The following is a 72,089-nucleotide window of genomic DNA, read 5'->3' as shown; positions in this document are numbered from 1 at the left end:
GAGTTGTGAAGGAGATGAGTGAGAGGAAAATGTTGGACTTTTGGGAGGGAGAGAGAGAGAAAGCAAGAGGAAAGAAATGCTGGGTTACGAGGGTGGAGTAAAGGACAAGGGGGGTGATGCTAAAAATGGTGGATCCGAGTGGGAGAGTTGTAAAGGAGATGAGTGAGAGGAAAATAATGAGTACAGAGGGTAGAAATGTGGGTGGTAGTGGAGAGCAGATAAAAGGGAATAGGAAGATGGGAAATGTGAAAGCTAAGGAATAAGAAAAGGGCATAGAAAGCTGATTAGATTAAAAGTGAAAAGAAATAAAGCAAGAGTTACCTTTGAGTGGATAGAGGCAGAAAAGAGAAAAATGGAAGAGAGCACTTTAAGAGAAAGATAAGAACACAAGAACAGCCATACTAGGTCAGACCAATATGCAAGCTGCAAAGACACTATAAGGTTCATAATTGAACCAGAAATACGTCTAAAAACCCACCTAAATTGGCACTTGGACAATCAAAAAGACAGGTCGTCCAAGTGCCAATAATCGAAAAGGGTTTTAGACGTAACGAAAAGCAGCTTAGGCCTTTTCCATGCCACTGTAAACTCAGTGTGAAAATAGGCATTTTTGAAGGAGTGTTTAGGGCAGGAGGTAGGCAGGATGTTGGCCAACCTAGATTTAGTTGTCCTGCAGTGATAATCGAAAGTTTAACGAGACTTCCTAGACGGAATTTATACGTTGTGACTTAGGTGATTTAAAAACAAGTCTAAGTGCCCAGAAGGTATCCAAAGTGACCAGATAACCACTGCAGGGACAAACTACAGACCCCCACACACTCCCCCAGTGATCACTGACACACCTCCCTCCCCCCTCCCCCCCACCCACTGCCATAAAAATCAGAATAAAAAGTGCATAACTACCTCCAGAACATCAGCACCTGGCATAGGAAAGCCTAGTAGAGCTGCACAGAGGTGGATTAGAACATAAGATAATAAGAATTGCCACTGCTGCTGAACGTCTGGGAGGCAAGATGGCGATTTGAGCAGACGTGGGTTTGAGAGCTCCTCTTCCTAAGACAATTGTTTCTGTGTTAAATTGCTTTAAAAAATTTTTCTCGATGCCTAAAAGAAGGGGAAAACAGAGAGGTTTTCCTCCACCTTTATCTGGCTCTTCAACTCCACGACAGACTGCTATAACATCTTATACAGTCCCAACCTACTCACCGGGCGTATCTGCTGCTGCGATTGGGGTGGATCACAGCTTGGACGGCGAACTTTCGCTGAGCCCACGAGGACCGCACACGCCCCCAATGCCCGGCGAAACTTCGGATGAGCGTTCGCAGTCGGAGGACATGCCGAACACATCGAGCATGATGCGTACTGCCCCCGAGGCTGACCCGGATGTGATTACAGCAGTGCCGATTCTGGGACAGGAATTGTTGCAACATGGGAGCGCTAAACCTGAGGGAACCAGCGGTGGGGAGGGTGAGGGAGCCCGGAGTTTGCCCTCTGGGGACTCAGCCTATGGGAACTTGGCAGTCATTCCCCCCCTCAAGCCGTTGGAGAAACCACAGGCAGTGACCCTTGACTCCATATGGTCTGCAATTGAAAACCTGCACTCGGTTTGTACTAATTTTCTCTCTATTACTTTAAACTCTTCTTCCAGGATAACCCTTTTGGAGACATCTGTTCAACAGCAGAAGATTGACTTTTCAAAATTAGAGAAACTAACAAATGAGAATAAAAATTTACTGTCTAAACAAATGACTGATAGAATGATGTTTCTCAGGAAGATAGAAAATTTGGAAAATCAGCAAAAAAATTTGAATCTAAGGATTCTTAATTTTCCTATAGCAAAATTTATGTCTTCTCAGGAACTCTTCAAGAACTTTATGATCACAGTTCTAAAAGTATCAGAATTGAATCTTCCACCGATACAGAAAATTTATTATTTAAAGAATGTCCAAAAAGAAGTTTTAGAAGGTGGAACTGAGCAATTAGATGTATCAGCAATATTGCAATCTTCTGAAATTGAATTATTAGGTCGGGCAACATTATTAGTTTCCTTTGTATTTTTACAAGATAAAGAAATGCTGTTGAAATTATACTTTAAGCTGAAACAAGTTACCTTTCTAGGTGAAAGGGTATACATATTTCCTGACGTCTCGAAATGGACACAATCCAGGAGGAAAGAATTTTTGCAATATCGTTCTAAAGTTATTTCAATGGGGGCAATTTTTCAGTTAAGATTTCCCTGTAAATGTTTTATTACCTATCAAGGGAATAAATATATATTTTTTGAGCCTGCCCAATTAGTTTTTTTCCTAGAGAGTAAAGGGATTTCATTGCAGCCAGAATGAATCAAGTGATTTGTGCGGAATTTAGTTTAATAGTAGGTTAATATCTTAGTTCTGCTATATTCTTTATGTTTTTCTTAAGTGTATCCCCTCTCCCCAGGGGGTTTTTCTTTATATCTTGCTTTCCTCCCCATTTGAGGACTATAATAAATGAGTATATTGCCTGTATATAGTTTTCAGTCTGTATTGACTAATGTATTTCAGTATTTCTTTGTACCATTCTTATTGGTTGTACAAAAATTATAAATATAAAATAAAAAAAAAAGAATTGCCACTGCTGAGTCAGACCAGTGGTCCATTGTGCCCAGCAGTCCACTCACACGGTGGCCCTTAGGTCAAAGACCAGTGCCCTATTAGAGTCTAGCCTTACTTGCGTATGTTCTGTTCCAGTAGAAACTTATCCAACCTTATCTTGAATCCCTGAAGGGTGTTTACCCCTATAACAGCCTCCGGAAGAGCATTCCAGGTTTCTACCACTCACTGGGTGAAGAAAAATTTCCTTATGTTTGTACGGAATCTTTTCCCTTCTAACTTCAGTGAGTGTCTTCTTGGTCTCTTCATCTTGGAGAGGGTGAACAGTCTCTCTTTCTCTACTAAGTCAATTAAGTAGTATGGGGGATGGGCTAGTGAACCAAAGAGAGGAGGACCCAGGCCAATAAGCCACCCTAACCATTGCATTCATGCTGGAAAATGTGCACCCATCCAAAACCCCCAAAACCTTACTGTACTGCTATATTGGTGGCACCTGCAGCCATAAGGGCTATTGGGGTAGTAGACAGGTGGGTATAGTAGGTTTGGGGGGGGGGGGCTTACCATCACCTATAAGGGAGTTGTGATGAGATGTTTATGTGACACCCTATTTGTGAAGTTCATAGCAGTGCCCAGTAAGGTGCCCCAATACTCTAGTCCATCACTTTGCTGACCCCTCTCATGTCAAAAGGTCTTGTTCTAGGCATTTTTCATTTGGACAAATTTTTGGATGAGAATGCGGTATAAACATAGACGACTTGGCGGTTTGGATGCTCAAACTGCTGGACGTAGAAGTAGTTGATTCTTGAAAAATAAAAATATTTTGGACATATTTTTTGAGACTGGACTTTGGACGTTTTCTACTTTGGGCGTTCTAGGTCCAAAACGGACTTAGACATTTTTTTTTTATTATGCTGCTACACGTTATAGATTGAATGTTCCTATCTTTGACATGATATTGACTTGGTTAAATAAAATGTTTAAAATGTTTAATTTAAAAAGCTGTGTCACTGAAAGTGAATCAAATCGAAAAATCGATTCAACAGGGTGAATTGAATCTAAATTTTTTTCCCTGAATCGGGCAGCACTAGTACAGAAGATAGACATGTGGTAATGGGAAATAGGTGAAAGATAAAAGGGAATAGGATGCTGGGGAAAAGCAAGAAAACAAAAATAGAATAAAGTGTTTATTTGGAATTTATTAATTGAAATATGTTAACTTTAGGCAATATTAATTGCAGATGTCTTTGTACTATATTCAGCATAAAATATGGAGCCCCTTTCAGGTTTTGTGCCTGGTAGAGGAGAGCTTTGGGCTCCTTTTACAAAGGTGCGCTAGCGTTTTTAGCGCCCGCTACCTGAAAAACTACCACCTGCTCAAGAGGAGGTGGTAGCGGTTATCGCACACAGCATTTTAGCGCACGCTATTCTGCACATTAAGGCCCTAACGCACCTTTGTGTTGCTATTGCTCAGATAATATGAATATCAGGATTTTTTTTTTCTATGGTGGCTTCCATGGAGAAATGTTCTAGTTCTGATCTGCATGTTGTGGGGAGGTAGAATACCAGCTCCCATATAACTAATTTTTCCCCTTTTTACAAAAGCGTAATGCGGTTTTTAGCACCAGCCACAGTGGTAAAAGCTCCTATGCTTATAGAAATTCTATGACCGACAGAGCTGTTACCACCGTAGCCGGTGATAAAAACCACGATACACTTTGTAAAAGGGGGTTTATTATGGCATGTTAAACTGAATTTTCCATTTGCTTCTTTCTCATTTTGCTCCTTGTTGTTTGAGTATTACATATCTCCTTTGTGTTTTTGCAGAAAAGTAGGTTAAAGTATGTGTGGCGAGAAACATGGTTCTTTGAGTTTGTCTGACAGGATCTATTGTTTTGCTTTAAACATGGGTGACCTGGGCCTAAAAGTGGTGTGTGAGGTTCTGCTGTCATTTATTGTGTTGCTGAAGCTACTACCCTCTAAGAAGCTGCTGCCATAGGCAGCTGGCCAGTTTTGCCTAATAGTTGGGGCAGCTCTTGCCCCACCCCCATTTTGGATGCTTGGTGTGGCTCATCCATGCCTCAAGCAGCAGATTCCCTTAAGCCTCCCCTGAGGAAAAAGCAGAAGATTGGATCATATTGAATGAAAAAAATAAAATGCTCAAACTAAGCAGGTAGAAAAAAAAAAGGATTTCATTTGTAATGTATTAATTGGAACATATCAGCTTCCCTGTTATCTTGTATTTCAGTTTCTGTTTGTCTAGTATTGCAGTGTATATGCAAGTCTGACCTTGAGGTTTAGAGTTTTTTACTTTCATATCTCTATTACTGATCTGTGGTTCCTTATTTCATATTTGCTGAGGGTCCGTTTGTGTTTTGCATGTGTGAATAAGATGTGATGCTCTGCTAGCATATAGTTTGTGTGTAGAGATCTGTAGCAGTCCCATTGTACTGTTTTCTGACTAGATGATACGTATATTGGTGTTTTAGGGACATATTTACATTCCTGCCTTTTCACAAATAAGGTTATTTCTCTTTGAGTCCTGGGAGTTAATGTTGTTTTTGAACAGTGCTGAGTGTTTTTGCCCAAGTGTGTGCTGGCTTACTGAGGGGACACCAAAACTTTAAATATATTTTTACTTTGTTATAACATCAGACACTGAAAGAATCACAGAACATATGTAAATGTACCATTTATTTCCTTCTGAGGAGTCAATCCTAGTGTGGACAGTTAGTTGTAGAGGAATGAGGCAAAGGGAAGGGTGTAGCAAAAGGGGTGTCAAGAGACCTGGTGCATGGAGTAGAGTAGATAGTGTTTCTTAATTTATTTTCCTTAATTGGAATGAGAGGGCATAGGATGATGTTAAGAGGTGATAGGCTACGGAGTAATCTAAGGAAATGCTTTGTTACAGAAAGGATGGTAGATGCATAGAACAGTCTCCCGGAAGACATGGTGGAGACAGAGACTGTGTCTGAATTCAAGAGGGCCTGGGATAGGCATGTGGGATTGCTCTGAGAGAGAAAGAGATAATGATTACTATGGATGGGGGAGACTAGATTGGCCATTATATGTTTCTATATAACATTATGCCTCCACCGATTCGATCCACCCTATCACTACAATATAATTTGTACCCTGGTATGACAGTGTCCTATTGGTTATCTTCGTTCCACCAGGTTTCAGAGATGCCTATTATACAGTAACTATCTTTTCATTTAGTGCAATATATTCTAACTCTCCCATTTTGTTTCTTAGGCTTCTGGCATTTGCATACAGACATTTTAAACAGTGTTTGTCATATCTATTTACAATTTGCTCAGCAGTTGGCATGGATATTTTGTAACCTTTAAAATCAGCCTGCTCTGAATTTAAGGAAACTAGTCTACTGTGGCCTGTGTTACAATCTCACTATCAGGATGCTCTGTCTTCCCTTTTATAATGATATCTTTTAAAGATACCTTATCCCGAACCATGTTCTTTTGAGCGACTGTCGGCCTTCCCCCCCAGTTTCTAGTTTAAATGCTGCTCTATCTCCTTTTTAAATGTTGACCCCAGCAGCCTGGTTCCTCCCTGGTTAAAGTGGAGCCCATCTTTGCGGAATAGGCTCCCCCCTTCCCCAGTATGTCACCCAGTTCCTAAAAAAATCTAAAACCCTCCTCCCTGCACCATCGCCTCATCCTTGGATTGAGACTCCGGAGCTCTGTCCTTCTAACACCGTCCCTGGCATGTGCCATATTTATATTATGCATAGAATGAAATGCCTTTCTTATCTCTCTGGTACTATACTACATGCAAGGTTTGATTTCTTGAAGTTTTGGTTTTATTTATGTTTACAGTTTATGGTCAATTATTCTGTATTTGGCATTAGTGTTCTATGTGTGTGTGTGACGAAGGTATTCTGTTAGCATGAATTTTTATATAGTATTCTGTAGTAATTTGACTCATTCATTTTTCACTATACAGTCATGTGGAAAAAATAGGACACCCCATGAAATATTCAGTTATTTCTTAAGAAATGTCTACATATCGATGTCAAATCTATTTTTTTATTTATCTCAGGAAAATAAAGTGATGTAATTATAGGTAAACAACAAAAATTTTCCTTGATTTACTCATGAAACAAAAGATATCCAGCAAAATGTATATTCTAACTGAGGAATAAATTAGGACATATCCTCCCACTTAAGGGGCTCAAATCACACACAGGTGTATCACATCAGGTGCACATAATTACTCAGCATTTTGAAGGAGGTTTGCCCTACTTAAACCTCAGACATTTAGTTTTGTGTGTTCATGACTGCTAAGGTGAGAGTGAACACCATGGAGAGACTAAAAGAGCTGCCTGAGGCCTTCAGAAAGAAGATTGTAGCAGCTCATAAGTCTGGTATTGGATTTTTAAAAAATCTCAAAAGAATTTGACATTAGTAATTCCGTGGTCTGGAAAATAGTGTACAAGTGGAGGACTTTCCAAACAACTGCCAACATGCCCAGGTCTGGCCATCCAAGCAAGTTGACCCCCAGATCAGACCTCAAGATGCTAAAAGAAGTCTCCAAAAACCCTAAAATGTCATCATGGGACCCACAGCAGGCTCTTGTTACTGTTGATGTGAAAATGCAAGCCTCTACAATCAGAAAGAGACTGCACAAATTTAACTTGCATGGGAGGGTGTGCAAGGAGGAAACCTTTGCTTTCCAAAAGAAACATCAAGGCCAGACTGAAATTTGCCAGAGAGAACATAGACAAACACCAGGACTTCTGGAATAGTGTTCTATGGATAGATGAGTCTAAAATTGAATTATTTGGATACCAGAACATGTTTGGGGTATACCAAATATAGCATTCTAGGAAAAGAACCTCATAACAACTGTGAAGCATGGAGGTGGAAGTGTTATGGTTTGGGGATGCTTTGCTGCAGCAGGACCTGGCCAGCTCATCATCATAGAATCCACTATGAATTCTACAATGTGTTTGAGGAACATGCGAGACCATCTGTAAGTAAATTAAAACTGAAGCGGAACTGGACCCTGCAAAATGACAATGACCCAAAACATACCAGTAAATCCACCAAGGACTGGCTGAAAACTAAGAAATGGAGAGTCCTGGAGTAGCCGAGTCAAAGCACTGATCTTAATCCCATTGAGATGTTGTGGGGTGAATTGAAACGGGCTGTACATGCAAGAAACTCCTCAAACATCTTACAGCTGAAGAAATTCTGCATTGAGGAGTGGACCAAACTTTCCTGAGACCAATGTCAGAGACTGGTAGATGGCTACAAGAAATGTCGCACTGCAGTTATTTCAGCCAAAGGGGGTAATATTAGCTATTAGAGTGTAGGGTGTCCTAATCTATTCCTCATTTAGAATACATACATATTTTTGTGGATATCTTTTGTTTCATGAGTAAATCAAGGAAAATTTTAGTTGTTTACCTACAGTTACATCACTTTCTTTTCCAAAGATAAATTATAAAAAAAAGATTTGACATCACTATGTGAACATTTATTAAGAAAGAACTGAATATTTCATGGGGTGTCCTAATTTTTTCACATAACTGTAGATGTATTGAGATTTTAGGACCTCACTGTAATATTTAGGGCACTGTATTTTAATAGGTAGAATCCTTATTTTGGAAGTTAGTGCTGGCATAGTAGATTTACTCTAGGTACTAAGTGACTTTCTGGTTTATAGATTTTTGTAAATTATTTCACAATATGTCTGTTAGTAAGATTACATTAGAAACTAGAGAATGACACGGTGACAAAATTCATCACCATTTCCGTTCCCACGGATAACCGCGGGAAATAATCCCATGTCATTTTCTAGTGTCTATTTCAACCTCATTCCTTCTACACCAGCATTCTTCAAAGCAAAGCTTGTGGGTCAGTGGTTGTGGCCATTCATACTCTGATTCTTATGTGAGCCAAGGATAATGAAGCCATTGTGACATCACTGATGTGATTGGCTCTTAGGCACTGGTGGAATGAGGCATTATGACATCACAATATCTGCTCTGGATACCAGAGATTGTCATTCTGTAGTGTCTGTTTCAACCTCAGTCCTTCTACACTAGCATTCTTCAAAGCAAAGCTTGCGGGTCAGTGGCTGTGGCCATTCATACTCTAATTCTTCCCTCTCTCCTTAAAGAATGACATGAAGATGGTTTCCCGCGGTTATCTGCGGGGACGGGGACGGTGATAAATTTTGTCACCGTGTCATTCTCTATTAGAAACCAAGAGCAGAGCTAGCAGCAGCCTGTGGCATGAGTATAGAGAGGAGAAAAAAATACTCTTGTTTTGATGATAGGAAGGAAGAGATTGGGGGGAAGGGTGACTGGAGGCAATTAGAGAAGGGTTGGTGAAGAGAGGGAGAGGGAGGGGTACGGAAAGGAAAACATTACTTTTATTTACTAATTGGGGCATTGGGATAGGCACAAAAAGGGACAAGAGAAGGGATGGTAGGATAGATACAAAAAATTACTTTTTTTTACTTTTGGGGAGTTTTGATTAGAGAATGGCATGGGGACAAATTTGTCCCCATCCCCACAGGAACTCAATTTCCCCATCCTGTCCCCATGAGTTTGTCTCTGTCCCTGTACCCTGCCCCATTCCTGTAAGCCCTTCCTTAATAATAATAACTTTATTCTTTTATACCCCCATAACCAAAAGTTCTAGGCGGTTTACACTAAAAAGAGATGAACAATCAGCGAAATACAATAATACAGTAAAAAATACAAATATTTATAAAATAGAATTTCAATAATAAAACTCACTAAGTAATAAACTTATCGAACAAAGTGGTCTTAATTAATTTCCGAAAACAGCACAAACCTTGAACACATGATTTTAAAGTGTTTGAGGCTTGTGCAGATGAGGACAGAGCTTGCAGGAACAGGGCAGGGACAGGAAAAGAACTCACCAGGATGAGATGGGAAAATGAGTTCCTGCGGGGACGGGGAAAAAATTGTCCCCGAGCCATTCTCTAGTTTGGATGATGTAGGGGCAAGGAGACAAGTGATGGTAAGGACAGGAAAGCTGAAGTAAAAATGCTTGAATAAATACTTGAATAAATTCATGCAAACCATTCTGAGCTCCCTTGGGAAAAACGATATAGAAAATTGAATAAATAAATGAATAAATAGATGGGTCATTGGGATAGGTGAAGGCAGCAAAAGAGAAGGGATGGTATAAACCAGGCCTGCACAACTCGAGGGCCCGAATCCAGTCGGGTTTTTGAGATTTCCCCAGTGAATTTGCATGAGATCTATTTGCCTGCACTGCTACCATTGTATGCATATTGATCTCATGCATATTCATTTAGAAAATCCTAAAAACCTGGCCTGGCGAGGGCCGAAGTTATTCAGGCCTGGTATAAAAGGAAGGATGGGAGTAGAAAGAGGAGAAAAATTTATTTGCATGGGATCAGAGAGAGAGAGAGAGATGGTAAGGGCAAAAAGAAAGAAGGGATGGTGAGGACAGGAAGGGTGAGGGTGCAGAGGGCAGAAAAAAAAATCTAATTTTATTTTATTTCTTTTTACTTTTGAGGTCACTGGAATGACAGAGAAGGAGTAAGGGGGCAACAAGAAAAGGGATAGTGTGGACAGAAACAGGTAGGATATAGAAAGGAGAATCTGGGGTAAAGGGGAAGGATGAAAAAAGAGTATTACTGTATATTTGTAAAAGCAGGGAAAGGAAAGGATGAGGAAGGAGGGAAAACAGGGCAAGGGTGTAGCACAAAGAAAGTTTGGGAGAATAAGGAAACACAAGAGAGAAGGCAGAAGACAAAAGAGTATGGAATGTGAAATAGGTGTCAATTTTAGTTCCTCCTGTGGTTTCTTTGAAGGTAGTATGCCAAGCCCTTCTTGTGTGTCTGAGGGGAAGGGGTTGGGGGGGGGGGAATTCTATCAGTCTCAGAGAAACTGTGAGAAGGATTTGGTTGCCCCAAAATATCTCCTTCCACTGAGTTCCTATTGTTGTTGCTTTGGGGTTGACAGGTGTAATGTTGGGGCTGCCAAGCCCTTTTTCTGTTTCTCTTGGGGAGGGAACATCCCAGCCTTAGAAAAACAAGAGGTCCTTGGCAGTACCAACCTATCAGTTCCCACTGGGAAATAATGTGATGGAGCTGCCAAACCTCTCTGGAGGTGAGAGGTAATATGCTTGGGCCGCTGGGTCCCCTTGCTGTTTTCTCTGAGGGTGAGTGGTGATATGCTGGGGCCACCAAGCCCCTCTTTTTGTTTCTTTGGGGTTGTTATATGTTGAGATTTTGTTAACTGTTTCACATGTTAAGGAAATGTTCATGGATGTTGAAGGCAGCTGTACCATTCATTCAGCCCAAAGACACAGGGTTTGTGATGTTGTCAACAGTTTCTGTTTCCAGTGTTAAGGACATTTTTGTGGATCTTTTAGGTAAGTGTTTCATCAGTTTGGCTTGTAGTGACAATGACTTGACAATTACTGAAGCAACTTAGGGAAGTTCTGGTGGTCTCCACTGGTTGACCTTTTCAATGTTTCTCTAAAGACTAAAGGGTAAAGGGGACAGGACTTGATATACCACTTTTTTCTGTGTGTGTTTACAATCAAAGTAGACATATTTTGTACCTGGGGCAATGAAGTGACTTGCCCAGAGCCCTAAATAGATCTCATACATTGTGGGGATCCTGAAGACTTGTCTACTAAATGCCCTGGCCATACATGTCACTGCACACCACTGACCCTCTTGTAAATCTACTCCCTAAATGCTGCCTCCGCACAAAGCCTGAGAGTCCATAGCATTTGCAACTCTGGCAGACTCAAGGAGCAGATGCTGGATTTGGGAATCAGTGTCTTAAATATGGTGTCTCTCAGGGGCTTAAAAAGACTCAGACTAATAATAAGGTTTACTCAATATAACAACAATGGTAATGGTTAGCTGCTATTTTAGATGTCTTATCTTAGACCACATGTATAATTTTATAATTTTATGAAGCATGTATAACTCCATGTAACATATTTGACTCTATAGAGATTTCTCTGTAGCGATATACTGCTTGTAATCTGCCTAGAACTCTGATTTGTGAGGATTCAGATGGAGTAGGGATTTTATGGTCAGTGACCTCCATCTGCAGGATTAATTTGCCCATGTCAGTCAGACTGAAGCATTTATGGATTGATCGAAAAATATTTTTGTATGATTTGTTGTCAGCCTAATCTATTTTAGTCTCATTGAATGTATAACAAAAGTATTGTACAATGTATGCAGAAATAATATTAATAGACATTTTAGTCCAGATGAGAGTGATTTGGTTGAAATTCATCATAGAGGAATAAAATTATTTTCACAGAAATTTACAGCTTTGTATGTATAGACTGCGCTATTTAATTGCCCTGGAACATCTCCTGGTTGGCTAAATAGTGCTAAGCTGGCTAAGTACTAATATTCAGTGCAAAATGGTAGTTGGGCCCAGATTCTCTAAACGTCGCCAATTTTTTAGGTGTCGGTAGGCACACAAAATCAGTAAAAAAAAACCCACCATTTAAACAATGTTTTAACTGAGGGCTCCTTTTATCAAGCCGTGCTAGCGATTTAATGCGCGTAATAGCACACGTTAAACCGCCGGCCGTGCTAGCTGCTACTGCCTCCTCTTGAGCAGGCAATAGTTTTTGGCCAGCATGGGGGTTAGCGCGTGATGAAACATCGCGCGCGTTAACCCCGCTAGCGCAGCTTGATAAAAGGAGCCCTGAGTTTCAAGGAGCCTATCAGCGCCTAAAAATTCAGCGCTGGAATCATGCCTCTGTAGGCACTTTAGGTCACCTAAAGCCACTGTGGGCGTGGATAATGCCAGAAGTAGTGTTAGGTGGCCTAAAAGCATCTATGGAGGCGCAATTCATATCAAAGGTACCAGAAATGTAGGCTTGGAAAACCACTGCCCATAGAAACATAGAAACATAGAAAATGATGGCAGAAAAGGGCCACGGTCCATCTAGTCTGTCCACACCAATGACCCACCCTCTAACTACGCCCATGAAGTGATCCCACTTGCCAATCCCATCTTTTCTTAAAATCTGGCACGCTGCTGGCCTCAATTACCTGTTGTGGAAGATTATTCCAGCGATCAACCACCCTTTCGGTGAAGAAATATTTTCTGGTGTCGCCATGGAATTTCCCTCCCCTGATTCTCAACGGATGCCCTCTGGTTACCGTGGGTCCTTTAAGAAAAAAGAGATCTTCTTCTGCTTTGATACGGCCCGTGACATATTTGAATGTCTCAATCATGTCTCGTCTCTCTCTGCGTTCCTCAAGTGAGTATAGCTGTAACTTGACCAGCCGTTCCTCATATGGAAGGTCCTTGAGTTCTGCGACCATCCTGGTGGCCATACGCTGAACCGACTCAACTCTCAGCACATCCTTTTGGTAATGTGGTCTCCAGAATTGTACACAGTATTCTAGATGGGGTCTTACATGGATCTGTACAGCGGCTTTATCACCTCGGGCTTACGGCTGACGAAACTTCTATGGATACAGCCCGTGATTTGTCTGGCCCTGGATGAAGTTTTCTCCACTTGATTGGCAGACTTCATGTCTTCGCTAATGATCACCCCCAAGTCGCGTTCTGCCACTGTCCTTGCTAGGATCTCACCATTCAGGGTGTAGGTCCTGCATGGATTTTTCCCGCCAAGGTGCATGACCTTGCATTTTTTGGCATTGAAACTTAGTTGCCAAGTCTCTGACCAATGTTCCAGCAGGAGTAGATCCTGCGTCATTCTGTCGGGCACTGTGCTTTTGTTTGTTGTGCTTCCGCCTACTATGTTGCATAGTTGGCATCATCGGCGAATAATGTAATTTTACCTCGAAGCCCCTCAGCCAAGTCTCTTACGAAGATGTTAAAGAGGATCGGGCCCAAGACTGAGCCTTGCGGTACTCCGCTGATCACCTCTGTTGTATCGGAGGGGGTACCATTCACCACCAGCCTCTGAAGTCTTCCTGTAAGCCAGTCCCTAACCCATGCAGTTAATGTTTCACCCAATCCCATCAAACCCATCTTGCTCAATAACCTGCGGTGCGGGACGCTATCAAACACTTTGCTGAAGTCTAGATACACGACGTCCAGGGACTCCCCTATTTCCAGCTTTTTAGTTACCCAGTCAAAGAAGCCAATCAGATTCGATTGGCAGGACCTTCCCTTCGTAAAACTATGTTGATGGGGATCTTGTAGATTCTCCTCGTTCAGAATTGTATCTAATTGGCGTTTGATTAGTGTTTCCATAATTTTACTCACTATTGATGTGAGACTTACAGGTCTATAATTTGCAGTCTCTGTCCTGCTTCCCTTTTTGTGGAGTGGAATGACGTCAGCCGTTTTCCAGTCCAATGGGACCTTTGCTGTTCTTAGGGAAAGATTGAAGAGCGCGGATAATGGTTCCGCCAGAATGTCACTCAACTCCCTGAGCACCCTGGGGTTTAGTTTGTCTGGTCCCATAGCTTTGTTAACCTTCAGTCTCGATAGCTCAGAATAGACACTGCTGGGCGTAAACTCGAAATTTCGAAACGGGTCTTCCGAGGGTTCCCTTGTCTGCAGCTGAGGGCCGGATCCTGGCACCTTGCAAGTGAAGACAGAGCAGAAGTATTCATTTAATAGTTTGGCTTTATCGGAGTCCGATTCTGCATAGCTCCCGTCGGGTTTTCCAAGGCGTACTATCCCGTCTGTGTTCCTTTTTCTGTCACTAATATACCTGAAGAAGGATTTATCGCCCTTCTTGAAGTTCTTTGCTAGATTCTCCTCCATTCGCAGTTTGGCCTCTCTGACTGCTGTTTTGACCGCTTTAGACTTGGCCAGATAGTCTTCCTTGGGTTCTTGCTTCTCTGATTGTTTGTAGAAGATAAAAGCCCTTTTCTTCTTTTTTATGAGGTCCGAGATCTCCGCAGAGAACCACTGTGGTCTATTGTTTCGTCGCCGTTTACTCATTGATTTTATGTAGCGGTTGGTTGCTTCGTGTATGGTTGATTTCAGAGTCGACCAACTCACCTCTACATTGTCTGATTCAGCATGATTTTGCATTGTCCGACGGACGAACTCCCCCATGCTTCCGAAGTCTGTGCCCTTAAAGTTGAGGACCCATGGCGCCGGTTATAAGATCCAGGCCTTAGTGTATGACTTAGCCAGGTATCCATGAAATTTAAAGCAACAGCCGGCTTTGTTTAGTGGCTCCATTGGGCTGCTTAAATAGGTGGTCTATCTTTGGCCGGCCAGTGCTGAATATTGACTTTGCTGGCTAAGTTTATAGCAGCCAAAAATAACTGGATATTCAATGCGGGTCACCAGAAATGGTGGGCTCAGCGCAGACTGTGGAAGTCAGTCCATATAATTCCCACGGTTTGAATATCGGACCTTAAGATAATATTTGTTCCTTAAACAAACAAACAAAAAAATTTGGATGGTTGCTAGAAAAATCCAGAAATGTGCTCCTATCGATCAATTTCCGAAAAATAGTAGTGTGGAACGCATCTACACCTCTTGTGACTAACACATTCATAAATGAAATCTCTTGTGTATGGTAGGTAATACTAAATTGTATCTTCGGATGGCATGAATTAAGCCATCTATGAAAGGATAGTAAAGAGTCCTCAGAACCCATCCATACGATAAAAATATCATCATTGAAATGCAGCCAGGTTCCAATGTAAAGTGAAAAAAGGATTGTTTTTAATCCATGTATCTTCAAATTTCTACATAAATAGTGGCCCCAATGGAAACACCAGAAACATAACATTTCAATAAAAGAAATTGGTGGGAATTCTCCTTGTGGCAGATGTAAAGTCTAAGAATTCCTTGATGATAATAACTTTTTTTGTGGTATGATAGTGTACAGGGATTTCACATCAAAGGTGACTAAAAAAGTAATGCTAGAAACAACTTTAATGTCCATTAACTTGCTTAAAAAATGTGAAGAATCATGCAAATAGTAGAGACCAGTAGTCACAATGGGATGTAAAATAATACCCACAAAGCTAGAGAGAGGTTCTAAAAGAGACCCTGTGTTTCAAACAATGGGATGTCCCAGAGGGCTCCACCAAGGTCTTATGAATTTTTGGTAAAATATAAAACACAGAGACCCAAGTATTTTTCATATTCACATAAGCAAATTCCTGATTAGTCAAAAAAACTTTTTCACGCTCTAACTTAGGCCTCCTTTTACAAAGGTGATTATCATATAGGGATTCAGTGGGCATCAGAGTGTTTGCCACATGGCAGCCACTATCATGCCTTTGTAGAAAGGGGGAAGGGGGATAGTGAGTTGTTTAATTTGTTCAACAAGATCAGGCGTGGGATCAGAATTTAGCTCCAAATAATCAGATGACACAGATAAACAGTCATGTTGAGCACCACCACACGCCCCTTTTTGTCAGCACGGCAGATTTCAATTGAATGATTTGCTTTTAATGATTTAAGAGCAAAATGCTCGTCTCTTGATAGATTATATGGTTGATTTCCTCACTTAGATATCCGCTTTAGCGCTCTCAAAACTAAGGGTTCCTCATATCAAGCTGCGGTAGGGGTTTAACGCGTGTAATACCATGCGTTAAACCACCTGCCGCGCTAGCTGCTAACACCTGCATTGAGCAGGTATTAGTTTTTTAGCCGGCCGCGGGGGTTAGCGCATGATGAAATGTCCGACGCGCTAACCCGGCTAGCACGGCTTGATAAAAGGACCCCTAAATCTGTCTAGACCTGTTTCTTATTACTGAATCATCTGAGATAAACATGGAGTTACCTGGAGGCACTAAGTAGGGCCTAAGCATTATATAAGGAAGTTTTTTTCCCCCTTATATGGTACCTAGGCCCCAGGTCATTGGTGACTAGGGGGTCAGGTCAGGTTGGGTGGGTGGGAGGCAAGGCTATTTTTTTGTGAGGGGTCTGAGAGGGGTCCACTAGACCACTATGGATTTTTAAAAAAATTGGGATGGATGATGCTCAGGGGGGAGGAAGGGAGCCCGGGCCCAGTTGGTTTTTTTTTTTGGGGGGGGAGGGGTTCTGAGGGAGGAGGTTAGAGGTAAGAGGTTATAGCATGCTTTTATTTTTTTTTTAATGTCAGCTTTCCTGTCAGTGCATGAGTCAATTAGTGCTCAGGCACCAACAGGAAAATCAGCACAGAGTGAGCAGCAAATTAATGTCATCGCAGTGCTGCTATCAATAAAGTGAACTTTGAACTTTACACCCTGAATTATTGACATCTCATCCTCACGACTCCTTTGTTGTGCCATGATTTTAATGTACCATTAATTTTCATGCTCATTATTCTGAGCATGCCAATACAATATTCCTGCACTAGGGTCGTAGTAGAGTTTGAGTCACTCTTGGGTTTATAGCAAGGGCACACAGTATATTTATTACTTCCTTATGGTGCTTAATTTAGAAGCACCATTCTCGTTTTTGATGTCCATAAAATAGCACTAGCCATTTTGTTTTGGCAGTCGCTAAGGCAGGAGCAAGTAGGCTTTGCTTCTGCCCCCACACTTCCTCCTGGACCAACAGAGATACCAGGTAAGCCCCGAGGGCCTACTGAGAAGGGGGGGTTGGGAGGGGGTTTCCTTTCATGCTTGGAGGATGGGTGATCAGAAGGAGGATAGATGTTTTGGGTGAATGGGAGGAGAATTAGAAGGGAGAACATTCCGAAGGGGGGGGGGACACAATCACAAGGACTGTCTACTTTAAAATGTTATGCAGGGCTTGGCTTATATTCAGAAACCATTAAATCTCTGTGCTCATTGGTTGATAGCATGTTAAAATAGTATTATTTCTAGAGTAAACCTCAGAGGTAGATATATAGTTATTGACATTAAAAATATTCCTCTAGAAAAAAAATGAAATACAGTCATTGACTCATGATCTGAAGCAGAAAGGTAGTTAAAATAAGATGAAGCAGGAAGTAAATATCATGGCACAGCATCATATTATACAGACCTTATAATGGGAAATTATGCATGTTGATCAGGTGACTATCTTCACAACAATATAATTTATCAGAAGAATAAATGTTTGCCTTAAGAGCTTGCTAAACTAAAAGTGAACATTTTAATAATATAAACTCATGGGAATATTATGAATGACATAAACTTCTCCCTCCGTATTCGCTGTGATAGGGGATTAACAGACCTGCGAATACAGAAAAACCACAAATAACTTTTTCATGTTATTCACTGTTTTCTATTAAAAACCATCGTGAATATGGTGAAACCATGAAAAACATGGTGGGAGACCTGGCCTGTTCCTGAAGGAGGGGCAAAACACAGTGAAGAAAGTGCTGGGAATCAGCGATTTTCTCTGTAAACGCTTGGAATCAGCAATTTCTCTATGCAAACTGATGCAATTTGGGGGGGGGAGGAGCCATAAACCACAAATAATCGAAACTGTGATTGCTAAAACCGCGAATACGGAGGGAGAAGTGTATGTTACCAAAACTATTCTTGGTAATATGATGAAATGTATATATTACTTGCCAAGGGGAGAGTGTGGTGCAGTGGTTAAAGCTACAGCCTCAGCACCCTGGGGTTGTGGGTTTAAACCCACGCTGCTTTTTGTGACCCTGGGCAAGTCACTTAATCCCTCCATTGCCCCAGGTACATTAGCTAGATTGTGAGCCCACCGGGACAGACAGGGAAAAAATGCTTGAGTACCTGAATAAATTCATGTAAACTGTTCGGAGCTCTCCTGGGAGAACGGTATAGAAAATTAAATAAATTATTGAATTGAAGTTACACTACAATATCTACTAATCAAGCATTTTAGTTATCTACTTCATTAGCAAAATCAATGCAAGTGCACTGTTGAAAAATCCTTAAGTGAGTCAGTCTTTCATAGGTACTGACTTTGTGTTATGGGGCCCAAGTTGCATACTCGTTTTCGAAGCATACCAGACCTATTTGGAGCACTTGGGAATTGTATTTATGAGCCACTGTTCTTAAATATTTGTTTTGATATTCATCTATCTTGTAAACTAGCAACTTGTATTGCTCTGTAACAATAGAGTCAAGTTCAGAAATATTGCTATTCCAAAAGATTACAGTCTTTTTCATTTAGAAAAGAAAGTTCCAAGTATTCGAAACTAACTACAGTGGTGCCTCACACAACGAACTTAATTCGTTCCAGGAGCAAGTTTGTTATGCGAAAAGTTCGTTATGTGAAACGCGTTTTCCCATAACAATACATGTTAAAAAAAATAATTCGTTCTGTAGCATAAAATATGCTAAGATGACATAAAAAAAGATAAATTTTTGGTTATTATTTTTATTTAGATACATCTAAAAACATAATTGTTTTTTAAAACAACACACATTTTTTAAATTTAAAGACAGACTAAGTAGAGTCTAATTTTACAGTGAGAGAGGGCAGAGTCTCAGCGGCAAAAACTGGGACTTAACTGTTCATTTTTTTTTTTTTCTAGCATCGGGGAAGCGGCGAGAGTAGCTCCGCCCCCCCCCAACGCATCAGCAGTAGGCGCCGGGCCCCTGCGAGCCGACGGTCCGCCACTGCACAGGGAGCCAGGCGGAGAGAGGGCAGTTAAGCGCAGTGCCTGCGCGGAAGGATGCAGCTCGGGCGACTTCGTTGTGTGAAACGAAGTTCGTTGTAGGAAGCAAGACATGAAGTTCGTTGTGCGCAGCGTTCGCTGTTCGTTATGCGAGGCACCACTGTACTTTGAGCTGAAACTGCATCTCTTACCTTGTTACTTATGTCTGTTCCTAGCAGTAACCTAGTCATTCACTAGTAACTTTGGTGATATTAGTTACATATGTGGGCAATTAGAGTCAGAATCACTATGACTCCTAGTATTATGTTAAGGCATAACTGCAGCTATTTTAAGATTTCACTGTTGCTTTAAATTATAGGTATCACTACTTCAAAAGAAACCACTGCAGACTAAAACTATTTATGCTTATGACATTTTGAGGAGAGTGCTTCAGTCTGTTGTACTCCAAAATTTTGGGGAAAAAAAAATCATATCTATTTTGGTGTGCAGGAAAGAAATCATGCATAGTTATTTTGAAGTTATAAAAAAAAAAAAAAGCATAACTCCTTATTTTTGTTTTGATTTTTAACTACTAGATTCTTTCAATATTCAGTATGTCTTTTTGCAAGTTATTTTGCAGTGGTTTATGATTTTTTTTTCTTTATTAACACAGATGTAATAATATAGCCTTACCCATTCTAATAGTCATGATTGGTCAGCTTCTTGCTGTTTATTTCCTATTATCTCTTTACACTCTGTAAAAACTAAGCATTAGGTCCCGCCCTCCCTGGAAACTTTCCTCATGCCACCATTCTTGATTCCTGATCTTCTTTTCCCTTGATCCTGGGTCTTTCCCCCTCCAGCCTTTTCCTCAATCTCATGTTTTCTCCCATCCAACACTTCCATCCCAAGTCTTCTCTCTCCCCCTCCTCTTCTTGTCTCCTCTGCTTTCCTACAGTCCCTTTCCAGGTTCTTCCCTTATAAGCTTGGGCCTCCACCTCCTCCTTCTAGCCACACCCCATCTCAGGTAGGGGGGAACCTTTGGAAGAGTGCAGACCAAGACATATTAAAAATTTCCTGTGCCTCTTAGCACACCAAAATTAACTTGGCAATTATCTAATCTTTTAACACTTTCTTATCGTAAAGAGCAATCCTATCTCAGTTTGCCTCCCCTTCCACCCCTCAAAAAAACACAAATTCCCAAACACTTCTTGGCGCTAGTCAATTTAACGCACACTAATTGCTAACACGTCCATTATATTCTATGAACGTGTTAGCATTTAGCGCGCGCTAATATTTAGCGCACGCTAAACCGGCTAGTACGCCTTAATAAAAGAAGGGGTTAATTTGATTAGTCCTATGTGGATATCTGACAGAAACAATGAGAAAAAACCTTCATGGGTTCTTCAAAATGACACCTGCTCACAGGCCTTGCAGTAGTCCTACCCACTCTCCGCAATTGGTCTTCCTGTTAGCAGGGAAAATTATATGGTCTATTCCCTTCAGTATCTTGAATGTTTCAATCATGTCCCCTCTCAGTCTCCTCTTTTCAAGGGAGAAGAGGCCCAGTATCTCCAGTCTCTCACTGTACGGCAACTCCTCCAGCCCCTTAACCATTTTAGTCGCTCTTCTCGGAACCCTTTCGAGTAGTACCGTGTCCTTCTTCAAATACGGTGACCTGTGCTGGACGCAGTACTTCAGGTGAGGGTGCACCATGGACTGGTACAGCAGCATGATAACCTTCTCCAAACTGTTTGTGAACCTCTTCTTTATCATTCCTAGCATTCTGTTTGCCCTTTTGCCGCCACCGCGCATTGCACGGATGGCTTCATCGACTTGTCAATCAGAACTCCCAAGTCTCTTTTCTGGGAGGTCTCTCCAAGTACCGCCCCGGACATCCTGTATTCGTGCATGAGATTTTTGTTATCGACATGCATCATCTTACACTTATCTATGTTGAACCTCATTTGCCTTGTCGATGCCAATTTCTCGAGTTTGGTTATGTCACATTGCAGATCTTTGCAATCCCCTCGTGTCCTCACTACTCTGAATAACTTCATATCATCCGCAAATTTAATCATCTCACTCGTCGTACCAATGTCCAGGTCATTTATAAAGATGTTGAAGAGCATGGGTCCAAGCACCGAGCCCTGATGCACCCCACTGGTGACACATTTCCAGTCCGAATATTGTCCATTTACCCCCACTCTCTGTTTCCTATGCTCCAGCCAGTTTTTAATCCACATGAGTATTTCACCGATTCCATGGCTTGCAATTTTCTGAAGTAGTCGTTCATGTGGAACCTTGTCAAACGCCTTCTGAAAATCCAGATAAACAATGTCGACTGGGTCACCCATGTCTATCTGCCTCTTTACTCCCTCAAAGAAGTGCAGTAAATTAATCAAACACAATCTGCCTTTGCTGAAACCGTGCTGACTGGTCCTCATCAGCCTGTGTCCGTCAAGGTGATCAATGATGCGGTCCTTTATCAGCGCCTCTACCATCTTTCCCAGTACCGAGGTCAGACTCACTGGTCTGTAGTTACCCGCATCCCCCCCTCGAACCTTTCTTGAAGATCAACATAACATTCACTACCTTCCAGTCGTCCGGAATCTTTCCTGATTTGATTGACAGATTGGCTATTAGCTGAAGCAGTTCAGCTATAGTCCTTTTCAGTTCCTTGATGATCCTTGGATGTATGCCATCCTGTCCCGGGGATTTATCGCTCTTTAGCCTATCAGTCTGCCGACATTCCTCATCTAGACTTACCGTCAACCCTGTCAGTTTCTCTTCTTTGTTTCCAGCATATAGTCTGATGGGTTCCGGTATGCTGTGTATATCCTCTTCGGTAAATACAGATGCAAAAAATGTGTTCAGTTTGTCGGCGATTTCTTTGTCTTCCTTTAGCATTCCCTTTATTCCACGGTCATCCAACAATCCCACCGCTTCCTTCGCGGGTCGTTTCCCTTTAATATATAGAAAGAACGGCTTGAAGTTTTTCACCTCCTTGGCTATCAAGTCTATCAACCCCTAATTTCTGTATTTTATGTGAATTAGTTTTTTAATCTTAAATGATGTATGTCTTTTGTAATTTGTCAGATCTCATTTGCAGTTTTAAATAAAATTAGACACATTTAGCATAAAGTAAATCTAGTACACTATTTACTGATTTGTTTATAACAGTCTGAAAATGCAATACCAAAACAATGCAGAAATTGCAAGTGTATACCAAGCTGTATACCAGTTAAAAGTGATATAGTAAGTGTTCATACAAAATTCATCCAAGTAGTACAAATAAGTCCTTCAGTAATACCCAGGAGTCATAATGTCTGTAACATAATGAACCCTCCTAAATTACAGCCTTCACTAATTACATCAGTTATTGCTGCATTCCAGTCCCTAAAATGTTTTACTTAACGTGGTAGTTACCTTTAATGAAAAGACAGATTACCCAGAATGTCAGCAGTCTTTTCAATTATAGATTGACTTGTCTAGTGTGAAGTGTTAGCACATCCCTCCTGTTTGCCAGTAATTATGCTGATTTTTGGACCTTACGTTGTATGGATATTTTATGATGACACAGATGAAATGGGACTTTTAGATAATGTCATGTGAGTTGTTTTTACCTTTCTTTTGTTCAAAAATATGAGCCTGTCTTGAAGCAGGCTAGAAATGTTGACAGGACCTTACTTTTATCTCTTTCTTCTCTAACCAGTTTCTCCCTTTGTTATGAATGCAGATCAGAAAGAAAACTTAATTTGTATATTGTTGACAATGGAAGATAGCATGGAATGAATCTGAGATTATAACCTGTTTCCCTCAACTAGAGAGTATGGTGTTTCCCTAAGTACTGTAACTCATCATTCACTTGGGTAGGTTGCTCTTGAGCCATCACTGGAAGATTCTTCACATTTTTATTTATTTATTCTGATATATTAAGACACCCTAAACCAGTATGCCAAATACAAATTTACATACAGGCACAATAAATGCATTTTGAGAAGAAATTACAATCTAATGAAGCAAAAGGAGATACTATAACTTGTTCATGATCATAGTATGTGTCAGTCAGAACGTAACTCATGGTTCCTAACTTCAAGTCCATGACTTTAATTATAGGGACATGCCTTCTACTACTAGTACGTATAATTTCTATAACACTGGATTACTGCAACATTATATATCTGGGAGCTTATAAGAAGACACTTAACAAGCTGAGATTAATTCAGAACACTGCGGTCCAGCTCATCTTTGGTTTAAAAAAATGGGAGCATATCACCCCATACTTCCAGATACTCCACTGGTTGCCGGTGGAATCCAGAATACTCAAGTTTGCCTGCATCAGCTACGAAGCTATCTTTGGAATGCTACCAACTTACCTCGCCTCTCAATTCATCTTCAACAGCTCTAATAAGAGCTCTCGCAGAATAAATCTCTTTAATTACCCATCCCTGAAATCATGTCTTTAGAAGAAGTTCCTAGACAGAATGTTATCATTCCAGGCAGCCAAACTGAACACATGGCTCGTAAAACCCATTCTCGAGGCCACTTTTTACGCCAACTTCAGAAAATCACTGAAGACCTGTCTCTTTAACAAATTCTAATTCCCAGTTCTTGCCCAATCCCCCTCAGTTATCCTCATTCCATTCCCTAATTCTCTTGATTTTAGATTAACTCATCCTTCTTCCCATTTGTAAAGGTATTCCACCCAAATTGTTTTCTCCTGCATCCCAATCTCTGACTAGATACTTCCTTTTGATTCAAACCATCTTAGTTCTCTTCCATTTGCAATTTGTATCCCAGAAAGTACTTTTTCTGTTCCCCTTACAACTCATACACTCATTGTATGTATCTTGTTGTAAACATCTCTTACTTCTTGTTGTAAACATCTCTTACTCTCATTGTATGTAACTTGTTGTAAACCACTTTGAACTTATGGTATAGCGGTATATAAGAAATAAAATTATTATTATTATATTTCTTTTGAAAAGGGTCCAAACAGATCTCTTACTACTTTAACTTTTTGACTTTCACTATAAGTAGATAGAGAGGAACCTACATGTTTGTCTTTAGAGATGACAAATCAAATCAATTTACCAAAGGGGCTCTTCTACTAAGCTGCATTAGACACCATGGGGAACCTCAAAGATAGAGCTCTGGAATGCAACTGCTGAGACCGGAACTGGAGACAGGAGGACCAGCCACTTTGGCTTTGATACCACCCTTAGCCCCAAGTCCATGGAAGCTGAGAAGGTACTTAGACCCCCTTTTATCAAGCCGCATTAGGTTTTTTTTCTTGCCATTCGCTGTGATAAATGCGCCAATGCTCATAGGAATTCTATGAGCGTCACAGCTTTTACTGCAGCAGCCAGCGATAAAAAAACCTTAACGTGGCTTAATAGAAGGGGGCCTTAATGAAGTTTTGAGTATCCTGTAGGCTCAGAGTGTTGAAATTTACGCATGCAATTGGTATGTAAATTAGCTCTGTTGTAGTTTAAACTTACTTTTTATTACACTTATTAAATCTTCATTCAATGTTATCTAAAAATACTTTGGTTTCAATTACTTCTATATTAATTATAGCACAACTCCTTTACCACAATGCATTGTTGAATCACCTGCCGCAGATACAGCTAAGAAATCTTCAGCTGGTACAAAATATGGCTCCACATCTGCTGGCAGGCCTAATTCAATTTGCATGATATTACATTAGTTTCTAGTGGCAACCTTTGGTTGTTAAAAGCATTGTTGGGGAAGGGGTCCCTAATATCTTAAAAATGTCTGCTGCTGTATAAATCAGGAATGTTCAAAGTTGTCTTCATCAAACATTAAGCTGAAGGAAATCCAAATGAGTACCTTTTTAGCTACAGCCCACATCTCTTTGGAAAAGTCTTCCTAAGATTATTAGAATGTTTACAGGCTACCTAAAGTTTCATAAATTAGTCAAGGTGTGGCCTTCTGAGAATGCTTTTTGGTGTCTTGTTGTATTTGGGTTTTATTTGCTATTTTATATTTTTATCATTTGCATTAATTGTACTTATTGTTATTCTGTTTGCTAATCACAGGTATTAATTAATAAATATAAATATAAACAGTAGAGGAGTGGCCTAAATGTTAGTGCACTAGGCTCAAACCCAGGGAAGCCCATTCAGATCCCACTGTGGTTCTTTGTGGCTTTGGGTAAGTCATTTAACCCTCTAGTGCCTTAAGTATAAAATTAGATTTTAAGAAACATAGAAACATAGAGTATGATGGCAGAAAAGGGCCGTTGGTCCAACACATCTGCCCACTCAAAAGGACCCTCCCCTTAAAAGAACACTCCCCCTAAGCAATTCTCAAAAGTGAACCCACATGTTTATCCCATCGTTTCTTGAAGTCGAGCACGTTGCTGGCTTCAACTACCTGACGTGAAAGGCCATTCCAATGATCAACCACCCTTTCAGTGAAGAAGTATTTCCTGATGTCACCATGAAATCTCCCACCCTTGAATTTGAGCGGATGCCCTCTTGTTGCCGTGGGACCCATAAGAAAAAGGATATCTTCCTCCACCTCGGTACAGCCTGTAAGACATTTGAACGTTTCTATCATGTCTCCCCTCTCTTTGCGTTCTTCAAGAGAATATAACTGTAGCCTGCTTAGACATTCTTCATATGGGAGATCCTTGAGTCCCGAGACCATTTTAGTGGCCATTCGCTGAACCGATTCCATTCTCTTCACATCCTTTTGATAATGCGGCCTCCAAAACTGAACACAGTACTCCAGATGAGGTCTCACCATGATCCTGTACAATTGCATTATGACTTCAGGCTTACGGCTGACAAAACTTCTTCGGATGCAACCCAGCATTTGTCTAGCCTTGGCTGAGGCTGTCTCCACTTGAGTGGCAGTCTTCATATCTTCGCTAATGATTACACCCAGGTCTCATTCTGCAACAGTTCTTGTTAAGGTTTCATCATTCAGGGTGTATGTTCTGCTGGGGTTACCGCTACCAAGGTGCTTGGCGTTAAAATTCAGTTCTCCAGGAAAAGGAAAATACCTACTGTACCTGAATGAAACTCACCTTAAACTACAACAGGAAAAAAGAGTGAACTACATCCAAAATTCTGCAACATCAGATTCCCCCCTCCCCCCATCCCACACACAAACATATTTCATTTACTCTGGATCAAGACCTAGAGATGCAGAATCGAGGAAATGCAGACATGTTTTTCTTATTAGTACTTGAAACTTTTCAGAAATAGTGGACAATATTATGTTTACTGTGGTTTTGTTTTGTTTTTTCCCAATTGATACAATCACCCTAATTTATGAACAGTTTATAAGTCACTGCGGACTCTGATATCTATCCGACAGATAATTACTTCTATTTCTTTAGAAACAAAATGTATAGTCAATGTTGGAACAGAAGCAGGAGTTTGGATGGGGGACAATCATGACAACTGTCTGGGGTTCCAAAACTGCCAGTTTGAAGCTAAAGGTGCAAAGCTCACCAGGGCAAGATTAAGGTCTTCAAATTGCACTGGGGTGGGGGTGGGGGTGGGGGCATGCCTTCATGCAGAAGCAGTGAAAGAAAAATATAATTTTCCTCCCCAGAACCAAGTACTGATCGTAGTACTATGGAGAAATATGAGATTCAGAACAAGGAACCTTCTGTTACTCAAACTCTCCAAAATGCTAATGACAAATATGTAATAATGCTGATGAGTTAGACATAATAGGGTTCAGCCTCACTGTTGGGTGCCTCTTTGAATAGCGGAAGTTGACCCATTCCCCTATGTTCTATGACTTCCTTTGTTCTTCATGAAAACGGATTCTTCTCAAGTGATTCCCATCGCTGAAGTCTGTCGGCCAATTAAGTTTGGTGCAGTCCTTGAATCCTCAGATAGCCAATAGGCTGTTTCTTGCCCTTCTGTAAGTGATATATCTGTGGCAGAAGTTAAAGCCAATCAAAAGTTTTCTTGGCTTCATATCTATAAGATCATAACAAGGGCTAAGCATTATTTATGCTGGGAAAAGTATCCACAGAGAAAGTAGATGCATATGTCTACAGCAGGGGTCTCAAAGTCCCTCCTTGAGGGCTGCAATCCAGTCAGGTTTTCAATGCATATTCATTGGGGAAATCCTGAAAACTCAACTGGATTGCGGCCCTCAAGGAGGGACTTTGAGATCCCTGGTTTACAAGTACTTTTCCTTAGGAAATTTTGAAATTAAAAAGATAAACATAATATCATTATAAAAAAGTGCCTCTAGAAGAGTGTTGAAATTGCATTTTATTTTTACATGCAGTCTATTAAATCAATGCTTTGTATACCTATTCAGAACCTACTTATTATTAGCAGTTGATTTATAATCATTCATGTTTATCTGTTCTTCATTTAAATTCAGCTGAGCTATTTCAACATTTCCCACATCCTATCTATCAGGATTCTGTAACTTCCTTGTTCTAAAAGTATCGTTTGATGTCAATTTACTCATAATCATGGGATTCTGAGCAACTGTTGGCTATGCTGCATGATTTAATTTAAAAGTTGTTCTATCTCTTTTTAAATTATTAATACCAGCAACTGGATTCCAGCATGGGTAAGTTGGAGTCACAACCAAATCCCTCCCCCTGCCCCTCTCTCCTCTCTCCCCATCTAGACCATTATACACCCCAATCATCTACAAACACACTGTTCCACACTCAGATACACACCTACACCTACACTCCTACTCCCATGCTACCTAGCCAATCATTTTCCCTTCCTCCCCCACATCCCCTTTTCTTCATATACAACCTTCCCTATCCCCAATACCCACATTCCTCCCTAAACCTCTATACCCATTCTCCCTTTCACTGACATAAAAACATGATGGCAGATAAAGGCCAAATGGCCCATCTGCAGTAACCATAATCACTTTCTCTCTCTGAGAGATCCCACGTGCCTATCACAGGCCCTTTTGAATTCAGACACAGTCTCTGTCTCCACCACCTCTGCTGGGAGACTGTTCCATGCATCTACCACCCATTCTATAAAAAAGTAGCCTATCACCTCTTAACTTCATCCTATGCCATTTCATTGCAGAGTTTCCTTTCAAATTAAAGAAACTCAACTCATGCGCATTTACATTATGTAGGTATTTAAACGTCTCTATCATATCTCACATCTCCCGCCTTTCCTCCAAAGTATACAGATTGAAATATTTAAGTCTGTCCCCATACGCCTTATAATGAAGACCACATACCATATTAGTAGCCTTCCTCTGGACCGACTCCATCCTGACAACTACGCCTCCTTGAACTAACAGAAAAAAATAAGACACACACATACCTTGGAGCTTTTGTAATGCACATACATACTCACCCAGAGAACAGTAATCAAACATGGAGCTGTTTAGCACAATCTTCTAAGTTGCTCTGCAAGTCTACCTTGTTCTAACAGCAATAACGATAGTAGAAGTGGATTTGGACCAGATATACTACCAGATCGACAAACTTAAAAGTGACAAATCCCCTGGACCAGATGGAATTCACCCGAGAGTATTAAAGGAACTGAAGGTAGAAATTGGGAAACTACTGCAAAACCTTGCTAACCTGTCAATTAGAACTTGACAGATACTGGACTGGAAGATAGCGAACGTCACCCCAATTTTCAAAAAAAGGATCAAGAGGAGCACCGGACAGACTGGTGAGTTTTACGTCTGTCCCTGGAAAGATGGTTGAAGCACTGATTAAAGATAGCATAGTCCAGCACTTGAATACACACGACCTGATGAGAGCTAGTCAACATGGCTTCAGGAAAGGGAAGTCATGCTTGACGAATTTACTACAATTCTTTGAAACAGTAAACAAACAAATCGATAATGGGGAACCAGTGGACATAATATACTTGGACTTCTAGAAAGCGTTCGACAAATTTCCACACGAAAGACTTCTCAGGAAATTACAAAGCCACGGAATAGAGGGAGACATACTAAGGTGGATAGGCTAATGGCTGGAAAACAGAATGCAGAGAGTGGGTATAAATGTGAAGCTCTCAGACTGGGAGAAAGTAACTAGCGGTGTGCCCCAAGGCTCGGTCCAGTGAAATCATCAAGTTTGCAGACGACACGAAGTTATGTTGGGCAATCAGATCACAAAAGGACAGCGAGGAACTACAGAGAGATTTGAGCCAGTTAGAGAGATGAGCAGAGAAATGGCAGATGAAGTTTAATGTGGAAAAAAGCAAGGTAATGCATTTGGGCAGAAAGAACAAGGAGCACGAGTATAGCATGTCAGGTGCAACCCTGGGTAAGAGCGAACAAGAAAAGGACCTGGGGGTACTGATAGATAGGACCCTGAAACCGTCAGCACAATGTGCGGCGGCAGCAAAGAAAGCAAATAGAATGTTGGGCATGAAAAAGAAGGGAATCATGAGTAGATCGGAGAGGGTCATATAATGCCACTTTATAGAGCAATGGTCAGACCACACTTGGAATATTGTGTCCAACACTGGTCTCTCTACCTAAAGAAAGATATAAAACTGCTGGAGAGGGTGCAGAGGCGAGCAACAAAGCTGGTAAAAGGTATGGAGAACTTGAACTACAAAGAACGACTTAGAAAACTGGGACTGTTCTCCCTTGAGAAGAGGAGACTGCGATGGGATCTGATTGAGACTTTTAAAATAATAAAAGGAATCGACAAGATAGAGCAGGATAAAAAGTTATTTACGATGTCAAATGTGATTAGGACAAGAGGTCATGGACTGAAGCTGAGGGGGGACAAGCCCAGGACAAATGCCAGGAAGTTCTACTTCACACAGCGAGTGGTGGACACCTGGAATGCTCTCCCGATGGAGATTGCTGCAGAACCCATCGTCCTAGGATTTAAGGGCAAATTAGATGCACATCTCCTCGAGGGATGCATAGAAGGATACGGGTGACTAAGTTTTCGCCAGGTTACACCTGGATGGGCCTCCGCATGAGTGGATCACCGGACTTGATGGACCTAAGATCTGATCCGGAGATGGCAATTCTTATATTTTTATGTTATATATCTAGATATAAATAAATATATTTTCTTTTCCTTAGATATTCTATCAATTCAGTCATCCGGATTTGGACTTAAAAGCTAAGCTGTTCATTTCTTGAACAATAAGCCTGTGAGAGGTCGCAGTAGCCATTTTGAGACTGAAACTATCTTGGGCAGGAGCAATCCCCAATCAATCCTACCCATGCCAGATCCAATCTCAAAATGATTGCTATGACCTACCTTGGCAGTTTTGCAAGGCTGCTATGGAAATTTTGACTGCATAGTCAGCATCAGCAAAAGCGACTAGGGATCACTTCTGCCCCAAAGACGCCACTAAGCCACCAGGGCTTCTAAAGGTAGGCCCGAGATTGTCTTTGGGTGGTGGGAGGACAATGAGCAGAGTGAGTGATTGAGTTGTGGTGGCAGGAGGTGGGGGAGTTTGGTTTCAGCTAAAAATGCACTAGCATTTTTGGCTGAAACTGAAGAATGACTGAACCCCAATTTCAGGCTGCTTTGGGCACCAAAGCAAAAGCAAAACCAAAATTTGGTTGCCCTCTATTTGTCTGCATGTAATCCCTGGGGTAATCTTACTTTTAAAAAAACGCTTTTCACAGATAAAACAGTTTAACTGCAAATAAATTTTATAAATGTGATGCTATTTTTTTATTGTTCTGTGAGACTGTATACCTCCCTTTTAAGATTGCAACCTATAGGCCTACCCCCATTAGTGGTCCAGTATTTCTTTGCAAAAAATAGTTTTCAAATAGTACAATACATGTTATAAAGCATGTATTAGCACAGATTAGTGAAGCTAACCCTTTATTTATATAGATGTAGCTAATACATTTTCACTGGTAGCTCAGGAAAGTTACATTCAGATACACTAGGTATTTTCCTGCCCCCCAGAGGGCTTACTAATTTTTTACCTAAGGCAATGATGATCACATAGAGCAGCAGTGGAATTTGAATTGGTTTTGCTGTTTATCAGCTTGATGCTCTAATCGCCCAATCCCTCATGCCTCTTCTCTGAGCCCCCCACCCCCAGCCCAAAACATCTGAATGTAGCTAAAATGATATGTACTATGATGAAAACGCAACTATTTGTTAATGCCTTCCTGTGTTAATGCCTTTCTCTGGTAATACCTCCTTGCGGTTGTTAATGTTTTTCTGGAATTTCATGATATAATTTTTAAGAATATTTTGAAAATGCATCTGAATACTAATAGCTTTCTTGTTTTAATCTTGTTGAAACATTTGTTATTATCTCTTTCTATTGTTTGTAAATGGAGTTTAAGATAATTTGTATGTAATTTGTAAACCGCAACAGTCAATATTCGGCATATAAATTCTTAAATAAATTAAGCCCATCTACTTTTAGCCATTTGGAGAGAGGTAAGTTTTCAAAACCAGCATCCTATCTGGATAAACAGATTGGTACCTGCCTACATGCCTGTGAAAATTGCCCTCATTATGTCCATGTTTGCTAATTGCTGCGTTTCCTGATAGTTTTGCAGAGCTTAGCTTTTGATGACACGTTATCTGGGAGTAGAACTAAAAATGCCGAGAGCTTTAGAAACCTTGCCAGAATGTGATAGGCAGGGTTTCCTTATCTCATACAGACTGGAATATGCCTTGATCAGTTCTCTCTGTTTCCCAAGTGTGTGTCATAAATTATTTTCGTATGTTGCTTCAGAACAAAAAAATCTTAGTGTTATGTGTCAAGCATTAGTGCCGTATATCTATGTATCTAACTCTGAGGTCACTTATACCCTGAGAACCTTTGTGCCTTATGATTCTGCTAAGTGAATTATTGAAATTTTTTTATTCTGCTATCTAAAACAAAAATCTGTGCAAAACATATCATGAAAGCTTAGGTATCTATAAGCTAAAGTTTACATTTTTTTGTAGTTTTGACACTTAAGGGCCACGGTAGCGATGCTGCCACAGTAAATGCACCAAAGCCCATAGGCATTGAATAGGCTTAGGTGCATTTAGCGCAGCAGCATCACTACCATGGGCTGTGTAAAAGGGGCCCTAACGGGTAATTTCCAGCCACACTGGCAAGCAGTTTAATTTACACATCAGCACTAGCATTTAAATTAATATCTATATTAAGTCCTTGGCATAATGGGTACACAAGGCTGAGGCACCTTAATATTCACCTACATTTTTTCTATATTTTGAGTAAAACTCTATAAACATTGCCTAAACATAGGTGCAGGAAGTGGTGGTAGGCACCATAAAGCTTCCACGTAGGTGCGATTCACGACGAAGATAGGCGCTGGAAAGGTAGGCTGAAAAACCCTGGCCTACATTTCTGGCACCTATCTTTCCCAGAGTTTCAGTTCCTTATACAGCGCTGTTGCGTGATTGATACACGATCGGCGGCCGCTGTATAGGCACCGTATAGAGAATCTGAGCCTTTCTGTATTGGTAGGGTTACCAGATTTTCCCAAAGGAAAATCCAGACCCATGGCCACGCCCCCCAGGTCTGCCCCATTCTGCCTGTGTTTCGCATCATCCCGCCCCCAGCCCCGCCCCAAGACGGCATCCACACACGCACGGACACGACACAATGACATCACACGCGTGCACGTGACATCACCGCGTTGCGTCCGCACATGTGCGGATGCCTCTTCCCGACGCGATTTTGAGGGAAGCTTTTCAAAACCCAGACAAAGTGCTGGGTTTTGAAAAGCCGTCCAGACCCCAGGACATGTCCTCAAAAAGGAGGACATGTCCGGAGATATCTGGATGTCTGGTAACCCTATGTATTGGCCCCAGGAGCTTCTCAAAAGATATTTAAAGGCGAATTTGAAAATTCCAGCAGAAGCTATACCCCCATTTACCCCCCTCTTTTACAAAGGTGTGCTATGCTTTTTAGCGTGTGCTAAATATTAGCGCGTGCTAAACGCTAACACGTGCATGTCATTCTATGGATGTGTTTGCGGTTAGCACATGCATTGATTTAGCATGCACTAAAATGCTTAGCGCACCTTTATAATAGAAGGCCTTAATAATGTATTTACCTTTCATTTGTAAGGAGATTTGAGGAAGGAATAGAGACTTGATAAGGAGAGGGACCTCATAAATATCTGCAGTCTGGTTGTGATAGCAATCTTGGAAGCTCTATCAGATGAGATTAGATTGCATGACTCTACTTGTTTCATTTGCATTTGAATAGCTCACCGAGGCCAATACAGAACATACAGGAAATATTCAGTGCCTCAGCCTGTCTTCCATATGTTCCCTTATATGATGTCATAACATACAGTATATGAAAGAAAGTTGGAATGTCATCACAGATATTAAGCAAAACAAAATAGCGGTAACAAACCAGAGAAATACGCTGATGTCATGGGTTTTCCTAAAAGGATGAATTTATTTCAGTTCAGATGTAGAACCAAAACTTGACTGTATTTGGAATATGATGACCCAAAGCAGCCGCATTTCAGCTAAACAGCCTTCCTCAGGAGTCAAAACTGATTTCTTACAGCCATAAACATAAAATCTATTTTCACAGTATGCCTCTTGGATGATTCTGTGCATACATCCTAGCAGAGAATTTTTACTCCATACAAATGTCTTGCTATATCGATAGAAGCAACACCAAAAAAAAATCCCAACAGGGTCTGCAGTGTACCAAGCAACAAGCGAAAAACAAACAACAAACTGCAGGCTGGTCTGTCCAAAGATGCAGGCAATGTTTATTATACCAAATAGTTAATGCAGTTGATAATACCACCTTATTACAAACCAAGGGACCCAACACGGTCTGTGTTTTAAAACCCCAGCATTTATTTATAAAGTTTTAATTCCCTATAATACTTCTAGAATATTACGGTCAACAGAACAACATCTATTGGTTATTAGTACACGACGTCATTCTATTTTCTCAGTTACGGCTCCCCTAGCTTGGAATAACCTGCCAATTTATCTAAGAGAAGAAAGAATTCTTGACAAATTTAAGAGCAAACTTAAGGGCTTCCTTTTTAAAGACGCTTTTAGTGACTAACTGAATTATTTTCATTTTTTAATATTTTATATTAAATTTCTTCCCCTTTTCCTAATGTTATTTTACCTTAATTGTTTCTTTTATATTGAATTGTATTTCTTCCTACAACTTTCCCTTTATTTGATCATGTATGTTAAACAGTCTTGTTAGTTATGTTTAGTCAAGTTATTTTATGTTATGTATTTTTATGATATTATAATATGTTTAATATTAATTTTATAAGTTATGTATGTTTCCCCAATTTTGTAATTTTTAGCTGTACATTGCTTAGAATCTGGAATAGGCGATTAATCAAATCCTATAATAAACTTGGAAACTTGGAAACTTGTTTCAGGGAACACGCCTTCTTCAGGGGTCCATGGTGGATAAGATATGAAATAAACCACAATAAAAAGGTATAAAACAGACGCCTGTGTAAAATAGATTCTCAAGCCAAGTATGCGATGCGATTACTTTGACTGCGGTTTATTTCATATCTTATCCACCATGGACCCCTGAAGAAGGCATGTTTCCTGAAACACGGACCGTGTCAGGTCCCTTGGTTTGTAATAAGGTGGTATTATCAACTGCATTAAATATTTGGTATAATAAACATTGCCTGCATCTTTGTACAGACCAGTCTGCAGTTTGTTTTCTGTTTTTTGCTTGTTGCTATATCGATAAAACATCAAGTAAATCCACTGAAAATTAGCAATTCTAATAATAATAATGTTATTTATATCTCACAGTACTTTGCAGTTCAGAGCGGTTAACATCAAGAGAAACTGCACAAAAAGCATGCAGATTTTATTTTTTTATATATTTTTTGTATTTTCAATCTCTACTAACCAGTCAGATACACTTGTCTAACTAGGTAGGAAAAAGCCTCAGAAATGGAACCAATGCACCAGCTGGTGTCAACTTGCGATAACTCACAGTGCTCTTTTTTAATCATCAGCAAAATCCACCGCCCTTCCTTCCTTTTTTTATTTATTTCTAAAATATTTTTCTTACTATGTTATTATTTTTTACTTTCTTTAAAATTCTAAAAAAGATACTGATCTCATATATTATATCAATTTTCTTATGCTAATCATGCATACACTCGTTGAAACAGCATGCAACTTTTCAGAACATGCCATGCATTTAGTTCTTTTCAATAACATGCTTTGGGCTCAGTAGTGCTCAATCGTGAGAAGCGGCAGTCACAGCAGAGAAGAATTTTTCAAAACTGTTTTACTTATCTCTATAAACAGTTTCTCGTATGCCCATTATCCATTTCTTAAATCTTGCTTTCGCTTCTGGACATTCACACAGTACCTGCTTTTTCTTCTTAACATTCGTCAAACTCGACTCTGTCATCCACTTCAAAGCCACTGATGTGGCCTGTGTTTTGTGGTAGTATTATTTTTACCGCTGCATCAGAGTATGAGGAACCATGTCAAAGGCTTTTCTGAAATCTAAGTAAATTACATTTAGCGCATATCCTCGATCCAATTCTCTGGTCGCCCAGTCAAAGAATTCAGTCAGATTTGATTGACACGATTTACCTTTAGTAAAACCATGTTGTCTCAGATCTTGTAACCCATTAGATTCTAGGAAATTCATTATCCTTTCCTTCAGCAATGCATCCATTATTTTTCCAATAATTGAAGTGAGGCTTACTGGCCTGTAGTTTCCCGTTTCATCTTTGCAACGACTTTTAGGAAAAGGGACCACATCTGCTCTTCTTCAATTCCATGAAACCTCTCTCATCTCCTGGGATTTATTGAACAAATCTCTAAATGGACTTATTAGAACCTCTCTGACTTCCCTCAATATCCTGAGATGGATCCCATCCGGTCCCATGGCTTTGTCCACACCCCCAATATTGTGTGCAATTATGATCACCACATCTCAAAAAATATATAGTGGAATATTAAAAAGCTACAGAAAAGGGAAGCATGGGGCAGGAGCATGGGAAGACTGCTCCTGCTCCTGCTCTGACCACCAGTGATTTCAAAGGTAAGTGGAGGAGGCCTGAGGGAGTTAATAGTCATTGCAGTTGGCCGGGATAAGAGGTGGGAGAGATCCCTCCTGTCCTGGTCCACCACTGGCCCACCAGGTCTTAAGGCAGGCCTGGCAGAGGACTGCAACAGGACCGAGTTGGGGGGGAAGTGGACACTGACCTGAATATAAGCTGAGACCCCCATTTATGGGCCATTTTTTTGACCCAAAAATCTCGACTTATATTCGAGTATATATGGTAGATGTGAATAGCTTGTTTACTCTTTCCAAAAATACAAGAACTAAAGCTATTAAGTAGTAAATTCAAAACAAATCAGAGAAAATATTTCTTCATTCAACATATAATTAAACTTCATTGTCACAAAATGTGGTACAAATGGTTGGCATAATAGGGTTCAAGTTTTGTACAAGTTTTTAAAAGTCCATAAGCCATTATTAAGATTAACTTAAGAAAATCCTCTGTTTATATCTGGGATAAGCAACATAAAATCTATTTTACTCTTTTGGGATATTGCCAGGTACTTGTCACCTGCATTGACCACTATTGAAAATAGGATACTGGGCTTGATGGACCTTTGGCTTGTCCTAATATGGCAATATTTATGTTCTTATGCTCTTATTTCACTGGGTGAGATTTATTGGTGTATAACTATCATATTTTATAGTAAGATTTGATTCTTGTAATATTCTTTCAAATTTAGTAGACAATTCATTTTTAGTTTGAAGACCACAATAAGTTTGGCAAAATAGCATTCTCATTGTTTCTTCCATTGGTTTTAATTCAACTGAAAAACAATAGTGACATTATAAAAACATAAAACCCAAATGACAGAAAGTACATTTTTTCATGCAAATCTCTAAATATTATGAGAGGACTGGTAATAGTCCAAAATACAAGTCAAATTATTTAGCAGTTTGTTATGCGTGAACTCTTCTAAGAAGTTGCTTCAAAAATATCTGAAGTATCCACTAGAAAAGAGAAACAAAGGGGAAAATTCACCCAGATTCAGCACTTGGAAACACGAAAGCCTGAAATATATGCACCAGCTTTGGCAAAGAAACATAATCATTTCATATGGCAAAAGGAAAACACATCTCAGAGGACACACATATTTTGTAGAAGTTGAATAAAGCGCTTGTAGAAGCTGCTTTTAAGGTTTAAAGCATATCAATATGGATAAACCATGGAATTGCTTTTCAGACTGCAGATTAGCTGTGCTTACACCATCAGTGTCTGAAATGGAGGGGGGGAACCATCTGAATACGCTTTCCACTTTTGTAGTTTTATAGTTTATTTTTATATTTTAGAAGTAATTTAATAAAGCATTTTTTTGCACGGAAAGCATGTTTTTCATTCAATAAATGGTTCTTATAAAATTTCACACAAAGGACCAAATTCTATATATGGTGCAAATCAGTGCCAAAAAAATTGAGTGCTTAAGCACTATTTTATAAACAATGCTTTCAGATGAGCTCTGTTATTGAACAGCACTGGGATCTGAGGATTTACACCAACTGAAGCTTGATGTAAATCCTCATGCCTAAATTAGGCACAGATCTGCCATATTCTGTAACACTGCGTGTAAATTCTTGGAACATCCATGGCCCACCAATACCTCTCTCATGGCCATGCCACCTTTTCTTATCCGCACACAAGTAAATTCTAATTATTGTCAATTAGCACAGTTAATTAATTTTTATTGGCCAATTATCAGTGCTTATTGGTTTGTTACTGAATTAAACTATGCATGCAAATTTGGCATGTGCTCAAATTTGCACACACAATTTTGTGCATCATACATAGGGATAGATTCACTAACCTTCCGATCCGTGTCAGATCCGTGGGCGATTGGAGGTACGTTGACTGATTCACCAACCATCTTCATGCAAATGGGGGCGATCGGAGGCATGCCCACTTGTGATGACATGAATCGCTAGGTAGCAATCCTGATGCATGCGCAGACCATCTACTTTACCTGCAGATGGTCTGCACATGTGTTTTCTGTCTGGTTTTTTTTTTTTTATTTTTTTTTTTTTTTGCTGGCCCCAACTCTCCTGCTCTCTGCTGCCCTTCTGTAATGTAATGTAATTTGTAATTTATTTCTTATATACCGCTAAACTCCGTTAGGATTCTAAGCGGTTTACAGAAAAATAGACAATAGGGTGCATTAAAATTATAAGTAAAATAAGTAAATTTGAAAAACTCGACCACAAAAACTTATCTTATTTGTTTAGTAGTCTTCACTGTCGGAGTCTTAATAGTAAAATCTCAATTCATGTCCAAAATTGAGATTTTACTATTAAGACTCCGACAGTGAAGACTACTAAACAAATAAGATAAGTTTTTGTGGTCGAGTTTTTCAAATTTTGATATTACACACAGTATTTGATGCAGATTTTTTGAATAAGCATTACGTATTTAAAACCACATCTTAAATATTGAGTGGTGTAGGGTTTATATTACAAAATAGTGACTAAAAAATAGCACTTAAAAAATCGTTTTAAAGGCCAATGATTGGAGCAGGAGTATTTCTACTACGCGGATTGTCTCAGTTTGTGACTGCATTGCTGTGCGTAGGCTCCATTTCTGAGGCCGGATAGGATGCCTTGATAGATGAAGGCTTGACAATACTGATGTGTATTGTTTGGTATAGTGGTATTTCGCTATTATTTTTGTATTTGTGTTATATACCACTGGGTTATATTACATTTGGTTTGATACTAGTACAATATTTCTGAATTCATTTTTTCAAATTTATAACATAAACATAAAGTTTCCCACATACAGTATTCTTTTAAATGATTTTTATTGGTAATGCAGCCAAAATCACAGCAAGACACGAAAGGCATAAAAGAACGGTATACAAAAAATCAGTGCCCGCATCAGTTTTGCCACTTTAAAGTTGGATAAGCGGTTGGGTGGCTTGAACCTCCCAGATATTCGCCTGTACAACATCGCTTCATTGATGCGGTTTGTCCATGAGGGGATTAATGGCAGTTATAAATTTTTACCCCAGGGGTGGATGACTGCGCGGTGCGCTCCACAGTCCTTTTTATCTTTATTGCATGGGTCACCACAGGCTGTGTCTGGGGCCATCCCTCGGTTCCACATTTTGTAACCTTTTTGTTTAGCATGGCGGTGGTGGCGAAGACGGCAGCAGCGAATACCTCAGGCATCCCCCTTCATACAGTATTCTAAAACAATATAAAGTCCACATCAAGGGAGAGGATAGGATATTTAAATATATTCACAACATATATAAGAAATAGTGCCCATAATTATCAAAGTTTAGATCTTATGACGAACATCCACCTCTTTGTCTAACAGGAATCTTTCTAGCTGATCTGGTTCGAAGAAAGCATACAAATTATTTAAATAAGTAATCATAAACTTGGCTGGAAATTTTAGGAAAAATGTTGCCCCTAACAACAAAACTTGAGATTTATATTGGAGAAATTGTTTTCCCATATTCTTAGGGCTCCTTTTTACGAAGCCGCAGTAATGGTTTAACACGCATAATAGCACGTGCTAAACCGCCGGCCACGCTAACCGCTACCGCCTCCTCTTGAGCAGGCGGTAGTTTTTCGGCTAGCGCAGGGGTTAGCGCATGATGAAAAGTTGCCCGCGCTAAAGCCGCTAACTCGGCTTCATAAAAGGAGCCCTTAATTAGATTGCTTTCATAATTGTGGAAGTTTTTCCATTCAGAGCATATCTTCTTCAAGCACCCTGATTATTCTCCCTCTACTGAGATTTTACTAACTAATCCATTTTTTTAGCGAGTGGATTTTCAGATTCTTCACTGTCGGGTAATTTTTGTTATTATAAAAACTGTAATAGAAATCCTACATTTATGGCTGGTTCACAAAAACAAAAGGATTACCTTAAATCATTTCAGCAGAGCATAAAACTAGATAAACATTCCTGAAGTCATTTCTGCCATTAGATCATAATCTGGCTGAAACAGAGAAAGTCTGGAAAATCATGCAAGGCTCATTCCTTTTATTTTTGTTTCAGTCTATCAGATCTAAAGTTGATGCATGTCTTGGGTAGAACCGAGCTTTTCAAAGCTCTGTGTCAATCAGAATCAGCTTTATATATTCTGTTTTCAGCATATCCAGGAAACATTTCTGTAAAATGTATAAATAGGCAAGAGCATTTACACACAGGGTCAATTTCCAGTCCCTTAGTGAAACTTACAAATATAGAGGTTACTTTGTATCCTTACTATAGACATTAATGCCTCTCGTAGGAAATGTTTTGGCAACCAATCTAGCCCTGCCTCTTCCTCCCACCCCACTGACAATGGGGACAGGGTTAAGCTGAGGAAGGAAAAAACAGGCATGTTGTGAAACAATACACATAATTTTACCCATACTGAGATGGGATAGTTTGGGTTTTTTTTTTCTAAAACTACTGTTATCCAGGTCCTTCCAGTTGGCAATTTTCAAAGCCATTTATGTAGGTAACTATGCCTGCCTTAAAACTCAAACTTGTAATACAGGAGCCTATGCACTAAAGATTTTATTACATACGCATTAGCAAACTATGTACTAAGGGTTGGATTCTGTATATTGCAGCCAATATTGTGGGCCCAATTCTATAGTATATGTCACCTAAGAAACTGGTGCCATTATTCTAATTTGAAATGATTTTTATTGAACAAACCAAAAAGAACAATGAACACAGTAGAAAGTACAGCATTTGTTCAGGAACTATACACCCACAATCCCCTGATCCCAATATCCCCCCACCGCCCCCCCTACCTAACACACCATCCCCCCCCCACCCACACCCCGCCCTACCACAATATAAACCAAAATATACAAATGAATGAAAAGCTGCCAGAAGAACCAAGCACAAGATATGACAGACGAAAAACGCTCCAGGCAGAATGAAAGAGTAGCAAACAATATGAGAACAGAGAAAGAGCAAGTATCCCAACCCACCCAACCGAAGAGGCCTGATCAAAACAGTTACATCATAATCAGCATGTAAATATTAAAACGTTTTAATATATTACAGCATTCACCAATGTGGTAGTAGCTGTTAGTAACTCTAGCCTTTAAGTTTTATCACGTGTAATAAAAAGAAAAAAAGAAATTAAGGTTGAATTTTTATGTATTAGGCTGCCATATAATATTTATACTCATTATGTTAAGATATTTGACTTTGAATTATGTGTGCTGTTTCACAACATGCATGCTTTTCCCTTCCTCAGCTTAACCCTGTTCCCCCTCCTCCCTCTTCCCCCCCCCCCCCCGTGAGCTTCACTCAGCTTGCAAGTCCCTCCTATTTGTGCTCTTTTCTTCAACTGTCAGCTCCAAACTGTCCTTTCTGCCTTGCTGCACTGTATGTGTGGAACAAGCTGCCTGAATCTCTATTGCGGGTTCCATCTCAGGCAGTGTTCAAGGCCCATTTAAAAGCCCACCTCTTCAAGAGTGCTTTCAACTCCTATCTCCTCTCTCCTTGGGTTTTGCATCCCCAACCCTATATGTCATGTCTGTCTGTCCAAGTTAGATTGTAAGCTCTTCCGAGCAGGGACCATCTATTAAATGTCAAAAATGCCATTCAGCACTATATAAGTGATAAATAGTAGAAGTAGTAAATATTTAAAGGATGAGTACACCATGAGGTTCAGAGCACCCGTGCTTTACATTTTCTTCAGTAGACAAAGTATAAGAAAGTTACTCCTAATAGATGAAAGGCCAATAGAAATATAATTGCTTATGTTGAAAAACTATGAAGACAATAAAACCATTCTTAGAGATACATTGCACCATGAAGACCAATCACTTACTGCCGTTGGTGTGTGTGTGCGCGTGTGTCACTTTCTGTTCTCTTTTTCCTCTTTTTAAAATCCTTACCCTTACATCTTCTCTTGCTTGACTTGAATGCCTGTCATATGGCATTGAATGATTAAAGCAAGGTAACATTTCCTAGCCCCATCTGAACCTCTAAGATGTTATGATGCGATATACTCCCTTTCAATCACTTGCTATCGTTTTGACACGTCTTGAGCCAGACTGGGCTCTTATGCCTTTCAGCGCCATACATACTTCAGACATTCCTTAAGGTCAGCACTTAACTTTCCTACCTCTTTCAGACTATAAAATAAAGTGCACTTGCACTCCTAAAGAAACAATTACAGCCAAGGTCAGCATCATAAAATACTTATCTACCTTTATTTTTCTTACCTGAAGGGATCTGCTACTGTACATTGTTCCAAATTGCTCTATGGAATGAAATGTAATATTGATTCTTGGCTTTTCTATTTGGAAATGCATTTATTAATCACAAAATTTGGTAATATGATTAAAATGTTCTTGGATTAACTGTTTTTACTTCCATTAAAAATTGTGCTTGAAAAAAAGTAGGCTAAGTGTAAGCTTAATACTGGAACAATGATTATTTACATACTAGTGTATAAGCCCGTTACATTAGCGGGTGCTAGAGTAGATGTCTGTCTGTCTGGTTTTTCTTTTTCTTTGTCTCTCTCTCCTTGGACGCTGTCTGTTTGTCATTCTTTCTGTCTGTGTCTCTCCCTGGCCCCCTGTCTGTCTGTCTTTCTTTCTGTCTCTGTCTCCCTGGCCCCCTGCCTACCTGTATTTCTCTGTTGCGCCATGCCTGCCTGTCTCTCCGTGGCCCCCTTCCTATGTCCATAGTGTCCCATCCTATGTCCTTAGTGCCCTCAGTGCCTCCTTTCTATGTCCTTAGTGCCCCCCAGTGTCGCTTTCCTATATCATTAGTGTCCCATCCTATGTCCTTAGTGCCCTCAGTGCCTCCTATGTCCTTAGTGCCCTCAATGCCTCCTTCCTATGTCTTTAGTGCCCCTACCTATGTCCTTAGTGCCCTCAGTGCCTCCTATGTCTTTAGTGCCCTTTCCTATGTCCTTAGTGCCCCCAGTGCCTCCTTCCAATGTCCTTAGTACCTCTTCCTACATCCTTAGTGCCCCCAGTGTCTCCTTCTCATGTCCTTAATGCCCCCAATGCCTCCGTCCTGTGTCCTTAGTGCCCCCAGTGCCTCCATCCCATGTCCTTAGTGCCCCCAGTACCTCTGTCCTGTGTCCTTGGTGCCCTCAGTGCCTCCTATGTCCTTAGTGCCCTCAGTTCCCCTTCCTATGTCTTTAGTGCCCCCCAGTGCCTCCTTCCTATGTCTCCCTCACTGCCTTCCAGACTTTGTCCCACCCCCACCCCTACCCCTCGAAGCCAGCCTGCCTGCCTCCCTCCCATCCCCCTGTGCAGTAGAACCCTTGAGCAGCATCTTTCCATTTCTACCCCCCCATCACCCTGTACAGTAGAACCCGGCATTTTTATATCCCTCCCTCCCTCCCATCCCCCTGTGCAGTACAACCATCGAGTAGCATGTTTCCATCTTCCCCCCCCCACCACCACTACCGCCACCGTGCAGCAGACCCTCCCACCCTCCCATCCGACCTACAAACCTCCCGGCTCCAGCAGCATCCGCAGCACTTTAAATACGCTGCTTCACGGCCTTCTACTGCCCGTGATTTCCTCTGCCGCCTCTCTGTCTCAATGTCATCATGGACGCGGCAGAGGAAATCAGGGCAGTAGAAGGCCGCGAAGTAGCATGATTAGAGTACGGCGGACGCTGCTGGAGTTGGAAGGTTTGTGGTCGTCTCGCGTTGGGAGGGTCAGGTGGGAGGGTCAACGGGGGTTCGAGTACGCTGAGGAGGGATGCGCTGGGGGGGGCGATGACGACTAACTGCCTTACAGTGAGTGAGGGGGGAGTCAAAGTGCGCATACGCACTCCTGCTGGCCACGGACCTACGGATCACGGATCATGCAGGTAAGAGTGCGCGTGCGCACTTAGCGTTTGATTATAGTAGATGTATACTTAGGTTGACTTATTGACATTTGAATAGCAGGAAAAGATAATTACTAAAAGTTAATACTTCTAATGATTCTGGAATGGAATGCTTGATATCTTTCAATGCCTTTTTTGTTGTAGGTTTAATAACTGAACTGAAATAGTACATATCAGACTAGGTTCCAAATATTAACATAAGAGTTGTTTTTTGGGTGATTTTTTTTTTTTTTCTTAAGTCGGTTACTTGATAAATTATGATCCTTGCTAAGGTAGTATTCTGTAAAAGCTTGGCCTAACTTTGAGCTTAAGCTCTTATGCCTGTCAAAAGCTGATCTAAATACTGGTACTTGCTTAACCAATAACATTAAATACTGGTGCTTGTTTAACCAATAGTATTTGCTATTGTTCTATAACTACACTTAATTCTGAGAACGCCTCTGATCCGCCCATGCCCCTCCCATGGCCACATCCCCATTTGGAGTTTCACATTATAAAATTTAGTCATGGATGTTACAGAATAGGGTGTAGGACAGATCCATGTGAATCTCCTAATTACTGCTATTAAGGTGGGAATTCATCAAGGAGTGCTAACCACAACAGCGTGTGCTAACCACATTAGTGCACAGTGATTAGTGTGTACTAAATGCTAAGATGCCCATAGGAATATAATGGATGTCTTCGTGTTTAGCACACACTAATCATTAGTGCATGTTAAATTGTATAGCACCACTTGATGCTTGAAGCATTCCCCAAATGCTTGTTAACATTAATTATTGATTGTTAATGCCTAATTGACTAAGTAGTTTACACGTTGTTCTGAGATCCATGCCCAAATTTCAGCAATCTATATGAGAATGGACATGACAGCGCTAATTAGTTAGCATGAGAGACATTGCCGCATGCTAATTGATTGGTGTGAGGTTAACATGGGGGCCCTTACCACCTACAAAACAGGTGACGGTAGAGGGCTCCTGTAGTATTTTTTTTTTAATGGCTCCATTCTAGTGATGAAATTAGCATATGTGAAACGTTATTGCATATTAAGCCCCCCATGGACCGCTATAAATGCAGGCTTTTCCTAATTATGACCAGGATAGCCATGCAAATGATTTATTTTTTGTATAGATTCCAATTGTTTTTAAGTGCTTATTTGATTATTATTATTTGTATGTAAATTGTATTGCACTTTCTGTTGGAGACATGATCGAGACATTCAAATATGTCATGGGCCGTATCGAGGTGGTGGAAGATCTCTTTTTTCTAAAGGACCCATGGCAACAAGAGGGCATCCGTTGAAAATCAGGGGTGGGAAATTTCATAGCGACACCAGAAAATATTTCTTCACCAAAAGGGTTGTTGATCGCTGGAATAATCTTCCACAACAGGTAATTGAGGCCAGCAGCATGCCTGATTTTAAGAAAAGATGGAATTGGCATGTGGGATCTCTTCATGGAGGTAGTTAGGGGGTGGGTCATTAATGGGCAGACTAGATGAGCCGTGGCCCTTTTCTGCCGTCATTTTCTATGTTTCTATGTTTGTATTGTAAACTAAATAAAATAAAATAAAAAAGCAGCCTTGATGTACAGCAAAGACCCAAAGTAAGGGTGCTAAGGTCACTCTTGCAGTGGCTTTCTCAAAAAAGTCCTTGAGATTCAGCACTAATGCTCCCTTTAATGCTTTCCTTGTTCCAAAGAGAGCTTCCTTCCACAGTTCATAAGATGTAGTAGCGTGCACAGGCCCAACATATCAAGATGGAAATTTTTTTTAAATCAGATTCCTCTGTGAAAAAAATAAAAAGAGTTTTCATCTCAGCAATGCAGGTATTCACCGAATGAGCTCAGCTGCTTATTCGAGTTTTTCTCACTGAAGGTGAATGCCAAATGCCAAGGCAGCACCTTCTCCTAAGTCTTACGTAACAGCAAACAATATTGAGCAATAGTTTAGAAATGCATAGGACAAGTAGTAATGCTCACCCCATATTAATTACATTTTACAGCATTTTGAACTTTTTTATTTATATATTGTTTCAACTGTAAATTTCAAGAATAAATTTTGATGGAAATTAAGGTTTACATAATTCTATAATTCAATAGAAAAGGGAATTTTAAAAAAACTAAACAGCAAAATAACCAGGAAATGCAATCCGCAACAGTTTGGGGGAAGTGCCAACTACAATTAAAGCCACTTAAGCAAATATTAAACCTACAAATAAGGAACAAGGAACCATAATCTCTGTTGGAGACCGTACCTAATTATATGGCAGCATTACCTCTCCTTCTTAGAAGATGATGTAGGAAAGAGAAAGGAGACAGCTTCAGGCTATTTATTAAAAGGAAAAAAAAAAAAAAAAAAAAGACAGTTGAGCGGATTCGTATAAACCAAACTCACATCCTCATGTTTTACAGTTCATTTGCAAGGGAATTTCAGAAACTAGTACCAATCTATAGCATTCTAGGATACAGCAACAAAAACGGTTACCTCTTCTTAGTGATCCATGCAATATCTAGGAAAAACTCATTTAAAAACAAAAACATAGTTTATCTCCATGTCTGAAAAATAGTCTCAAAATCTAGTCTCTGTCTGGTTCAAAACCTAAGGTAATTAGGAATGTAGCAGGATGCACACAAGGCTCTACTGCTGAATCCAGGAATGTATTAAGGCCTAGATTTACTAGCAATAGTGACTCAATTGCTGTTGGCCGATTCTCTGGCCGATTTTCCAGCAGCGATTGATTCACTATTAAGTTTGCATGCAAATGATTTGCACAGAGGTGCAAATCATTTGCATGCAAACTCCCTGACTCAATCGCTCAGTGAGTGATTGAGTTGGGGCAGAGCCCTGATAGTAGTGATAGGAGAAGCTGGCACTACTGTCAGGGCTCCCTTCGCCCCCTACCGCTTTAAAAAAAAATGGCAGGAGGGATGATGACTCCCTCCTGCTATTGACGCTCCCCTGCCGCAATTAAAAATATGGTAGGAGGGATGCCAACTCCCTCCTGCCATTGGTGCTTCTTCCTCCCCCCCCCATAAAAACAAACAGCAGGAGGGATACCTACTCCCTCTTGCTAGCAGATGCCCTCTCCCACTCCCTTGAAAAGTTGGAAGCAATGATGGACTTAAGCCACACCCTGATGCATCAGCTGATGTACAGGGAGGGGCCTAAGGCCCTGATTAGTTCAGGCATCTCAGGCTCCTCCCATGGGAGGGGCCTGAGAAGCCTAAGCCAATCAGGAACTTCCTTAGGGCTGAGCCTAAGGAAGTCCCTGATTGGCTAAAACATGTCTGGGTAAATCCAGACAGCTGGTAACCCTACTCCTTAGTCATCTGGATACAGCACTGAATATTGGCCATATCCAGATAACTTCTAGGCACTACCATATATCCAGACATTCAGTCACTGCACCTGGAGAGATGCCAGCACTGGCTATTCAGATATAATTCAGGCCATGGCAGTCAGCTCTCACAAAATCACTGATCACTGTGGGTTGACTATTGCCCTTGTCTTAAATACATAAAGATCAGGAATATGATTCCTCAAACAGTTAATACTAGAAAGTATACTTCTGTAAGAATGCTGGTGACTGTAAATTATGTCTTGTATAGACTATTGAGGTTTTTAAATATTTTTTTAACAAAATTAAAGAAAAAGGGTTTCCTTAAGAGTGATGGAATCTGTTGATGTTTTTATGTCAGGCCAAGGAAATGTGTTGGCAAGCTTTAAAGTTAAAGTTCTTTCCCCACAAATAGGATTTTTTTGCCAGTATAAAATTCTTCATCCAGTCATGCAAGGGGCCAAAGGGCTTGAACGACATGTGACCACACCAAAAACCTCAAAAACATATGTAGAAGCTGCAACATGACTTGTATAACACTCTTCACATACACCAACCAAACAATGAACTTCTGAGTTGTATCTGGGGAATGTTTTGCACTTTCATGCAAGTTGTTTGCTCAGAAAAGCAGGAACAGTAGCAGATATTAAAATGTGCTTGGAAGGACAGTGTCAGGAGTCTTCTAATTGTAAAAACTTACCAAATAAAGATGCTGATCCCCAGGAATGCAAGCTGCACAGTTTTTTCCATCTCTATAAGAAATGTCTGAGGAGTAAAGCAACCAGTTCATATTCTAAAACTAGGTTCTTATCCAGTGTATGACTGTTTTCATGTCTTCAATTTAAACTGTAACAAAGTCTAAGAGTAGATGATGCTAGGCAAAAGGAGTGTTTCTTTTAGAAATAAGGGATCACCATACAGCTATAGAATAAATTAGTTCTTCAGGTATAAACATGTTAAATTATCACCTGTGAAATTTATCTCCTTATATTACACTTTTTACAAAAAAACAGAAGCTTAACTCATATATTTAATTAATTTATAAAGTCAATTTAATAAATATTCCCCCTATTACCATAAATACATTTTTATCTTTTATAAATATGCTTATTTCCCACTCATACAATTCATAAAACATCCAACAATTCATTATACAACATCTTGCTACTTAGAAAACCTGGACCATCAGTCCTTCAGAGTCCAGTCTTTTAAAATATCGTTGAAAATCCCATACTGCTTGGACTTAACTCTTGTGTTGATAAAACCATGTCACTTCAAGTTCATCATTGATAACCAAATGATATTCAGCCAGCTCTGAGACTTTACTTTGCAAAGGTCTCTAATTCTGAACACCTTCCCTAATGGGAAGTCATTGTACTTAAACTGTTTGCTTATGGTCCCTTTTATTTCAACACCTTTACATAGCACACAATCATATCAGAAAATGTTATAAAGAAGACAGTTTTAAAATTCTCTAGTGTAATGAACAGTGTGCATTAGGTTAAGGTTTCTGATGGTCGTTGAATAATTTTTACTCTGCAGAATAATATCAGAGTATGACCTGCATTAAATTTATGAGAAACTATAAAACCAAGATGGTTGAATGATTTTAGATTCTTATTTAAAGTGTTCAATTACTCTTTATTGCAGATGGTTTCTTTCCTCCTTTTCATGCCTTTGACATACTTGGATAAAAATAAATACCATTTCCAAATGGTATGAATTTACTGTATACCTCCCCCCCCACCCCCCCACCCCCATGGATGAAGATTGTGCACATGGAGCAACAGGAGTGCTGCTAAAATAACTTCACAGTTGGATGAGAAAATAGGAGTAAGACATTGCCAGAACACCTACATATTATCTGGTGTCATTTCCTATTAATCTAAGAAAATATTTCTTTATGAAAAAGGGTGATGGATGCCTAGAATTCAAGAAAGCTTGCAACAAGCACAGAGGACCTCTAAAGAAGATGAAAAGGTTGCTAGGAATGTACAGACTGGATAGACCATTTGGTCATTGTCTGCTATCATTTTTCTAATGTAGTGCTTAGAGCTACAGCCGCAGCACCCTGAGGTTGTGGGTTCAAACCCCGCGCTGCTCCTTGTGACCCTAGGCAATAATCCTCCACTGCACCAGATATATTAGATAGATTGTGAGCCCACCGGGACAGATAGTGAAAATGCTAGAGTACCTGATTTGTAACCTCTTCTGAGCTCCTTTAGGAGAACGGGCTAAAAATTGAATAAATAAATTCCAGGGTAATTTCTAATCCAGGAAATATATAGATTCTAGCTTAATGGTAGCAATTATGGGGGGAAAGTCCATCTATCTAAAGACCTGATAGGAGGGAGAGAGGGGTAAAGGAGACCTAGCCGAATTTCCAGATTCCACTGGCAAGAAGAGAGAATCAGCAATGCTGAAAGAGCCAGCAGGAGTCTTTGTGTCCTGCCAACAGGAAGATATAAGCTGTGCTGCAGAAGTTTCCATGTTCTACCAAGGAAGACTAGACTGCTTTCAGAAAAAGGAAGGGGTGAATTATGGGACAGATCATAATGGAAGAACAGGGATTGGAGAGGAGAAAAGGCAAGAAGAGACAGAGCATAAAGGAAGGGGCAGTGTTAGAGGAGGAATGGAGAAAAGATGGAGAGTGATAGACATAGATGGAGAGTGATAGACATAGGAGACCTGAAGGAGGGAGTGAAAGGCGCATGACAGGAAAGAAAGTGTATAAGATGATTTGCAGGGAAAGGAAGAGAAGGGCATGACAGGGAAGAGAGCCTGGAGCCCTTAAGGTTCCTATTACAGAGTCACAATTCCTTAATTGGTAGTTTGGGGAAAACTATTAAGGTGTTTATACTGCCTTCTTGTGTTGGAATGCCCTAAACCTAAAGTAATCATAGAGTAGCATTAGAAGCTGACAGAAGAAATCCCTGCTCTTAGTAGGTATGTCTCTTTAAAGAGAGGGAGATTGGAACTCCCAGGTGGGCTTCTAGATAATTTGTAAGGAAACTCCCTCAGCCCCATGAATATTGAAAGAAAATGGTCCAATCCCAGTGTAGGGGAGGAAATCATTAATTTCCTGGTGAGACATAAAATCTCCCTTAAGATCAGTGAAATGGAGGGAAAGAAGTGGGTTGACAGGAGTGCCCAGCCCAACACCAGTACACCAATGAACTGCTAAGTCTTGAGGAAAAGCTCTGTCATTGGAATCCAGAATGCAACAACAAGAACAAAAAAAAAAAATGGAACAGAATATTTGCTGACAGCTGGGATTACAAAGGAAGGTTCCCAGTGCTGGTTTAATTTAATGAAGAAGCAGAGGAGAGAGATCAGCCAAGACAGGTATCCATGAATTTACTGAGGAGGCATGCTGCTGCTTCTTTTCTAAGGAACTGAAATCAGATAGACTTTTCCTGGTAGTTTTTTTATTTGCTTGTGCTTTTACAGCCATAGGAGTAAGGATAGCACAAAAGAGTGAAAAATATTGAATGCTTCCAATTGAAGTACTATCTAGGGGTGGTGGCTGTTACTAGTTTAGCAGAATCCTGTGTTTGAAAGTACACAGAGCCAGTCTGGTTATGTTAAATGTTGTAGATTAAACCCAGTAGTTCTAGGAAGAAAAGAGATTGCTTAGGAGAACTCTGGAAGGAAGATGAAGCTAATATGCATATGAACTGCATGCTGGGAAGTAGTTTATATAGTATGAAAGCTAGAAGACAAGAGTATTAAATGTTTGAGTTACACAAAGAGAAAGTTTATGTTACTCTCTTTAGGGCATAGTGCCTTGGTATAAAAATATATTGACTTGTCTTTCTACCTCACCCTGAGTATACAAGGTACTGAGAAGATGTACCTGGTCAGCTTTGGAATTTATTTTCTAGGATTCTTTATACTGGTAAAAATTGTGGCCTCACACTTTCTACGATAAATGTAGTAGTTAGAATGTCTTATGGACTTCGGATCTCTTCTCTGTGGCTCAATAGCCTGTCTACCAGGCAATTTAAGACGCATGGTGTGATGTTCTACTAACCTTTTCCATACCTGATGTTGCTGTTCTAGAAACAGGTATGTACTTTTCTATCCATATTTTTTTTGGTGGGGAGTACACCAAAATCCTACTATACTACCTTATAAGTAGCCATAAGGGCTTTTAGGGTGGGAGATAGGAGAGTATAGTACATTTTGGGGAATTTTTTGAGGGCCCACCATAGATTAAAAGGACGGATATCTGGCACCCTATATGTGAAGTTTATAGCAGTGTGGCCAGTCCATTACAATGCTTGCCCATCCCATGTCTAAATGGTGCCTATTTGGATGTTTCTAACTTGGACTTTTTGGGGGGGTCAAAAATAATGAATACAATTAGACAAGTTGGCGGCCTAGACGTTTTGATGGCCAAGACATCCAAGTAAGGGATTTCCAAAAATATTATTTGGATCTCATTTGAGAAAGGCCATTTCTCCGCCTCCAACTTTGGACTTTCTGCAAGAAACATCCAAAACCGGACTTAGTTATCTTATCAGAATGGACCCTCCATGTGTTAGCTGGAGTAAAATAACTTGATATTCAAGGCCAAAGCCCACACCGGTCCTGTCTTTGAATATCCAAGAATAATGCTGTTTCAGTGGTGAGCAAAATGTTCACCGCTACAAGCTGAATATTATCACCTTAGATTGTGAGCCCTCCAAGAACAGGGAACCACCTACTGTACTAGAATGTAATGTACCGTGAGCTATTAATGAAAAAGGTGTAAATAAAATCCAAAACTAATAGTAATAATTAAAAAAAAATAATGGTACTCAGTAGGCAACTGCAAGTAGGCAGTATATTTGGATGGAGCGTGGACTCTGCACCTAGAGATGTGTACAACTTATAGAATATTATGAGCAATCATGACAAGATGCCACAGCCATTTTACACTAGTATTCCAAAACTGGCCAAGTGCACTCTAATGCAGTTTGTAATTCAGACTACGCACACCTATTTGTGGTATCTACATTTTGGTGTAGCTTTTTATAATTACCACCTTAGTATACCATTGTAAAGGGGACATTCACAGGAGAGGGGCACAGGTAGGACAGAGATAGGCCAACATTTATACATTTACCTTATAGAATATTATACGTTTAGGCCCAGATTCTCTAAAAGTGCGTCCCGATTTTAAGCAGCTGTAGGCGTCCTACAGCTGTCTAATCAGCCAATCGGGATGCACGTTTTTTTTAAAAAAATGCTCCCCAGGCAGGCCTGAAGGAGCCTCCGGGAGCTTAGGGAGACCCGCAAGATGCCTAAGCTCGTATAAGGGCCTTAGGCGGGCCTTAGGCTGAACTTAGGCGGCCCTACGCGTCTCCCTAGTAGATGAGAAGCTTAAAAATGTAGGCCAGCAAAATGCTGGTCTACATTGTAAGTAAACGCGGCCGCTATACTTATCGCGGCAATAAGTATAGCGAGCCGTGGCCCCTGACCGATCACTGGCAGGAGGGTGCCCAAACCCTCCTGCCCGAAGACGCACCCCCCCCCAACACTACCGACCGCCCCCCCCCCGACACTACCGACCGCCCCCCCCTCCGACATTACCGATCCCCCCCTGACAATATCGGTCACTGGCAGGAGGGTGCCCAATCCCTCCTGCCCGAAGACGCACCCCCCCCCCGGCGCTAACAACCCCCACTCCACCAAACCTGTTCTTACAGATGGGTCTTGCACGTCGAGCAAGCAGGCACGCCTCGTCGAAATGAGGCGGGCCCGCCCCTTCCCGGTCCATCCCGCCGAAGCCTAAGGTCTGATTGGCCCAGGCTCTAGAAGCCTGGACCAATCAGGCCTTAGGAATAGCGGGTCCGCCCATCCCTACTAAGTCTAAGGTCTGATTGGCCAATCAGGCCTTAGATTAAGTGGGGATGGGCGGACCCGCTATGCCTAAGGCCTGATTGATCCAGGCTTCTAGAGCCTGGGCCAATCAGGCCTTAGGCTTCGGCGGGATGGGCCGGGAAGGGGCGGGCCCGCCTCATTTCGACGAGGCGTGCCTGCTTGCTCGACGTGCAAGACCCATCTGTAAGAACAGGTTTGGTGGAGTGGGGGTTGTTAGCGCCGGGGGGGGCGTCTTCGGGCAGGAGGGATTGGGCACCCTCCTGCCAGCGACCGATATTGTCGGGGGGGGGAGATCGGTAATGTCGGGGGGGGGGCGATCGGTAGTGTCGGGGGGGGCGGTCGGTAGTGTCGGGGGGGGGGGTGCGTCTTCGGGCAGGAGGGTTTGGGCACCCTCCTGCCAGTGATCGGTCAGGGGGCCACGGCCCGCTATACTTATAGCGGCAGAGAGATCCCTTGCCGCGATAAGTGTAGCGGGCCGTGTCTAATCTAACCCGCGTCTGTAACATGGACGCCGGTTACAGAATCGGGGTTTAGTTTAGGCCGATTCTGAATAGGACGCCTCTCCCGGGCGTCCTATACAGAATCAGGGCCTAGGTGTCTTGCGGGCCTCGCCTTCAATATAGGCGGCCTGCCTGGGGAGCATTTTTTTTAAAAAAAACGTGCATCCAGATTGGCTGATTAGACAGCTGTAGGACGCCTACAGCTGCCTAAAATCAGGACGCACTTTTAGAGAATCTGGGCCTAAGGGCCTTATTCTATAAACAGCGTCTAACTCAGTAGGCTCTAGGAAAACGGCGCCTACCACATGTTATCCATAGTTATGCTCTGTTTATAAAAACGCATCTAATGGCGCCTAAATCAAGTTAAACACCAATAGGCATCTGCAATTTAGGTGCCAGTATATTAGACCAGGGTTTTCATGAGTTAAAATACCGGCGCCTAACTCAATCCATCCCAAACCTCCGTCCCTAACCATACCTACTTTTCATTGTAGACGCCTACCGCAAGGTGTTAGGTGCCTACTGGGTTAGGAGCCTACCAGCTAATTCATTTTCTTAAATTGTTTTTTTTAATCAGGTTTTAATGATGCTTTCAATTATCAGTGCCAAATAACCAAAAAAAAAATAAAAAAGCTATGCACCGACATTGATAGGCGCCATTTATAGAATCAGGGCCTACATGTACAAATGTCACATTTAACTGCTAATATTTATGTTTGCCATAGATCAGGAATAAATGTTAGCTCATAAATGTAAATGTTAGTGCTGACGTGTTAGTATTCTATAACAACAATTACACTCATAAGTGCCATTTTATAATAAATTCATGGTCTGCCTCCACCCATTCACCCCCCACCCCCAGAATACCATCATAGGTAATAATACACCTTCCATTATTCATAGTGTTCATGCAAACTTCAATGTTTACTCCAGCATGTCTGAATTCTGTGCAAATATTGTAATTAGTAATCAAATCTTGTTTCTTATCTCCACTAAGAACGCCCTTATAAATGTTGTTGATTAAATCTGTAGTTCTCCTCTTTGTTGGATCTTTCAGCTCTCCACAGAGCTTGTTAAATCTTTCAATCTTCTGACATTGACAACATTTTATAAGTGCTGTCTCAAGGAACATTCATTTTCTCATTAAAAGGAAAAAAAAAGTCATTACAGTGATCAAACAAAATATAATTAAAATTCCATGCCTTGTTAAGGATATACTAATCTAAAAAATAGAGGGTCAATATTCAAAGTTAAACTGGGTTGGAGAGGCCACAGCTCTGACTGCCTTGGCACTGTCTGGATGGTACCAGGACAGTCCAGTTGTAGAGTCAGGGTGGACCTGGAAGTTATTTGAGCACTGCCACTATTCAATGTTCATAACCAGATAACTAACTGTGCATGTGGGCCTGCATAAAATGCCATCTCTACTATGCCCTATTAATTATCTGGATACCTGCACTGAATATCAACCAGATCTGGATAACGTCTGGCAGCCACGAAAGTTCAGAATGTTCGATGCCAGATTAGGCCCAGCACCGAATATCCAGGTCTAATTCAGCCCACAGCAGTCATTATTGTAAAAAAAAAAAAAAAAGCTGATTGTTATAAGCTGAATATTGTGGTCCTACATTTTCATTACAAACAAAAGACATTCAAAATCTTAAGGTCCGAGCTTGATATTTCTATTGCACACTCAACAAAAATAATTTTATTCTTCAAACTGCCACATATTCTTAAAACTAAATGCACTGCACATATGTTATAAAGTGAGCTTTGATCCTGCCTATTTTTAGCTAGCTACGTTCCTCATTTCATTAATGAGAAATCTTCAGGGGGCAGCAAGTGTTGGAGAAAAAATTATCCAAATAGCGACAATTATTCAGCAACTCTCCAGATATATATTTACTTACATTTATTTTAGGCCTGCTAAATAGCAAATATACTGTAGGTGCCTTTGTAGAATTGACCTCTACCTACCTATTATGTACTAAATCCCACATTAAGGTGACAATTCATAAGAACAACCATACTGGGTCAGACCAACGGTCCATGTAGTCCAGTCTCCTGTTTCCAACAGTGGCTAACACAAGAAAAACAAAAAGAAGACCCAATATTCCACAATGAAAGCAATTCAACGATTAAAAACAAAACAACTATGGATGTTCTGAAAGATGATTTTATTATTCACTCTTCACAGTAAAATACAAATATAAGTCTAAATATGTAGTACACATGTGATTCCAACCATACCCTACACAGTCCGTGTTTTGGCGAACACGCCTTCCGTAGGGGTCCGGATGATATTGGGTACACAGATAAAAATATGGACTAAAAGCAGTATACGTGTCTTTGAGTTAACGGCATCATGCTCACACAGAAAGCTAAAAGTCTTTAGCCTGCCATTCGGACCCCTGAGGAAGCAAGTTTGCCGAAACATGGGCCAGGTAGGGTCCAGTTGGACAATCACATGTGTACTACATATTGTGACTGGGCACGGCCAAGCTGGGCTCAGCAAGTGGCCTAACCCAGTGAACACAAACCTCAGCCGAGTGGTTTGCGAGGTTGTTTTGGTAGCTTGGTAAGGCTCAAAATAAAAGAGTTCAAAACTTTGGGTGCAATTTTCTCTGGTAGTGTTTATTGTTTCATCAGCATAAACAAGTGTCAAATAAATTCCCAGGTTTGTATCACCTTACGCTTGAGTCCTGCATTCATAAACAAAAACAATTGCTATCCAAAAATATGCCAGAATATAAAAGCCTTATTCCAACAAAATAAAAGCTTTTCTCCTGCCAGGCAAAACTCCCTTGGGATTAGGCTTAATGCCCCAAGCGTGGGTCTCTCCAATAATTTTCCTTCAAATGGATCAGCTTGGAAAGATCCCCTCCCCAGATCCCAACAAAATGGATGCCTGTGGCTTGTATTTAAAGTTCAAAACAAAGTGGCACTATCATATGATACCATTTTATTTGGTACATTTATGAGAGCGAAAAGTCAACTATCTGTGAGAATTAACAAACTTCTCTTTATATTGACAGGGGTTGCCATCCAGCTTATTTTTAAAAATATTGGAAAAATTGGGATAGACTAAATTACACATTCTGGTGGGAATCCCTTTGTTATATTTTTAAAATGGAGTGGTTTATGGCCATTCAGCAGGGAAATTACAAGAAATTTATAGATGTTTGGGAACTGTTAACTAAATACTGTAAGGACTGATCTCTTTAGATGTCCTTTAAACATACACATCCAGGGTGGGAGGATGGGGGAGGGGGGTATGTTTTTGATTTGGTTTAAAACAGGGGTGTCCAACCTGCGGCCCAAGGGCCGCATGTGGCCTCATGAAGGATTTTGTGTGGCCCCGGTCGAGGGCAATGCAGTGTTTTCCTCTACTGCCCCTGGGTGTTTACTGGCTTCCTCCTCTGTTTTGCTGCAGCGTTTGCGCATTTGTGCTGCCCCAGAAACATTTTATGGGCCAATGTGGCCCAGGGAAGCCAAAAGGTTGGACACCCCTGGTTTAAAGGGTATGTATTGATTGTTCTTGAAGGTATTTATTTATTGTTTAATAGGTGGAAGGGTGGGGGGGAAATAATTTTCCTTTTTATAAATTATTGTAAGTTTAATGTGCTTTAATTTTAATATTATATGTAAGTGTATTAATTATTGTGCACTTCTGTAGTTTAAAAATTGAATAAAGAATAAAAATAAAAAATAAAGTTCAAAACGAAATTTCAACATTTCCAATAAACTTGAGCAGACTTTACTTTTTCCTCCAGCTCCCTTATTAGCAATGGCTCTCAGCCTATGTCCATACCTTCAGAGCTGGGCAAATCAGAACATTCTATTTCCATGTCAAAGGTAATGTCATTATCTGCCATTTCACTATCCTGCACAAACCCAGAATCAACCTTATCATTAGCCTCTTCATCACAAACCTCTGCCTGAGTTTGTTGCCATGAGGTGGACTGTTGCTTTCTGGTTCTCTGTGACTGTAGTCTGTTGCTTTCTTTTTGCTGTGTGGCTCTGGCTTGCTGAGTCTGGAGCAGGTGTGCACTCTGGAACTGGCCCTGTGTGATAGCTAAACCCTTTTCTTTCATTGTAGGGAGCTGATTAGTCCTCCCTGCAGGTGTGTTAGGGTAGCCTGCCATCAGAGAACTTCTCACCTGGCCAAAACCAGTTTGAACTTGTTTGGGTGTAGCCAGTATTCCATTCCTTTCCCTGGCCATATGGCTGCTGGGACATGTAGTCTTCCTGGCTGTTTCCTTACAGCTGGCCTGGGGAAAGCAAAACCAGTGCTGGATGCCTTAGGCATGGTTTGAGGAGGTTTAACTATGGGAAAGCTTGGATTTTGAATATTCCTAGGTGTTGCTTTGGGAGTTATACTAGCAGGCTTAGGTATACTTTTAATGTCTTTAACTTTACCTTCCTCTTTTGGCAAGGCTTCCTCATTCGGAACAGGGGCAGCCCTGTGACAATATTTAGACTTATATTTGTATTTTACTGTGAAGAGCGAATAATAAAATCATCTTTCAGAACATCCACAGTTTTTTTTTTTTGCTTTTATCGTCCAACAGTGTCTAATAGTAGCAACATTCCATATTACCGATCCAGAGCAAGCATTGGCTTCCTCCATGTCTGTCTCAATAGCAGACTAGGACTTTTCCTCCAGGAACTTGTCCAAACATTTCTTAAACCTATCTACATTAACCGCAGTGACTACATCCTCTGGCAATGAGTTCCAGAACTTAACTATTCTTTGAGTACAAAAAATGTCCTCCACTTTGTTTTAAAAGTATTTCCATGTAATTCTAGTAGGTGCCGCCTCTTAGGTGCCCTGATGCAACATAGTGAGTGCGTATTCAATTATGGCAAATGGGCACCAAGATGCCATTATAGAATACTAGCATAGCCTGGCATGCTCCTGACTTTTAGGCAACCACAATTATACCAGCCATAGTATTCTATTATTTATGCATGTAACTTAAAGCCCCACCCATGTTATACCCAAATGCCACCCACATGTATGCCCTTTGCAGTTGTATGCTGTAGCACATATACGTGTCCTTACATGCATGAGTGCTACCTTTCTTTACACTTGCATGTGCAAAGGGGCATGTACCCTTTAATGCCTAGTTATAGAAGCATCCTTCAAATTGCTAACACAGCTTAGTAGCATAGTAATAAGCCCACTACTGCATTCCTTCCATTGCAAGAATGTAGGAGGAAGATTGATAGAGCAATTTTTGAAAGAAAGGATGGGGAAGCATTTTGAATGTGGCAGCCTGCAGCATTGGAGGCAGTATTTCTTTAGTAGAGCAATTCCATTGTAAATGCTGCTAGAGTGGCAGAAAAATTCAGATTTAATTGACCGCTTATTCCTTAGCCAACTCAGTGTTGAAGCATTTCCTTTTACAGAGCACCACTGTTCCCTCTGCTGTCTCCTTCATGTGCACTCCTGGATTAGAGGTAAGAATCTCCTACTTTAGCCAACCAAAAGGAATGTTTTAGAGGCACAACCACAGTAGCCCTGTAGCCCAGTCTTTAGCAAAGGCCTTTTGTTGTTGTTATTAGGTGCAACCCTATGAATAGTTGCTCTGAACTGTGTTCGTTCTTCATTCAGGCAGCTAATCATTGAAAGAGTGGCACTCATAGCTGTTATTGTATCAATCCATTGCCCTGCTGGTCTTCCTCTTTTGTGCTGACCTTCAACCTTGCCAAGCATGATGTCTTTCTCTAATGATCTTTCTCTTTGCATGATGTGCCCAAAGTCTGAAAGTCATCGTCTTATCATTTGAGCTTTCAATGAAGCCTTAGGTTTGATCTTTTCTAATATTGGTTGATTTGTTTTTTGGGCAGTCCAGAGTATATACAGTATTCTTTTCCAGCACCATAATTTGAAGGTGTCGATTTTCTTCCTATCTAGATTATCCTCTGTCTAGCTTTCACATCAATATAGGTAATTCTCAGCTTAGCAGGTAGATCATTCCGAATTTTGCACCCAACTTTTTCTGTTTGGGGCGATACTCTAGCAACTGCTTGTGGGTCTTAGCAGTCTGCTTGCAAAGGTCAGGTACAAAAAGCAGGGTGTGGCCCTCAAACTTGATTGGACCTTTTATGCATGCCTACTGCATGATCTCTAAGACTTGAGGGTAGCGAAGCACCTTCACTATTACTGGCCTTGGATATCTACTGTGAACAGCGGATTGATGAGCACGCTCAATTTCAATCGCATGGCTGAACTCCAGTCCCAGCACTTTAGGCAGCGTGGATTCCAGAAATTTAATCATGTTGCAGCCTTCATGTGCTTCAGGTAGGCCCAGGATCCTGAAATTATTTCTGCAGGCACGGTTGTTGATGTCTTCCAGCTCGGTTTCGAGCTGCATGATCCGCTTGGATTGACGCTGCAGTGTCTTTATGTTTTCAGAGTTCATCACAGTTTGCACCTCAGTAGTATCCATGTGGTGGTTTAGATTGGCGAGCTCCGCTTTAAATGTTTGTAGTTCAGTCTTAATTTCCTCAATATTACTCTTCATGTCGCTCATTAAAGTGTGCAACGCACGTATTTCTTCTAGAAGAGAGGAAGCTGTTTCCTCGTCAAACTTCGTCGATGATTTGGAGGGAGAAACCAGGTCTACACTGCAGTGTTTTCCCAATTTCCCTGTAACCATGATTGAGCGCTATAAGATAGCACAGTTTAACGGGTAAAACTCATAATGACTTATGTTGATATTGAGACTTATCAGAGTCTTATGGGTGAACAAACACCCACAAACACAAGAACTTCCGGCGTAATGATAAATATCTTGATTCGTTAGGACCTAAATATACTTGTTTTAATTTCAGCGTGTATTAGGTCCTAACGAATCAATATATTTATCATTACACCAGAAATTTGTGTGTTTGTGGGTATTTGTTCACCCATAAGACTTTTAAGACTTCTGAGGTAGGACGGCTGAGGCAGAAACATGTACATGTCGAGTCATTGAGTTTGAGCCACATATTTTATGAATAAAGGACTTTCATGTAATAAATAGTGTTCACCAATCATATTAGGACATATCCACTCTTTGTTTTGCAAATTATTCCTAACACTGCACACCTAAATTGTCTCATGGCAACCCAGAAAAGGGTCATAGCCATAGAAGGGTCATGTTGTGTTTGCTGTCTAGACTAGATTGTACGCTCTTTTGAGCAGGGACTGTCTCTTTTATGTTTTGATGTACAGCACTGTGTATGTCTAGTAATGCTTTAGAAATGATTAGTAATATGTTCAGGTCAGGGGAATTCCCAAAATTTAGATACAGTATTATAGAATACTGTGGGTCCACATCCAATTTGCATGCCAGGATTTACACCAAGTTTCAGCAAGTGTAAATCTTTGTGCCCAAAATTGGACATGGGAATATGCGCTAGGCACTATTCAGTAAAGGGCACTCAGACCGAAGAGTGCCCTTTGTGGAAAAGCAGTTAGTTTTGGATTTTTCCTGGTGTTTAAATTTGAGTACCATTTACTGAATCTGGCCCATAATGGCTGACTTGAGAAACCTATACATGCAGTCCCCGGGTTAAAGAACGAGTTACATTTTTAAAGCTATTCTTAAGTTGGATTTGTATGTAAGTCAGAACTTGTAGATTTTAAAATTCTTGCTGCTTACCTTTGCTCCCAGCTGACAAAAGGGCTAACTGTCCATACCTCTAAGGTACAGCAAGCACAACCACACACTGTTCTTAATGTGGCCATGCATCATTCCTTAATCTCCTGCAGGAGAAGTGTAGGAGTCTATGCCACTGGAAATACTGCTCAGTGAAATCAAATGAAGCTGCAACCGTGTTCTTAAGTACAAGTCGTACTTAAGTCAGGCATCTGTAACTCAGGGACTGCCTATACTGATAAATGGTGCTAATTAATAGGGGCAGCCACAGAAATATATATAGAGAGAGGTAGATATAGATCTATTTATCTATCTATCTATTTATTTATGTTAATTTTAGTGCACAAAATGGAAATGAGGATTAAGGAAAATTACTTCCTTAGAAGTGTATTTATCAACTTGGGCTACTGTTAAGGCATGTTATTTTACCACTAATTTGTGCTATTTTAGCACAGGTCCCATTTTATGCTATGAGTCCTAGTTAATAACAGTGATTAATCGTAAAATAATATGTCTTAACAGTAGCCTATGTTGATAACTATGTCCCTAAATCTCTTGTTTGAAATCTGAGGCGCCCATTGGCATAGTAAAGGAGGGCATGGGGAGTGGTCCACCATGGGTGCCATGTTGTTGGGGGCACCAGCACCCCTCTTCCCCTCCTCCTCTCTGCCCACCCCCCTCTGCTCTTCCCACTCCTCCCCTCACCACATGCGTGGCCCCCTTCCCTGTACATCCAGTTCACCGCCATAACCAACAACGTTAATGTGTTCCTCACAACTGTGTCAGCTCTCCCGCTGATGGCACTTCCGGGTGCCGCATATAGGAAGTGACATCAGAGGGAGAGCCGCCAGAGTCGCAAGGAGCACGTTGAAGTTGTTACTCGCGGCAGTGAACAACTAGAGGTACTAGAGAGGGTCATGCGTATGGCAGGGGGGATTGGGGAAGAAGCGGGGGGGCGGAGATGAGGATGGGGGAGGGGGGCCTCCACCCTTGGCACTTCCACCCTCACTACACCACTGCATGCTCCTGACAGCTGATGCAAAAGTTTGGTTGATTGCTATCCCACCAAAAACACACACCCATAAAATCTCTGGATCCGATATTCAGTCAGCAGTGTTTTGCAGACCAGCACTGGCATTATACTTAGTAATTCAATGCAGGCCATGTCCAGGCTTTAGCAATGAATTTCTGGGTATACAGAGCAGGTGAAAAGACAGCCAGATAAGGGCTATATTCAGCACTTAATAGGCTATGAAAAACTGTATAGAGATATCAAATCATTTTAACAATCCTGTTTATATAGTTATCTTAACTGGTTAATGCTGAATATCAGTATTTAACACACTGTTGACTCCACCCTTGAAATGCCCACAAAATAGCCAATTCTGGGCATTTTCAGTGGCAGTATCCAGTTAGGTGTCACTGAAAATGACCAGTTAGTTCTAGACAGGTGATTTAAATAGCCAGGACCCTCTCCTGTCCATTTAAATCATTTTGAATACTGGGCCTCTAATGTTTTAGAAATCTCTACATGCAAATTGCATAAGAACATAAGAATTGCAATACTGGGACAGACTGAAAGTCCATCAAGTCCAGTATCCTGTTTCCAACAGTGGCCAACCCAGGTCCCAAGTACCTAGCTAGCTCCCAAGTAATAAAATAGATTTTATTCTGCTTATCCTAACAATAAGCAGTGTATTTTTCCAAGCCATCTCAATAATGGCCTAGGGACTAGAGAGTTGCGCAGGGACAGAAATCCCACCCGTCCCCACCAAAATCACACCCATCCACATCCTCTGCTGGCGGTGCTTGGGGATCCCCACCAGCCACAACAAGGGTCAGCAAGTACTTCAACACTGTAGAAATAAAACCAGAAATTAATTTCCTTTTCTTTTGAACACAATACAAAGACATCTGCTATATACATTTCCCAAAGCTAACATATTTTAGTCAATAAATTCCGTTTTTTACCTTTGTTGTCTGGAGACTTATTTTTCCATAAAGTTAGTCCCAGTTTCTTTTTTCCGCTTTCCCATCTTCTGTAAATTCTTCTGTTGCTGTCCATTGGTTCCTCCTACAATGGTCCAGCATTTATCTCTTTCTCATCTTTGTGCCTGCCCACCAGCCCCATGCCCAACATTTCTCCTTCTATCACCCCTCTCCAGCACCATGCCATATCTCTCCCTCCATTCCCTTCACCACTATATCCAACATTCTTCCCTCTTGCATCCATTTCAATCTGTCCCACTGTTCCCTTTCCACCACAATATTTCTCCCTCTCATCTGTACCTCACTCCCTCCCTATGACCAAAAATTCTCCTTTCTTCCATTCCCGTGTACACAATCATCTCTTTCCCTCTCTTCTTCTCTCCCAAGTTCATGCCTTCTGTATCCAAAAATGCATTCCCTCCCCCACCTCAGCATCTCTTTCCCTCCCTTCCTCTCTCCCAAGTTCATGCCTTCTGTGTCCAAAAACGCATTCCCTCCCCTACCTCAGCATCTCTTTCCCTCCCTTCCTACATCCTCTTTTCCAAGTTCATGCCTTGTGTCCAAAAATGCACTCCCTCCTCCCTTTTGTGTTCCGTGTTTGCCTCCCAGCCCATATCTGCAAGCAAATTACCAGCAACTTTCTCAGTCTAATGGAGCTCGAGCCGCGAGGCTCGTCTTCTATTTCCTGCCTGCCCTGCCCCAGCACACATAGCCGACCAGAAGTCTTCCCCGATGTCAGCGCTGTGCTATGTGTGCTGTGGCAGGGCAGGTAGGAAAAAGAAGATGAGCCTCGCAGCTCGAGTTGTATCGAAACCCCGCAGAATTGAATCGGTTCAACGGACGGCCACCAGGAAGATCTCGGGGCTCAAGGGTCTCTCGTACGAAGAGAGACTGAACAAATTGCAGCTCTACACTCTTGAGGAACGTAGGGAGAGGGGAGACATGATCGAAACATTTAAGTACCTCACGGGACGTGTCGAAGTGGAAGATGATATTTTCTTTCTCAAGGGACCTCGGCCACAAGAGGGCACCCGCTCAAACTCAGGGGCGGAAAATTTCATGGCGACACCAGAAAGTATTTCTTAACAAAGAGAGTGGTTGATCATTGGAACAAGCTTCCAGTGCAGGTGATCGAGGCAGACAGCGTGCCAGACTTTAAGAATAAATGGGATACCCATGTGGGATCCCTATGAGGGTCAAGATAAGGAAATTGGGTCATTAGGGCATAGACAGGGGGTGGGTAAGCAGAGTGGGCAGACTTGATGGGCTGTAGCCCTTTTCTGCCGTCATCTTCTATGTTTCTATGTTTCTATGATCCCCGTGACCCTAAGAGGCGTCCCCACGGGATCCCCGCGACCCTAGGGGGCATCCCCACGGGAACCCCGTGACCCTAAGGGGCATCCCCACGGGATCTCCTTGACCCGAAGGGGGAACCTGCGGGATTCCCGCAGGTCCCGTGGGATTCCCGTTGTCCTTGTTCCCATGCAGCTCTCTACTAGGGACTTCACTTTTAGGAATTTATCCAAACCTTTTTAAAACCCCACTAAGCTGATTTCACCACATTCCCCGGCAATGAATTCTAGAGTTTAATTACATGTTGTATGAAGAAATATTTTCTCTGATTTGTTTTAAATCTACTACTTAGTAACTTTATCACATGCCCCCTAGTCCTAGTATTTTTGGAAACCGTGAACAAGCGATTCACGTCTACCCTTTCCATTCCATTCAGTATTTTATAGACCTCGTATCACCCCTGAGCCATCTCTTCTCCAAGCTGAAGAGCCCTAGCCACTTTAGCCTTTTCTCCTAGGAAAGTTATCCCATCCCTTTTATCATTTTTGTTGTCCTTCGCTGTACCTTTTCTAATTCCACTATTTTTTTTAAAAACGGTGACCAGAATTGCATACAGTATTTGAGGTGCTGCTGTACCATAGAGCGATACAAAGGCGTTATAACATGTTCATCTTTGTTTTTCATTCCTTTCCTGAAAATTCCTAACATTCTATTTTCCATTCTTAGCTGCCGCCACACATTGAGCTGAGGGTTTTAATGTATCCTCAATAATAACACCTAGATCCTTTTCCTGGTGACTCCTAACATAGAACCTTGTTCTTCTTTCCCACCTGCATCACTTTGCACTTGCTCACATTAACCCCCTCTTTTGCTAAGGTGCATTAACCGATTAGCGTGCGCTAATCGAATTATCGCTTGCTAAACGCTAACGTGTCCATAGACTAACATGCACGCATTAGCATTTAGCGTGCGCTAATCGGTTAGCGCACCTTAGTAAAAGAGGGCCTAAATGTTATCTCCCAGTCTCACAAGGCCCTCTTGCAATTTTTCACAATCCTCTTGCGATTTAACAACAAATCAGCAAATTTAAGTATCTCACTAATTCCCATCTCTAGATCATTGATAAATATGTTAAAAAGCAGCAGTCCCAGTACAGACCCCTAAGGAACCCCACTATTTATTACCAATACTATACCTCTCAGTGTGGTTCCTAACTCAAAATATAATTTTTAACTCTTCTTCTTTGCTTAAAAAGGGACTTGTCTCTCCAATGATTGAGTTAAAGAGTCTTAATATTTACTCTTTATTCATATTTATGTTTAGGCTTATATTCATTGTTTATTCTCACATTATTGTTGCCAGGAGGAAATAGCCTCAGATCCCTGTATGCCGCCAGTCGATTACCTTGCAGGCAATACTTGAAACACCTCATTGGCTTTAAAAAAAAATCTCCTTGTTTTTCTTCTTTCAGTTATTAAAGTGATTCTAATGTTTCTAGATAAAGTCATGCGGAAAACTGAATGAACTTGTTTAATATGTGTGCGAGAGAACTGTCACCATTCAAAACTCTAATTCAGTATACTGTTCACACTGTTCCTCCTGTTACTGCAACATTAAAGCTGGCAACACATCAGTTAATCCCAATCCATAATGTGAGAAGATCAAAACTTATCTTTTAGTAGTTTCTGTCCCAAACAAATCCAAGTGCCAACTCAGGCTAGCCAGCGTTTCGCCGAGGCCGCATCAGGGCCGGGAGCCTTTGCCACCTATAAAAGCATTATAACATAGAACTTGTACTGCTCCAAGCATCAGAAATTTACACCTCCCCCCCCCTCACACACACACACACACACTTTAAAGCAAAAAATATTCTTACCATCGGCGTTTGAACTTTGCGCTCACCATTTGCGGCAACCATGGCCGCGGTCCTGGACGGCCTAACTTTAAAGCAGCGTTTGACATTTTTGATGACGTCAAATGTGAGCCTTACATTCAAGGGATGATCTCACATTGCTGATTCAGTATTTTTATGCTTCCACCTTTATACTTTACTTACTTGGTTGTACGTTCAGACAGAAAATTTGAAAACAAATTGAAAAAAATATTTTGCAAAAATATTATGAAAAAATACTGAAAACAGCGGAGCCTACAATTCAGAACAAATGCTCTCCTTATTATATTTATTAGTTCTCTAATCATTGGTCTATTTTCTTGCAGAAATCAGTGCTGACACTAACCTGTCCCTAAAAAAAATAAATGCCACTCAATCTTTAAGATAAGGCCTCTCAGTTCCTCTGATCCTAGGCAGAAGATCCACTCCTGTTCTTTATGTATCGGGGCCAATTTTCTATCTCCCCCTCTATTAAGCGGTGGCATATGATCTGTTATAAAACATTTTATATGTGAAACATTGTGTCCATGTGCCTTACAATGATGCATTAGTAGTTCATCGTCTCTATTACATGTTAAAACTGCTTCTGTGTTCTCCAAAACGAATCCGGAACTGTCTTGTAGTTCGCCCTAAGTAAAACTTCTCACATGGGCACAAAAGTGCTTACACCACCTAAAAAGTATTACACGTGATAATATGCTTCAGCTTATATTTAACTCCTGATTGTGGATCGACAAACTCACTTCTGATCTCTATAGTGGATTCACCACTATTTACCATTCTCCATTGAGAATGTTGACCAGCTTGCTGAAATTGCCAATTACATGTAGCTTATCCACACATATAAATACACCTTTTTATACATGGCTATGCTTCCAAAATGTCTTTAACCACAATCACAAAGAACTGTTAGATTGGTCTTGCATCAAAAGCAGTGACTTACCAAACAAAATACTAGGGAGAAAACATGCTCTCCAACGAAGCCTTCAGTTTTGACCTCTTGTAACTCTTGAGCTGTCATGATTTCTTCTCTTTTGGAAACACTCATTTCCATTATAATCTTCCACTCTGCTCCTTGTCTGTGAAATACACACTCAAAATTGCTGGGTTTTTTTTTAAATGAACAATTATGTGCTTAAACTAAGCTCTAAGAAATCTGAAAAAAAAGAGACACGGCAGCTGTGTGGTTCTAGCTGTGGTGAAAAGAAAAACTGGCATCAGCTGGTTTATATTTGACCTCTTGTTCATACAAAAATAAATCATATAAATACAGAGTAAAACATAGCACAGTTGGCAGTACATCTGTAAAAGTCCAGCCAGTGGTTGAAGTGAAAATTAAGAAGGCCTGTTGCTCTCCCCCAACTATCAGCGCTGTTTCACCAGGAAAGGACAATAGTCCTTCCTCAAGGCATATGGGACTATATTACAGTGATGCACCATAACATAGAAACATAGAAATAGACGGCAGATAAGGGCCACGGCCCATCTAGTCTGCCCACCCTATTGACCCTCCCCTACCTTTGCCCTTTGAATAGATCCCATGTGTCGATCCCATTTGACCTTAAAATCAGGCACGCTGCTGACCTCAACCACCTGCAGTGGAAGACTATTCCAGCGATCAACCACCCTTTCAGTGAAAAAGAATTTCCTGGTGTCATCTCGCAGTTTCCCGCCCCTAATTTTCCACGGATGTCCTCTTGTAGCCGTGGGACCCTTGAAAAAGAAGATATCTTCCTCCTCCTCCTCGATGCGGCCCGTGAGATACTTGAACGTCTCGATCATGTCTCCCCTCTCTCTGCGCTTCTCGAGCGAGTATAGCTGTAATTTGTCTAGCTGTTCTTCGTACGGGTGATCCTTGAGTCCTGAGACCATCCGGGTGGCCATAAGCACTGGAACATTTCCAGTGCCTACCTGTGATGAGAAGTGCATCTACAGAGGTGCCTAACAACGCCTACATCCACTTCCAGCACTTTTGACAGAGACGCCAGCAAGAGCTCCTATAGACGGGACTTCGACAGCGTTCTTTGTAGGCACCTACATTTTTTAAAAAGATTACTTTCTAATTGGTTTTAAATGACAAGGTCAATTACTGCGCTGTTTATCAGCAATTAAATTATGCGGCACTAGGGTGCCAACTGCAGCCTAACTTATGGTGCAGTTTTGAGAATCAGGCCCAAAATTCAAAAAAATTGGTCCTTTTCTCATATATTTTGTAGTATGTACACCTCAGGCAACCTGATTAAGAGAATATAGGAATGAGGAAGACGCCAGATGACAGTGAGATTGATTGCAAGCTAGAGCATCCCATATTGTCTTTGTTTCCTGGAATAATTTCCATTACTAACACCATTTAAGAGGATAGATAGGACCTGAACTTGCTCTTCTGACGTTGGTGTTAGTCAGTGGGGGATCAAAGTATTTGTGCCCTTGTCTATACAAACCTTGTAAGACCACTCCAGCCAAGGAAGAGCTGGTCTGGCTGGGAGATAACCTAGGGTTACCAGACATCTGGATTTCCCCGGACATGTCCAGGGATCCTGATGGCTTTCAAAACACGGCACTTTGTCCGGATTTTGAAAAGTGCCATGTTTTGAAAAGCCTCCCTCAAAATCGCTGTCGGGCAGGAGGGCAATGCAATGGCGTCACGTGCACGCACATGACATCATCATGTCACATGCGCACATGCCCTGCTGCCCAACCAGAGCAGACAGCAGGGGGGCGGGGCTAGGGCAAGATCGGGGTGGGACTGGGGTGTGATGGGGCGGAGATGGGTGGAACTGGTCAGGCCTGGGGGGCAGGTCTAAGGGGTACGGATTTTCCGAACAGAATATATGGTAACCCTAAGATAACTTATATTTCAACCCTTCTGTTCACCTTCCACTACCACTCAGAGGCTCTAGCACACCAGCACTAGGAATAACCCCAGTGGCAGATACTGTGACTTGAGAGTTGAGCTAGAGAATACCACAGTGTTGCAGGAATGCTGACTTTTGGGCCAGATGCAGCTGCAAATGGTCTCAAGGAGATGAAGAACCAGGGACGGACTGACAGGGATCTGGGCTCCCGGGCCCCCTCCTACCCTACCGTTGCCTGGATGGAGCCCCCAGCCCACTTGCCAGCAATGAGGATCCTGGACCCCCGCATCTGTTTCTGCTATAAAATTGCAGTGGCAGAGCTTCCCACCAGTTGTCAGCTGCCAAGCTCGCAGCCTGATCTCTACTTCGTCCTGCCCTTGCCAAAGTAGGAAATTATGTCAGAAGAGGGCAGGACGAGTAGAGAACAGGCGCAAGCTCAGCAACAGACAGCTGATGGAAAGTGCTGGTTCCCAACTGTTCTGGGCCCTTGGGCTCTATCTGGTTGCCCATATGGTCAGTCCGCTTCTGTGAAGAACTGACTGTAATTACTCTTGATTCTAGATGAGACGTCCTGGTAAAGCTGAATATCTTTAACTAAATCTACTTTTGTTCTGGTGTTTCATGTGAGGTACATATGTTGGCTGCACGGGTTGAGACTCTTTCCAAGAAACATTTTGGATGAATTGTTGCCCTGAAGGGGGATATGAGGAGTTTCAATAGAGGTTAGAATCATTGTAGTCTTAGTAGAAAGCTGATTAAATTTGCATCTTTTAAGTTTTTGAATGACTCCTGGAGAGCTTTCAAGCAGATATATAGCAGAGGTTCTTGGTATTCCATCTGCTGTGATGTTTGCTAATGCATCCCTTCCAAGACATACTAACTTCTCAAAAGTTGTATAGAAACAACTCTAGAGAAATTGCTAAGCATAGATTGGGCCAGTCCCAGGGCAAGTGTTAGGTAAGAGAGGGAGGTCTCTTCTATAGACATTTGGGGGAAAGGGATGTTCTTTCTAAAGATATAGGCCACCCTGATTTTCTTTCTCTTTGCTGCTATCAAAGAGCACTTGCTGTGTTCAGGTAGCCCTCTGATTCAATGCTCAGTTCAACCATATACAGAAGCTCAAGAAGGCAACATTCCAACACATATAGGATTTCCTGGACGGATCAGGCATCCCTTGAGATACAAACTCCTAGGGTGTGTCCTCTCCATAGACTCCCTCTCCAAGCTAATTAAACTTAACAATTTCATCCCTTCCCACCAGTCTAGTATTTATTTATGGTATTTCTAACTCACTCAAACCTAAGCGGCTTACAAAAATACATACATAATTATCAAACAACACATAGCACGTATATAAAACAACATTCTATAAATTCATTGCAGCATTAATTAAAAGCTTCTAGTTTTCAGAACCATTTTAAATGTTTAAATTTCAGAATATCAGAAATTTCTCCAACCTTATTCCCTTTGCCTTATTAAGCCAGTCTGTCAATCTCTCCTGTGCTTCCCTGTTACCTTGCTCCAATGTTTCATCACTGCCAGTTTTAGCATAGCTGCTATTCTCTAGTACCATATGGCTCTGAGTGAGTTTAACCCACATGGTACCCAAAGTGCTTTGCAGTTTCACAGTCTCATGGGAACAATGCTGGAGTTCAGGTAGTGTGCAGCTGCACAGTGCTGAAGGGCAGCAACAGTTTAGTTCAGTGGTTCTTAAATCTGTCCTGAAGGATCCTCAGCCAGTCGGGTTTTCAAGATATCCCTAATGAATATGCATGAGGTAGATTTGCATATAATAGTGACAGGCATGCAAATCTGCCTCATGCATATTCACTAGGGATTTCTTGAAAATCTGACTGGCTGAGGGCCCCCAGGACAGTTTAAGAACCACTGGTGTAGTTGGTGGTGCCAGCAGAGAGTAAAGCAATCAAATTTGGAATACTGGAGCAAAGATAGAAACATAGAACATAGAAACATGATGGCAGATAAAGGCCAAATGGCCCGTCTAGTCTGCCCATCCACAGTAGCCATTATCTCTTTCTCTCTCTCTGAGAGATCCCACATGCCAGTCCCAGGCCCTCTTGAATTCAGAAACAGTCTCTGTTTCCACTACCTCTTCCAGGAGACTGTTCCACGCATCTACCACCCTTTCCAGATTATTCCGGAGCCTATCACCTCTTAACTTCATCCTATGTCCTCTCATTGCAGAGTTTCCTTTCAAATGAAAGAGACTCGACTCATGCACATTCATATTATGTAGGTATTTAAACGACTCTATTATATTTCCCCTCGCTCGCCTTTCCTCCAAAGTATACAGATTGAGATATTTAAGTCTGTTCCCATATGCCTTATAATGAAGACCACATACCAACTTAGTAGCCTTCCTCTGGACCGACTCCATCCTTTTTATATCTTTTTGAAGGTGCGGCCTCCAGAATTGTATACAATATTCTAAATGAAGTCTCACCAGAGTCTTATACAGAGGCATCAATACCTCCTTTTTCCTACTAACTATACCTCTCCCTATACAACCTAGCATCCTTCTAGCTTTCGCCGTCACCTTTTCAACCTGTTTGGCCTAGCACATAACTTACAGAATACTTACATGCATTTCTCCAACACTTAGGGGTCCTTTTACTAAGGCGTGCTAGTGCATCTTAGTGCGTGCTAAAAATTAGCATGCGCTAAATGCTAGCGTATCCATTATATCCTATGGACACGTTAGCACACATTAGCATTTAGTGCGTACTCATTTTTAGCATGCGCTAAGACACACTAGCGCGCCTTAGTAAAAGGACCCCTTAGTCACTAAAACTTACACCAACCCTATG

General features: G+C 41.1%; 1 long non-coding RNA gene across 2 annotated transcripts; it reads right to left on the bottom strand.

Moving 5' to 3' along the window:
- Nucleotides 1–38,744: 38,744 nt before the first annotated feature.
- On the bottom strand, nt 38,745–57,636 carry LOC117359981. Of its 2 annotated transcripts, XR_004539336.1 has the most exons (5): nt 57,517–57,636; nt 55,562–55,664; nt 47,917–47,981; nt 46,134–46,204; nt 38,745–39,252 (listed from the first exon to the last, which is right to left on the bottom strand). It is a non-coding gene; the product is annotated as an uncharacterized LOC117359981 (long non-coding RNA). The 2 variants fall into 2 exon arrangements; XR_004539337.1 differs by lacking the exon at nt 55,562–55,664 and having other exon boundaries at nt 57,517–57,615.
- Nucleotides 57,637–72,089: the final 14,453 nt, after the last annotated feature.

This window comes from Geotrypetes seraphini, chromosome 4 (genome assembly GCF_902459505.1).
Source record: "Geotrypetes seraphini chromosome 4, aGeoSer1.1, whole genome shotgun sequence".
NCBI classification, from domain to species: domain Eukaryota; kingdom Metazoa; phylum Chordata; class Amphibia; order Gymnophiona; family Dermophiidae; genus Geotrypetes; species Geotrypetes seraphini.
This window is presented reverse-complemented; position numbering and strand designations above follow the sequence as displayed.